This window comes from Hoplias malabaricus, chromosome X1 (genome assembly GCF_029633855.1).
Source record: "Hoplias malabaricus isolate fHopMal1 chromosome X1, fHopMal1.hap1, whole genome shotgun sequence".
Classification (NCBI taxonomy): domain Eukaryota; kingdom Metazoa; phylum Chordata; class Actinopteri; order Characiformes; family Erythrinidae; genus Hoplias; species Hoplias malabaricus.
The window spans coordinates 5,723,711-5,784,658 of NC_089818.1; the positions used below are offsets into that span (position 1 = coordinate 5,723,711).

The 60,948-nt window shown below is 39.7% G+C and overlaps 5 protein-coding genes across 11 annotated transcripts; 2 read left to right on the forward strand and 3 right to left on the reverse strand.

The window, feature by feature from the left end:
• Window positions 1–3,562: 3,562 nt before the first annotated feature.
• LOC136675704 (dnaJ homolog subfamily C member 1-like) lies at window positions 3,563–9,817 on the reverse strand. Its single transcript, XM_066652413.1, has 12 exons — window positions 9,539–9,817; window positions 8,618–8,719; window positions 8,419–8,465; window positions 7,852–8,017; window positions 7,666–7,763; window positions 7,462–7,552; window positions 7,243–7,333; window positions 5,850–6,010; window positions 5,607–5,726; window positions 5,362–5,410; window positions 4,710–5,137; window positions 3,563–3,991 (listed from the first exon to the last, which is right to left on the reverse strand). Exons 1-12 carry the CDS (start codon window positions 9,689–9,691, stop codon window positions 3,923–3,925), a joined length of 1,575 nt encoding a protein of 524 aa, XP_066508510.1. The 5' UTR covers window positions 9,692–9,817; the 3' UTR covers window positions 3,563–3,922.
• A 4,715-nt stretch (window positions 9,818–14,532) lies between these two features.
• On the forward strand, window positions 14,533–21,843 carry LOC136675733 (polycomb complex protein BMI-1-B-like). Of its 3 annotated transcripts, none has more exons than XM_066652465.1 (10): window positions 14,533–15,284; window positions 18,594–18,740; window positions 18,838–18,934; window positions 19,217–19,272; window positions 19,479–19,523; window positions 19,671–19,779; window positions 19,959–20,001; window positions 20,115–20,213; window positions 20,333–20,413; window positions 20,665–21,843. In XM_066652465.1, exons 2-10 carry the CDS (start codon window positions 18,623–18,625, stop codon window positions 21,001–21,003), a joined length of 987 nt encoding a protein of 328 aa, XP_066508562.1. In that variant the 5' UTR covers window positions 14,533–15,284; window positions 18,594–18,622; the 3' UTR covers window positions 21,004–21,843. The 3 variants fall into 3 exon arrangements, with proteins under 3 accessions (XP_066508562.1, XP_066508561.1, XP_066508560.1); XM_066652464.1 differs by having other exon boundaries at window positions 14,539–15,284; window positions 18,609–18,740; window positions 19,479–19,529; XM_066652463.1 differs by having other exon boundaries at window positions 14,542–15,284; window positions 19,479–19,529.
• Window positions 21,844–24,647: 2,804 nt separating this feature from the next.
• LOC136675562 (phosphatidylinositol 5-phosphate 4-kinase type-2 alpha-like) lies at window positions 24,648–44,016 on the reverse strand. Of its 5 annotated transcripts, none has more exons than XR_010796204.1 (12): window positions 43,386–44,015; window positions 36,146–36,243; window positions 35,936–36,032; window positions 33,929–34,081; window positions 32,761–32,907; window positions 31,017–31,055; window positions 29,587–29,688; window positions 28,109–28,222; window positions 27,753–28,005; window positions 27,402–27,505; window positions 25,094–26,955; window positions 24,648–24,974 (listed from the first exon to the last, which is right to left on the reverse strand). XR_010796204.1 is itself a non-coding variant. In XM_066652179.1 (12 exons), exons 1-11 carry the CDS (start codon window positions 43,527–43,529, stop codon window positions 26,875–26,877), a joined length of 1,332 nt encoding a protein of 443 aa, XP_066508276.1. In that variant the 5' UTR covers window positions 43,530–44,016; the 3' UTR covers window positions 24,650–25,194; window positions 26,826–26,874. The 5 variants fall into 5 exon arrangements, 4 of the variants coding, with proteins under 4 accessions (XP_066508276.1, XP_066508277.1, XP_066508274.1 ...); XM_066652179.1 differs by having other exon boundaries at window positions 24,650–25,194; window positions 26,826–26,955; window positions 43,386–44,016; XM_066652180.1 differs by having other exon boundaries at window positions 24,650–26,955; window positions 29,587–29,685; window positions 43,386–44,016.
• Window positions 44,017–45,098: 1,082 nt separating this feature from the next.
• LOC136675984 (LIM zinc-binding domain-containing Nebulette-like) lies at window positions 45,099–51,208 on the forward strand. The gene is made up of 8 exons (XM_066652821.1): window positions 45,099–45,124; window positions 47,421–47,739; window positions 47,902–47,996; window positions 48,277–48,361; window positions 49,709–49,816; window positions 50,008–50,188; window positions 50,391–50,509; window positions 50,894–51,208. The coding sequence occupies exons 2-8, from the start codon at window positions 47,671–47,673 to the stop codon at window positions 51,068–51,070; spliced, it is 834 nt and encodes a 277-aa protein (XP_066508918.1). The 5' UTR covers window positions 45,099–45,124; window positions 47,421–47,670; the 3' UTR covers window positions 51,071–51,208.
• On the reverse strand, window positions 50,541–60,711 carry LOC136675983 (serine/threonine-protein kinase RIO1-like). The gene is made up of 17 exons (XM_066652820.1): window positions 60,507–60,711; window positions 59,195–59,408; window positions 58,857–58,941; window positions 58,645–58,714; window positions 58,056–58,098; window positions 57,833–57,925; window positions 57,562–57,674; window positions 57,397–57,477; window positions 55,705–55,791; window positions 55,457–55,594; window positions 55,106–55,209; window positions 54,669–54,775; window positions 52,915–52,980; window positions 52,713–52,826; window positions 52,581–52,634; window positions 52,203–52,328; window positions 50,541–51,845 (listed from the first exon to the last, which is right to left on the reverse strand). Exons 1-17 carry the CDS (start codon window positions 60,578–60,580, stop codon window positions 51,741–51,743), a joined length of 1,674 nt encoding a protein of 557 aa, XP_066508917.1. The 5' UTR covers window positions 60,581–60,711; the 3' UTR covers window positions 50,541–51,740.
• Window positions 60,712–60,948: the final 237 nt, after the last annotated feature.

Here is a 60,948-nt window from a genome sequence, read left to right on the forward strand (position 1 = left end):
AAACCCACGCAGACACAGGGAGAACACACCACACTCCTCACAGACAGTCACCCGGAGGAAACCCACGCAGACACAGGGAGAACACACCACACTCCTCACAGACAGTCACCCGGAGGAAACCCACGCAGACACAGGGAGAACACACCACACTCCTCACAGACAGTCACCCGGAGGAAACCCACACAGACACAGGGAGAACACACCACACTCCTCACAGACAGTCACCCGGAGGAAACCTACGCAGACACAGGGAGAACACACCACACTCCTCACAGACAGTCACCCGGAGGAAACCCACGCAGACACAGGGAGAACACACCACACTCCTCACAGACAGTCACCCGGAAGGAAACCCACGCGGACACAGGGAGAACACACCACACTCCTCACAGACAGTCACCCGGAGGAAACCCATGGGGACACAGGGAGAACACACCACACTCCTCACAGACAGTCACCCGGAGGAAACCCACTCAGACACAGGGAGAACACACCACACTCCTCACAGACAGTCACCCGGAGGAAACCCACGCAGGCACAGGGAGAACACATCAACTCCTCACAGACAGTCACCCGGAGGAAACCCACGCAGGCACAGGGAGAACACACCAACTCCTCACAGACAGTCACCCGGAGGAAACCCACGCAGACACAGGGAGAACACACCACACTCCTCACAGACAGTCACCCGGAGGAAACCCATGCGGACACAGGGAGAACACACCACACTCCTCACAGACAGTCACCCGGAGGAAACCCACTCAGACACAGGGAGAACACACCACACTCCTCACAGACAGTCACCCAGAGGAAACCCACTCAGACACAGGGAGAACACACCACACTCCTCACAGACAGTCACCCGGAGGAAACCCACCCAGACACAGGGAGAACACACCACACTCCTCACAGACAGTCACCCGGAGGAAACCCATGCAGGCACAGGGAGAACACACCACACTCCTCACAGACAGTCACCCGGAGGAAACCCACTCAGACACAGGGAGAACACACCACACTCCTCAAAGACAGTCACCCGGAGGAAACCCACGCAGACACAGGGAGAACACACCACACTCCTCACAGACAGTCACCCGGAGGAAACCCACTCAGACACAGGGAGAACACACCACACTCCTAGTGAGATAGATATAAAATCATTTTAGAGGGACCTTTCACACAAACTCATTTAGAGAACTTTCATGGAACACTGGGACAGCGTGGTGCAGCAGTTAGTGTCGCAGTCACACAGCTCCAGGTGACTGTTTGTGAGGAGTTCGCTGTGTTCTCTCTGTGTCCGCATGGGTTTCCTCCGGGTGCTAAACACACGTTGGTAGATGGATTGGCGACTCAAAAGTGTACGTGTGAGTGAATGTATCACCCTGTGAAGGACTGGCGCCCCCTCCAGGGTGTGTTCCTGCCTTGCGCCCAGTGATTCCGGGTAGGCTCCGGACCCACCACGACCCTGAACTGTATAAGCGCTTACAGACAATGAATGAATGATGAAACACTTCCAATAATTTGGCATGAGTATGGTGAATATTTTTAATCACAAAAGTGGTGTTCACATACTTGTTGTCTGTTAATAGACCACTTATTAAGAGCTAAATATGTATGTTTTGTGACATAATAGACACTGAAATTAAATTACTTCAGGAAACATTTAAACATGTGTTACATGAACGGTTGTTCTTTTTGTTTTTTTGTTTGCTTTAAATTAGTCTCAATTCACCTTCCTTCGCTGCTGAGGTCTTAGCAAACAATAAAGGCAAACAAGACTGACGCTTCACACATTTGCCACTGGCATTAACTGTTTTTACGCTTCTGACACCAAGAATTCATAAATAGCTTTAATCTGTAACCTCATTTCAATGAAAGGGGAAGTGATCACTGACTAACTGTAAAAGACACATATATATGTGCTTCTTTTGTTATGTCCTACAGACTGAAGAGACACAAAAGAGTTACTGAGTTGCTGGCTGCTCCTGCTTCAATGGACAACGATGTAAGTACAATGATGCTTTAAAAGTCCTCAGTGAACTCCATACTTGCATGGCATAATTATAAAGCAGTTCTCTCAGTAAAGACCAGTTAAATATATATATATATATATATCCAATTTGAAATGTTTATCCTCTCTTTTTCTTAGGAGCGGATGAATATTTATATAGGTAAGCAAACGTTTATTTCTTTTTCTAAAAGATAAAGAGGAAAATTCATTCCTTTTAGAACGGTGTAGTGTAGTGTAGTACGACGCTCTTCAGAATCTAAAGTAACATATGATCAGTGAGCCAACTCACACCGATGATGCAAGAGAACTTTATGACTTGTGTACTTTCATCCTTCAATATACCATGGTGATTTTTACTCATTTATTTATTTATTTATTTATAAGGATGGCTTCGATACGTCTTGTTCGTAATTTGGGTCTTGGATATTGCACTCATCTTCCTGCTAACATAATTACGCCAGAAGATAATGCGGATCAAGGAGAGGTGTAAGAGTGCACAAACACCAGAAAGAACTGCCACCATCATCAATCAAGATGACGATTATGAGGTATATGAAAACCCAACAGAAATAACTTGGTAAAAGTGTATCCAAAAACAGCTTTGTGTTCTTCTGGAGAACAATATGAACAGAACCAAAGCCTTGTATATTTGTGAACCTGAAGATTTAATGGAAGAAGGGCAAATAATGAATCTTTCAAAACTGCATTGACTCAGTCCTGTTTTTAGTCCTCAACTTATCGCAATTACACACGTTGAATAGCAACTTATTACTCATTTTGTCTTCTGTTTCATTTTTTTTAAATACACTGTCTAACTTTAAATTATTAAAAAAAAAAACAGTTGTACAACTGTTAAATGACTGAAACTGTTAAGATCGCCTGAGAAACACAAAGGGAATATCATTCATTCATTCATTATCTGTAAGCCCTTATCCAGTTCAGGGCAGCGGTGGGTCCAGAGCCTACCTGGAATCATTGGGTGCAAGGCGGGAACACACCCTGGAGGTGGCGCCAGTCCTTCACAGGACAACACACACACACACACACAAACACACTTACATTCACTCACACCTACAGACACATTTGAGTCACCAATCCACCTACCAACGTGTGTTTTTGGACCGTGGGAGAAAACCGGAGCACCCGGAGGAAACCCACGCAGACACAGGGAGAACACACCAGTCTCCTCCCAGACAGTCACCCGGAGGAAACCCACGCAGACACAGGGAGAACACACCAGTCTCCTCCCAGACAGTCACCCGGAGGAAACCCACACAGACACAGGGAGAACACACCAGTCTCCTCACAGACAGTCACCCTGAGCAGGAATCAAACCCACAACCTCCAGGTCCCTGGAGCTGTGTGACTGCGACACCTACCTGCTGCGCCACCGTGCCGCCCCGACTTTTTTAAATCTGAAAGCATCTGTGACTTCCTCACATGATCAACATCTTCAACATTATTAATATTAATAATGGGCAAAGTGATATCACAAAGGGCAAGTTGGCAACAAAGAAGACCAGGACCCAGTAACCATTTTTGGTACAGTATGCTTTATGTTTCATTACAACATGACTGAAAAATATATACTGGTTCTCTGAAAAAAAACAGAGATGTGGCAAGATGTTCCAGAAAAATAAAGTAACATCTTTAAAAAGAAAAAAAACGTGATCTCTGGAGACTGCAGCATAGAATGGTTTAAAATAAATAGTAAAACAGATATTTCAGCACATCTGCAGTTTCAATTAATACAGGTCATAGTTGGGTTTCTCCAATACTGAATGTCCAGGTACTGCAGAACATGCCGGACAGCCCGAGAGCAGACTGGGCCGACGTACAGCATGATTTTGGCAAAGCTAAGGCACATGACAAACAGATGAAGGTACAGAGAGAAGGGCATGGATAGTGGGGTCAGCTTTTTGCTTGTTTCCGTCTCTGCACCAGCTCTGCAAGCAGCTTGTAACGGATCATACATTCCTCCTGAGGAGAAGACAAAGAACGATCAGCAAAGCCATGGTTATGTATTTTTAAAGTTAACACAGTGCATCTCAAAATGGGTGCAAACCCCTTCATCAAGTGTCTTTTCATACAACTCAAAGACACTTTACAGAAAATAAAACACACAAGAGGAGGGTTGCTAGTGGATACTGAATACTTGCTTAAAGAGATACATTTTTAGTTGTTTTTTAAATGTTTGTAGTGAGTCTGAAGCACGAATGTGTGAAGGGAGAGAACTCCAGAGGGTGGGAGTGGCTTTGGCAAAGGCCTTGTCCCCTGAGGTATGGTGTTTAGTTTTGGTGATGGGAGTGAGAAGATTGGAGTCCGATGATCGAAGGTGACGAGATCGACAGTGATGCTGCAGGAGGTCAAAAAGATATAGGGGGGCCAGGTTGTTGAGGGATTTATATGTTATCAAAAGGATCTTATAGTGGATTCTGTGTTGTATGGGAAGCCATTGGAGCTTTTGAAGGACTAGGGTGATGTGTTCTCTTGAGCGGGTGCAGGTGAGTAACCGGGCAGCAATGACACTGTCCTTGAGGTTACTAAATTCAGTCAGAAATCATTTTTTTGTGCAAAACACTACGCGCTATAAAACCATTCATGAAGTCCTGAAACTGGACAGCTGTTTAAACAATAGCATAAACTAATAAACAGTGTATCGTTATTCGACACTGAGATCCAAGTCTGTTCTGCTCACCTTGCTTTTCCCAGGCACCACTTTTGCGATTCTGTCCCAGCGTTCAGCAGTGCCTCGTGGGAATTGCTGCAAAGCAAGTTCCAGGAGCTTCTGCTGGTTCTGGGTCCAGACATCATCGGTGGTGCTGGGCTTTTCCTTGGGCTGTGTGGCAGGAGATGGCCTTTTCTCATCCTCGCTGTCCTCATCCACCGCGTTGGGGTCGAAGTCTTTCTGCCTGCGTCCTTTCAACTTTTCCTCTCCCATTCCTACTGCAGTGGCTCCTGCTGTGGATTTTCTAGCTCTCCTCCTAACATTCTTGCTCTCCAGGTCTCCATCAGGCTCTGTGGGACCCTGTGGCGCAAGCTCCTCTCTCTGGGTCATCAGGTTGTCTGGAACTGAGCTCTTACCAACCACCACAGAGCTCTTCAGTTCAGAAAACTTCACCAACCCTAAGAGAGAGAGAGAGAGAGAGAGAGAGAGAGAGAGAGAGAGAGAGAGAGAGAGCGAGAGAGAGCAAGAGAAAAAAGAAAGAGAAAAGAAGAAAGAGAGAGAAAAATAGAGAAGAAAAAAATGGAGTCAGTAAGTTCTAAGAACAATAAAAATTACTGTGAATATAAACAGTTAATATTTTTCTGTAAGGCTTCTCAGTGCAAGTACTTTAAAATAAGTTTACCTGATGTGTTGGAGACATTGTCTTTGACCTGTTTCACTTTTGCTGTGACCTGTAAATAATCAACATTGAATCTCCCAGTACTTCCCAAAACTGAAAGTCATGTCTGTACAAAAGTAAAAGCCATTCAATCCAAGCTGTATTTCTTAGTTTAGGCCAAAATATTACACTCTTAATAACATTTCAGAGGCCAGCTTTTGCAATATATACTCCTGAAATTAATATAGACATCATGTTCCAACACTCACATCAGTGACAGATCTCCCCAGCTCATGAGCGATCTTTTCCCACCTCCCTGGTGTCCCTCCGGGAAACTTTGCCATGCTGCGAGTCAACAGACTGATATCCTCCTCTGTCCACTCTGGAGTCTGAAACACCACATGCACATTATTCCAAATGCCACACTTTCATTAGTTGATAAAATGTTCTTAAATTTTATATAAAACCAACAAACCAACCCAGTTCAAGTGAAGCTTGAAACATGAGCTAACCTTCTTTTTCTGTTGTTTCCTGTCTTCTAACCAATCATCCATTTGATCCTCAATGTCCTCGATGGACGTTCCCTGGTCATAAGAAGGCATGTACGCCCCCTCACTGGGCTCATAAACTGGAAACTCCACTTTGGGTTTCTTTATCTTGGGACGTTTCTCTCCTGCACAGGTTCACAAACACTTGTTCGTCTTCCAGTAAACCAAATCATATCTCTTCCGTTGAAAATTATTCTGAATTAAAGTAAAAAGGTGTGGTACAGACCAGCCCTTGACTTAACAGACAATTAAAGCAAAACTACAGGAGGGAGGAAATAGTGCACGACTAGGGCTGAAATACTCAAATACAGTGGAACCTCTACTAACGAATGCCTATACTAATGAACTTTCCAAGATACGATTCGAGCATTTGAATATTTGTCTCCACCAACGAACCATAACTCTAGAAACGAACCTGAGCCTCCGCCGAGCCGGCGGCTGGAAATGGCCACTGACCCCAATAGGTGAGTCCCAGCGCACCCGGACTTGAGTGAGCTTTTAAGATTAGCACATTGTAGCTTTAGCAATTTAGTATTAGTGTAAATAGTAGACATCAAAATACATGCTAAGTTAAGCCGTATCTACGCTTCGTCTCCCCACATTCACCGCCTACTCTCCGTTATTCCACCCCCCCCACCTCCCGTCATACAGCCAGTGCCTGTGTTACTCCTCCAGCCAGTCGTCACGTCTTCAAGGTAGCGATGTGTAAATACTTAAAACTTTTTTATTACTGTTACCACTGTATTTCTTTTTTATTTTTAGTAATGATACATGTATTTTTTTTACTAATTTGAGAGTGTTGTAAACATATATCAGTGCAAACAGGGTGACTTTCGGGGTGGGGGCTGGAACACATTAATTGCTTTTCCATTATTTTAAATGGGGAAAATTGACTCGACAAACAAACTTTTCCACTTACGAACCGGGTCACGGAACGGATCAAGTTCGTAGGTAGAGGTTCCATTCTATATGGTCAAATATAAAAGTGCTTCAAAGGGTTCTTTGAGAGATGCCATAGACGAACAATGTTTGGTTTCATAAAGAGCTTTGTTAGAGATATGTGTGAGTGTGAAGAACACCTTAAAGGTATAAAGCAACTTTAGAGGATGCAAAGCTTCTTTACCAGTTAATTAGCAAAAAATATCTCTTCATTACCCCAAAAGTTTAAGAGACAGAGGAAGACATACAAAAATGATGAGCAGAAAACATGCGCATGTGAGTGGTACCATCTATGTATGGAAAGTTTTGTAATAAAGGCAGTAAGAGATAACATTTAATCCACTGGCAGTTACGTTAGCGTTTTCAGATGAAATAATATTCCTACAATGTCATTTAACAAACTGCATCATTTTCTTACTTTGCTGACTTTCCTGCTCTGCTAATGCTTCTGCTTGCTCTTTTTCCTTTACTTTCATTTCCTTGTAATCTTTGTAGTACTGCTTCACATCCTGAAAGAAAAAAAAATCCAAAAATAAGCAACTTCATTTCAATTTTACACCATAGACAAAATGTAAATGGATAAGACAAACATAAAAGAGCATCAGGGGATGTTAGCTTTGTTGTGGTAGAGGAGTACCTGTATGACGTGTGGAAGAGACTTCAAAGAGTAGTATAGCCAGATGCTCAATTTGAGTGGCAAAATATCATGCCAGTGTGGTTTATCTGATCTAATGAGGAAAGGAATAGTGTGTGAAGATGGTTGCTGTTTTCAAAAAATCACTACAAGTCATATTAGTAGTACATAAAAGTTTCTACATATAATTTATCCTGCGAGGCCCACCTCTCATTTTTCTCTTGCCCATTAGACTTCAGTTCCTCTGCTATTTTGCTGCTTTGCTTTTTCTTTTTGTCCCTTTTCTTCTTACTAAGAAGTTCATCCTGAGAAATACAAGACACACTGATGTTTTCATAATATGTATCCAACCCAATGATACTCGGTATTGTAAAGACACACAATGGCACACACCAGTTGCTTTTCCAGATAGATGGACCAGATCACAGCATAATGGCCCACTGTGAGGATGAGGAAGAGAAGGAAGCCCAGCTCTCCATTGCTCATCTTCCTCACACGTCGGTAATAGAACACAGGCTGCCTCCAGTCAGGCAATCCATTAACCAGGATGTCGTCATACCTGTAAAAATAATACTGAAATTTATCCCACAGCCAACCACACAGTATTTTACCTGCTACACTATGTCCAAGAGTGTTATTCATAATAATTAATGATCATAGCTGCTTTACGGTGGCTTATAAAAGGTATTTTACTGTGTACACACATCTTGTACGATCTCCATAATACAATGCTTACACTCACATTATGGAGCAGATGATGTGCATTCTCTGGACCAACTGAGAATCTGTGATACAATAACTATAATCCAACATCAGTCCCTGACCTCACTAATGCTCTTGTAGCTGAGTGCAGCCAAATCTAATCTACCATACTAAGTCGATAATTTTAAAAGCATCTTTGTTAGACCATGGCAGTGTAGTGGAACTGGAAGCAATGTGGAGAAGTTACTATCCCCTTACCGTTGTCTTCTTTCTTCATCCTTAAGAACCTCATATATAGCAACCAACTATAAGAGATAGAAAACAAACATTCGAGTATACTCCTCTGTTTGTATGCAATTTGTAGGTTATAAAATCTATGTACCATGCATCCTTACTGCGGAGGTACACATTTCTTCAAGAGTTGATTTAACAGTTCACAACATCAAAATTAGTTTACCTGTCGGAACTGCGTTTCAGCATTTTCATCTTTGTTTTTGTCGGGGTGCAGGACAAGGGAAAGCCTTCTGTAGGCCTTCTTGATTTCAGATGATGATGCGTCCTATGGACAATCATTAACAGACATGTGATTGGAAAAAAACTAAATATATATAAGATAAACGTTTTATTACTAGGTTAACCAAAAATGAAGTAAAAATATACCGTTCCTGAACATGGTCTGACCACAGCTGTATTTATCCTAACAGCTTAATACAGCTGTGCCATCTGGAGGATTTACCAAGTGTGACAATTTGTCTGTTTGCTAGTTTTGCAAGATTTCCATGTTTATCCACATTCACAACATAAAACCTAAGTAATGCCAGTCGAGAGGTTTTGAGGCTTTAGGAAAAACACCAGAATGAGCCCCACTTTCTTGCTCCAAGACGGTTGCAAACTGCCGTTAATTGTATAAAACGGACTAAAGAAACTGTTTCTCAGTTTAGTTCATAAAACGACGGTGACATACATTAGTTTTACAAGCAAGACTGGCATTTTTCTCGTTTTATATTAGTTTTCAGTTGTTAAACTGCTATTACAGGACCAGGCCTCTAAAGCCTCGACCTTTCCTATAGTTGCTAGCCGGCTATGTTAGAGGTAATTCCGGCTAACCGTGACTGCTGCTAACTTCTAGTTCATGGAGTAAAACGAGGAATGGAAATGTGGCTTTAGAAAAGGCTGTACAGCTTGAAAATATAAAAGCAGATGAAACACAAATGTAGCACCAAATACTGGGGTATACGTGTAGAAACATTAGCGCAGCTTCTTAACTTGTATTTTTGCTGTTCGACGCGAAATGATACTAACGAAAAACACAATTTAGGCCACACAAACCATTCAGAGGCAGATAAAATATCAGGAAAAATCATTTTAAATCACTTACTTGGCTAACAGAGAGGAATTCGTAGAATGTTTGTGGAATTTCTTCAACCAGGTCGAAAAGCTCCAAGTCTGTGTCCCACGCTGCTGTGGGTGAAGGCTGAATCATAAAAAGCCCGACGACACAAACCAGAGTAATCACCTCCGCTGACTTCATTTTTAATTTCTTAATGTCACGGAAAAGCAATAACAACAGCTACATTAACCCTCCATTCCTAGGTCTTGGGTCTTTATCGTGCCGCCTAGGATGCCACCCCCTCTTCTCTTTCTCTTTCTCTCTTATCTACGTGGCTTGGGGCTGGAGCTCCAGCTGTAGCCGGGGACTCCACGTTTACCGCCGCCGCCACACGAGTGACCAATCAGGGCAGAGCGGTGGCCAGTCACCGCCACAGCGAGTGGAGAGACGGTTCACGAGTTAGCAGCCATGGGCAATAAAATATAGCCAAAGAGACTTTGTAGTACTTCATTACTTAATGAAGTTAGTCCAAGAACAGTTTGTGTTGGTTAATGGTGGTTTAATAATGTCATTGTTAAGACACAGAAATAAAACCTGGTGATTTTGCTTCCTAATGGGTCTGACTTTATTCTAACACACAGTAGCCCAATTATTCCCTTCAAATTAGAAAACCATCAAACTCTTCTCGTGTACAACTCACTCACTGAGCAATTAAGGGTAATTCACGCTGAATCAGCCCATGAAGACGATGCAAAATACCGGCTGCAACACCTTCACTAATAAACACCAGAAGGAACATAAAGATATTTGTATTTCTTGAGTTTTCAGCAACAATAATCATACTGATATTTAATGATTTCCTGACGGGCTTAATATCCCAATATAAATGTTCTTAAACGGTTTAAAATATGATATATGGCTGATTCCTGATGGCTTTCTAATTGGATCTAAATGTGTTTTACAGGAAACCTCTAGTCTCCTAATGGTATTAAGCCACTTCCCATTAGGAAGCAAAACCACCCGGGTTTAATCCCAAAGGTTAATGGGCTTTTTCCGGAATAGACTATATTTCTCCTCGAAATTAATTAACAAATAACAAAAAATCATCTTCCAAACTGTCTCTCTTAATACTACAAAGATGCTCAAACCTTTTGTATTGAACAGCAAAAAAGTAGGTTAAAATCATTAGCTTACGGTTTGCCCGTATACAGGTAGAAACTGTATCATATTACTCCTTACAAGGTTTCTTTATGTAAGGTGGTTTGCCCTTTGGTTCTCTAAAAATATTCGTCAGAACAGTGGTTCCAAAACTTTCTTTTAACATGAAATATTCAATGAAGTATTAGAGGATTAGCCTTTAATGCTTTCTCCATTAATGTTAAATTGTCAGGACTGATGTATTCATTTATCTTATCTTATGTATTATCTATCTATCTATCTATCTATCTATCTATCTCTTTTTTCATTTTGAAATAAAGTTTTCAATGCTAAGAAGGAGTCCATTCATTCGTTTTCCTCTCAGTTTTGTTCTGGACACCCCTTGGGCTGTCCAGCCTCTTTGACCCCGGAGAGAGATTTGCCCGGCGCCTCAAAGGCCTACCGCTGCAGGCCCCTTTGGAATAAATTAAGAATGTTTCATTTGTGTTATTAAGCAGATCTTAACGTCTATCATCTGTATTCCTAATAGGCTTTGGGTCTGTTTGTTTAACTCTTCTGAAGAAGTGATGCAACTCGGCGGGATAGTTGTTGTTGTTTTAAATAAGTATTTTTCCCCCTCCACAGAAAACGTTGAGGTATTCTCGACATGACTGACTGCAGCTTAGAGAACAGCAAAATCACACGTGACAGAAAGGGTTATCTTTGTCAAACTGACAGAATTTGAGTTTAATAAATTAGATGAACGTTCTTGCGAATGAGTGCACTCCTTACGGCTTGGTGTGTTTGTTTAGGATCAGTTTTTGAATTTCATATCCGATCTCAGGTGATAAAATCAATGTAGATCGGTGCTCTTCCACTAATGCGATGACTAAAGATTCATTTCACTAAATTCACTAAAGAGATCACTTAACTGATTCATTTAAACCTGATTTAACAGACTTGCGCAGATCGTGCCCAAAATAAATTGGTTTCCATGATTTAGAGGCATCACTTAAGTTTTTAAATCATCTGATCAATAGTAAAACATTCTAGTAAAACATTTTAGTAAAAAAATACATTTATTAGTACATTTATATATTAGTTTAGGTTTATCTGGGATTAGTGGATTCAGATACATTTTTAATTAAATATTTTAATCAGATATAGGTGCTTTCCAATTTCCCCCAAACTGTAGTTGTTTAAAAAACAAACAAACAAAAAAATATTTAATTGTGATGTAAATAAGAAAAATATACAATAAAAAAATTATATTATTCACACATACCTATCTATGTATATACACACTATATATATATATATATATATATATATATAGATGAGAGAGAGAGAGAGAGAGAGAGAGAGACAGACAGAGAGAACCATGAATGTGTTGTTACTCATACTGAATATCATTTTTCAGAATTTTTTTATCATGAATAAATAAAACATGATATTTTGAATTTTAAAATCAATTGCTTAAAAAATTAATTGCATATTTTAATATTTTTCCATATAGACAATAAAACATTTTGTAGCTGCGAAATATAATAATAACAATAATTACAAAAAAATATAAATATTATTATTATTATTATTAAAAATAATGTTAATAATGATTGTGATAATAATAATAATAGTTTAATTATTTACCTCAGTTGTAATAAATTCAGTATAGCTCCTTTGTATTACAAGTAGCGTAGACGTGTCTTGAAAAATCATTTAAAAGTACTCAGTGCGAATATATACCGGGAGAAATCACGATAGGAAGAGTCTAAGGGAAAAAACTAAAGCAATTAATACCAGAGGCGGTAAAATCGCGGCAAGTGTGTGATACAACGATAATTGGCGGATGATGTCACGGAGGAGCCGAGACTTCACAGAGCGCTGCGCTCAGTCAGCAGCGCAAAAAGGTGAGCGATTTTCTGCGCACGTTCCGTTTTGAGATGATTAATCTTTTCATTAAGCTTTAAGAGAGCACACATTGGTCCAGGGTTGCGAGAACGCGCCGCACAGGAGCCACAGTTGAAAGAAACGTCACTTACAAATAACTTTAACAAAGTGCCATGAAATCAGGTGAAAATAAAAAATCTGGCTCATCGCTTTGGTCTTATTAAAGCCAACCTCAGGAATTTACCATCTGTGCCTCGGGTCTCCGAGTTTTGCTGGAATTACAAAGCAGGAGTCCTGACCTCCATTTGTCATTCAGACCACTAATCAATCAATCAATCGATCAATCATTAAAAGCATTGATGGTTAAAGAAAACATTCAGCTCAATAGATAAGTACAGTCGAAATGTTTACAGTCTACTTTTATGCTTCAAAAACCTGGGCAATTTGGGAAGTAGATTACTTCCTTCCCTCTCGTGTAAAATGTAAAATGTTTTTTTTTTTTTTTTTTTTTTTTACCTTATATTACTTTCTGAATGACATCAACACAGTCAAGTTAAATATACTTTCATGAGTTTTAAGTCGTGTGGTTTTCGCCTTGACGTCAGAAACTGAAAAATTAAACTTAGAATGAATTAAATAAAACGGCAGGGCTTTCCTTGGCAGCGGCCCAGAAGCGTGATTGTATTTAAGCAGAGTGGCGACTGCAAGGAAACCCTATTGACCACCTATCGACTTGTTAGCGGCCAGAATACTATAGGCACTGTCCGGTGATGCAGTTAGATCCGGAGCAGAAACGCGCAGGGCGGATTTCAATTTCAGTCAGAGCGTTAATGTAAACTCTCCGAATTCTGCACCACACGCGCGAGCGTTGGAGCGCAGGCATTTTGTTTTCGCTGCGCGGCTGACGTCACTGAAGGCTGGCCCGCCGCGTTCATGCAGCAGAACCGTCGGTCAAAAATACGCGAGCAGCACCGGAAAACCGCGGCACGGACTGGTGCCCCTGCAGATGTTTTGCTAGGCCCGATTTAAGGCCATCTCTCTTCAAACAACGAGATTGTTTCTAAAAGTTGAGAATAAGACATTTATGCTATTTATTAGGCCTACGTTTAATATTTAAAATATCTGAAAAGCGTTGCTGGAAAAACGGCTCTTTTCGAGAGAAAACTGCTGTCAACACATGCTGAAATACTGCCATACGGCTTAACCCCCCCTTAAGCATACATATTCATTAGTTCATTAGTCTCGCTGCTGAATGAATTTTATTCCATTTTCAGACACTCCGAAGAGCAGACCATCCCCTGTAAAAACATAATAATAATAATTTTATAACGGGATCTATAAAGGGTTTATTCGCACAACATCCCAGAGCTCCAGATCCCACGCTCATAATTCAACAATTCAACAACACCACTGTTCAAAGCAGCCGTGTACAGCAAAGCCGTGCCCCTTTTCAAAGTTTATATATTGGTTATCCCTCTTTAAGTGTTTAGATTCTCATTCTGCTCATCCGTTATTTGTTTATTTATTTATTTATTTGTTTGTTTTCTTTTATTGTCAAATATCCTGGGCAGCTGTGGTTGCAAAACACTTTGAGCCTCTGGGATCCCAAGTTAAACGGACCATGACAGGATTCTAAAAGGCGCAAGAACATAGATTTTTGATTATTAAATGTATAATCTGCATTTTTAAGCCTGACTTCACCCTGTGCTCTTTACAGAGCCATGTATGAATTGGTTCTAAACGTTTTATTTTCAATTCTGCCCGCAGGATACACACGTTTTATAACTTTAAGCCTGTCCAATTAAATGACGGCGAAGGTCCAAATGGTTACCGATATTATATTCGTCAGATATAACCATCTAATCAAGACAAAGGCTCAAATTTTTGGAATCGAATATTGTACTGAGTCTGAGCGAAGTTCACACGGATTTATAAAATAAACGGCAAGGATACGACTGACTCTCGCGGCAGTCTAAAACCTCCTACACATTATTGTTGAGACAACGCATTACGTTGCAATTTTGTGTGTTGCATCGTCTACATAAAAAGGTTGTGCCCAAACTAAATCATATTAACAGCCTCCGTAGCGTCTACGGTTTGTCAGGAACGCTCTGAAATGATTCAATGTTTTTTAAAAAAGAGAGAGAAACCGAACACTGTCAAGAAAAGGAAGAAATCCGTTATCGAAAACTTTCTGGTTTTCCCGCAAGTGTGAGCATCATGTAAGTCACGTAGAGTATGCTGTGCGGATTTTAGTCTTTCTCCTGGGCTATGTCGGGGACCCTTTTGCCTCCCCCCCACCACCAAGCGCTCATTCCCAGACTCCCCGTGAGGAGGAAAGACACCACGTGACGGAGCGGGGCGGGCGGACTCAAGCCATTTTGGGGACGGTGTCAGTTTCCAGAGCTCCAGCAAAGCATAGACACACATACATACACAACGCACACTCACACATAGACGGCGTCTTTCAAAACCACTCAACGGAGAGAGCCGAGGAAATAGCATACGGAGGCGTGTTAACCGCGGGATTTCAGCGCTGTTTTACCGCCTCCACGAATCGAAAAACGAAAGGTGCGACGGTTGGTTGGTTGGTGTCGGTGCGAAGCTACAATGGAGCTGCTGCGGTGGAGCCACTGCAACTGACAGCGTCTGCACTTCATTCCAAGATGGCCGCTTGGGTAGCATTCATTTTCTGCTGATCGACTCTCAACTTTCATTGTCTACCGCGAAATAACCGTTGGATTGTAATTATCACGGAATAAGGCAGGTGAGCCGTTTATGACCCAATGCACATGGAATGAACGCTTCAGAGCTGTTCACGTATGGGTTTCTCCCGCTGCACCATAACAATGTTGTCCTCCTCCTCCTCCTCCTTGTATGGTTCCGTGTGTCCCCCTCGTACGTGAATTTGCTTAAATTTCTTCCATTATCTGTTGAACACGCCAACCTTTAACACATATTTGGAGACTTTGTAGTTGTGAATGATGTATAATTCCCATTTCCAGGTCCTTTGTGCGATTTGTTTGTTGTGTTTTGGTTAAAAATTCAGAAAAGCGGAGCCGAGTTGGGTCGAGCGTTCAGCGTTTTTGTCCACTTTCATACGTTTGTTCTTGGTAAACCTTCAAATAATTGTCGGTTCCTTTTGACATTAGCGTATTCTCTAGGAAGTGTAGGTTTGAACAAATACAACGTGGGCGCGCTTCGTCACAAGCGTTTAATTTGATTAACTAAACTTCGTAAGGTCGTCTGGCTAACCAGACCGAATATACTGGCTGTTACAAAGTACGTGGCCTGCGAGTGAGTCGGGTTATCGTTGCTCAACTTCTGAATTATCTGAATAACTACCTCACTTTCTATTAGGTTTAAAATATTCGGTCTAAATACAGTTTAGAGCATTATGAGCGGACCGAATGGACCACATTGCCTTGTTTTAGCCTAAGTCGTTGTTTACTTAAGTTCCAAAGTCTGTTTTTACTGTATATTCAATAAATTAATTGTGAACTTGCCAAAATTGGAAAGCAGTTATCGTCCAAATTAAGTTGCCCAATACTAGAGAAATAAAATATTATGTTGAAAACTCTTGCAACGGTTTGTTGTGAAATTAAGTGGTGGTCAAACTTCCAGTAAATATGCTGTTAAAAATTCTTGCAGGAAGAGAATTAGAAATACAGGACGTCGGTGTAAAAGAGAAGTTCTTAGCTGTTGTTCACAGTTCTAAAGCACGTCCACCGTACATCGTATTTTTGCCACTATATCCGTATAGTGGAGGCATAATAGAAAAATGACTGAAGTTGCTTCTCCCAACTAAAGTTGATGTGCCACCAGAAATCAATACTAGACTTGTGAAGAAAAAGACTTATTCTCAGCCGTAGAAAATCTTGACTTTGACTAGAGAATAAACCATGAAGTTACGGCCCACATTCAAGGCCTTCATCGACAGTTCACACTTAGCATTCTAATGAGTGACACATCTGACAGGACCTTGACACATAGCCACCTGTTCTGCCTCAGCTGGTCCGCTAGTATAGTGATAGTGCTGCCTATACATCACAAGCTTTCATAATTTATGTGTGATTTATTTTTTCATAATTTACGCGTGTGTGTGTGTTTAATAAATGCTGAGATATTCGGAAATATGTCTGGCGTGAGCTACAAGTTACCGCCAAGTTTATTATTAATGGCATTATTGTGTCGGGTGGATAATTATTAAATATAACCATGAGAAAATAATATTGGCACTGAACTTAAAACTCGAATGCCTAAAATATACTGGAGTCTGCACCATTAAAATGTTTCACACTGAGAACGAGTTAACCATCTCTTAATTTCACATATACAAAATAAACAGTTCATGAAGGAGAGCTGAAAATTTGACTGAGTATGAAAACATTGTAATTGTATAAGCCTTGCTTTTATAAACTAAAATCAGGTAAAACATACTTGTGGATTCGGATTTATTTAGAGTCCAGAGAACGTAACCGGTGTAGTTAATCATAATTCTGGCTGATAGAGTTTTATGAGCTTTGTTATTCAGTGAGAGATGAAAGTTGTTGCCAGACTGTGTGCGATGTTATTACCGCCGTGTGTCGTGGCATTAGCCGATATTACATCTGCCTTCTCCCAAACCCGCTAAAAGACGGCGGCGGGACCACCGACACGAACCCCGCGGGCTTCCGTTGCCTCTGCAGACAACGGTCACCTCGGGAGTAAAAAAGGCAAGGAGAGCAGCCTGACTTTGTTTTTCTTTCTCTTGGAAAGATTAATATTCTGTATTAGATTAGGCAGCGTAGACCTGTTATGCGCGTGCTTCGTTCCGTATCAAAAAATAAAGCTCAACAATGGCGTGCCGTTCTCGGCACAAACTCGACGGTGTGGCAAAATGGCAGCCACGGGAGAGCCCGCGCACCTCGCGGTATAAGCGGCTTGAGTCGTGAGCTGTGTTTCGAACCCACCGTGCGCTGCTTAATGGACACAAATTCATATAATGTCGTTAAAAGTCTTTGTATACCAGGCCGCTCAGCTCCGTTACCGACTGCCAAAGAATCTACGCCGTCGCCATAGCAACAGGGAGCGTTGCTCTTCCAACGCGAGCTACCTCACCTACGAATGGCGCGAAATCATATTAAGGTAGTTCCAACTGTTAGCATCATGCTACCTCTAAAAATTATATTATTTGTCGAGGTTTGTTTCTAAAGTAGGGTGATGTAAAACACCACGAGAATGACCATATTTCACTTAAATTAAATCCTCACCGAGTTCGAGATGTTCTGTAAAACCAATTTATATGTATGTACATTTATATGTAATTAAAATATTTTTTAAAGAAGGAAATCGGGTCGCACGGGTCTTGAAGTAATATTTTTGAAGTTAAGGCTGAGGATACGTGCGGTGGAAAGCAAAGGGAGCATTATATCTGCTTATTCTAACATACACTTGTCTGACAATGAGTTGTACATTTGGCAAGGGAAAGAACATGTCGCTCTCCAGTTAATAACATATATCTCTATTTTTGTGGACTTTTAGTTTACTTCATCATTTGAACAGAACAGCCGTCCTTCACATTGTGTGAAAATATGATGAATGGACGCATAGAAATGCTCCAAAATGACTAGTTTTCTTACATAGGCTTCCGTTTAAAAACGGGGGTTTCCTTCTCCTGTAAAGTTTTGGGAGATACGTTTTTGTATTGGACAGCGACTATATACTGCTGTAAGGAGACGTGTCCTTATAGCCTGGTACTCCTAATAGTCCTTTAAGGAACAACTGAGCGTAAAAACAGCGTTTTAAAACATACTTAAACGTTTTTTCTCTATAATGGGAATCCTGCTTTACTTTTACCTTTAAATAACCCTTTAAAGGTTTTGTATAGTATCAAAACAGTTCACCAGCCACAACATGTATTAAAAAAAAAAAAAAAAAAAAAAAAAAGGTGTTTGTGTGCCGACCACGTGTGCTTGGAAAAACGGGTTGCTGGAGATTTGCTTTAGGGCTGCATTCGTTGCTGTGGTTACAGTCAAAGCAAATCTCGTGTTAATTGATTTGGTTAAATGTTAATTTATTTTGTTCCCACGCCCAGCCTTGGTTGTTTTAGGTTCTCAGATTCACATGAAGATGCATCGAACGACGAGGATTAAAATCACGGAGTTAAACCCGCATCTGATGTGCGTGTTGTGCGGGGGATACTTCATTGACGCGACCACGATCGTAGAGTGCCTGCATTCGTGTAAGTGTATTATGTTGCTTTCAGCCAATGGATTAATTTGATGCCAATTGGGCTTGCCCTTACTAATTATATTTGCCACTGATCATTTTGTCAACAGTTTGTAAAATGTGCATAGTAAGATACCTGGAGACCAGCAAATACTGTCCAATATGTGATGTTCAGGTTCACAAAACAAAGCCTCTCCTGAATATCAGGTAACAACTTTTATAATTACATTAATTTAACTTGAATAGCACATGTGGATATTTTTAATTCAGTTTATATTTTACACACCAACAAGTAGTCTTTTTATTCTAATTTATTTTCCTTACTAGACCTGTATGGTAATGAGTTTAGATTACTTCATTTAAATGTGTAAGTCAGTTCCACACCATTCACATACATCAACAAAATTCAGGTCAGAAGTTACTGACTATAGTAAGAGTTTAGTGTGATTTAGGAAGAAAAGATATAAATGAATTATTATTTATATCCAGATCAGATAAAACCCTTCAAGACATTGTGTACAAGCTGGTGCCTGGGCTCTTCAAAAGTAAGTGGCAAAGTCCTGCATGTCCTGGAAAATGAATGCACACCAAAAAATAATATCTAGTTTTTTTTGTAAAAGTGCTTTTTTGAAGCAACCTCATATTTTTAAACAACTTTCAGATTATTGTATTTGCTTCACCACAAAATAAGATTAAATGACTAAAAAAGGCCGGTTTGACACGTTTGCTTGCTTATGGTTTTGTTGCTCAGATGAAATGAAACGGAGAAGGGATTTTTATGCACAGCATCCATCAGGTGACGGTAACAGAATTTATTTTACTTTTTAAATGACCAAGTCCCTTTTGTTTATTCACACTGTTGTCTCTGACATGCTGAGTCCCTGCAGTGGGAAATCCATGCAAATTAAACAGCTGTGTCATGTTTTCTCTGTTTGGGTGGCAGCTGCTAATGGATCCAATGAGGATAGAGGAGAGGTGGCTGATGAGGATAAGAGAATTATTGCTGATGATGAGATCATCAGTCTTTCCATTGAGTTTTTTGATCAGAGCAGGTGAGTTCTGTTGAACCTCACAGACGTATTGTCAGCATTGAGCAGTAAATGTTTTCACCAGCTGTTACTGATTTTGTTTTTTTGTCACTGATGTAATTGTATTAGAAGTAAATATTTAAGATATTTTGAAAGCGGTCCTTTATAAAATATAGCATTTCTTTTCTTTACACTTTTTCAAGATATGAAAGTGGTAATGGGGAAGACAAAGAAACGACAAAAGAGGTAATTAAAGCCCAATTTAATTATCAGTTCATATGAAGAGTATTTGAACCATTTCCTATTTAATATATAATGAGTGTTGTCCTCATAAATATCTATCTCCTAAACGTCCACAGACAAATGTAAAACGATATTTACAGTGCCCTGCTGCTATGACAGTGATGCATCTCAGAAAATTTCTCAGAAGTAAAATGGATATTCCATGTACTTTTCAAGTAAGTTTCCAAAGTAGTTGCAAATTGTAAGAACTATTTACTAACACATTAAAGTTGTAAGCAACAACTGTATTACAGTTTAAGCTGTGCCTTTAACACTGATGTAATTTCCCTTATAGGTTGAGGTCATGTATGAAGACGAGCCACTGAAAGATTACTACACATTAATGGATATTGCCTATATCTACACCTGGAGAAGGGTAAGGACAATAGTTACTCTTTCTTAAGGATTTGATTTTCATCTGATTTTAGTGTACAGAATAATAGTCGTGCTAATGTGGAATCTTCATTGTCTTGGTGTTCGCATATATATTCAGTAATTACTATTAATTATTATTAGGTAATTACTGTGATTGTAGTTCTGATACTGAGGTGAGGAAGTGAAAGGTGACATATACAGGTTTTGTAGCATGAAGAATTATCCTTGTAAACCCCTACTGCTGATTTACAGAATGGGCCCCTGCCACTGAAGTACAGAGTTCGTCCTGGCTGTAAGAAGATGAAGCTGAGCAGCCCGAGGACCACTGGCATCGCAGGCAGAAAGCCTGAGACTGAGAGTGACTCTGGCAGTGATAAACCCTGCAGCCCATCCGCTAACGTCCCCGCCCCTGCCCCCTCCACGTCCTCCTCCTCGTCCAGCCCCGCTGCTACGGTCAAGACCTCGCATCCGACCTTCCCCCACATATCCACAGTCAACGGAGTCTCTGCCAAAGCCAGCTCCAATGGCCAAGCCCCCTTCAGCAACAAACCCAGCAAAGGCTCTCTCAATGGGTCCAGCTCTTTGGGCTGATCTAAGGACTAACGGACACAAAAACCATTGAACCCTGCCTCAGAAGAGAGCCCCCGTCTGTAGATGCTTTCTTTTATGAACCACCATATTTTTTTCTTTTATTTTGTATTATATATGTTTAAATATATATACTTGTTTTGTCACGTGTTGGAATTTTGAAACATGGCATTTTGATTCATTTTGTTGGTGTTAACTGAGCTTTCATTGGCTGAAGGAAAATTGTGAAGTATATTTTGTGGATGAAGGAGAACTGATGAGAAGAGAAGAGAAGAGGAGAGAAGGGGAAAGTCCCATTGTGCGATTTGTATAAATGCCAAACTGTTCATCATTTAGCTTAGAACATAAATGTGTAGAAAATTTGATTTTTCTTGTCCTTGTTTAGAGAGCGATGCTCGCCGTTTTTGCTTACATTTTGCGGGCTTTCACAAAGATCATTGATTTCTATCCATTGAGAAGTTAAGGGCTATTAAGTTTGTGTCAACTGTGACATCTTTCTGAATGAACGCATAGTTTTTGCATCAGGCACTGCTCCAAAATAAAGAGGCTAACGTTTAAGGCCATTTTGAATTATGAGCTCCAAGTGGTAGCTTTTCACATCTATGAATTTTACCAAACTGTAATTTTTTTAAAGTAATTTGCTCTTCACGAATCAGGATTTTTGTCTTTCAAAAGTTGTTTTTATTGTGTAAAGGGATACTTCAGTTGTAGTATTAATGTTCTCAGCACTCCACATCTCTCTGTAATATTCATCACAACTGTTTGTTCAAGCCAGTGTATCATTTCTTGTCGCACAATATGAAACCTTTATCTAAATAAACGTTTTACATTTTTATTACTAAACGCCGGCGTTTGGGAGGAGGTCTTCTCTGAGGCGGTCGCCTGCTGCTTAAACTTGCCTCCTGCTGGTAAACAACAATGACACTAAGAATTTGGGTCTGTTTAGCCGTTTACGGTACTTTAGGGAGGAGTATTTACCTCGAGACGACAAATGAGGTGTACAGGAAAACACAGGCGTATGCAAAAGTTTGGACACTCATCCGGGGGAATCCGAAAATCTGCCCTGTGCAAAAGTTATAGCAATTTTGATATGTTTTATATTTAACCCGCACGTTAATCTCACTGTTCACTAACGTGTCATTTAAGAAGATATTTTAATAATTTACAAATACTAATTGACCTCGAGCCTAAAATGGATTAAGAGGAAAAGACGAAGATGCTAATTGATAAAATCCTAAACCTAAACGTATACTGCGTAATGGGTGCGTGCGCGTGCGTATATATTCTTTTGCACTATTCACGTTGTAAGGTAAATATATTCATCACGGGCTGCAATTACGCCCAAAGACTGCATAAACAAAAATGGAGGATCTTCTTTTTGAAGTTTCATTTTTTATTTATATTTGTTTCCCTGTTCTCCAGCGACCCACAATTTCCCGCTTTTTATTTTTCATTGCTCCATACTTTGCGTGTTGCTTGCGCAATAGACTCAAGACAACCCCAATGCTGTAAATTCTTTAGAAAATTACACAAAAATCTTCAGGCAGCTATCGTTTAACGTCTCTAACGCCAATAAACGCTGTAACCCGTTTTAGTCTCCAACAGCAAGTTAATAATAATTTATTATTTAAATAAAAACGGACTTGTACATAGAACGGCGCTGCGCTCTGTGTATAACTCTCCTGCAAATCCCCACAGGACAAATAAAATGATAAAAGAGGACAATTATTAAAAAAGTTACATTGGCACTTAATTCATAGACGGAGTTTTAAAAACTGTTTATTGTGTGGCGGGTGTTGGGGAGGTAAACCACGCCGAATCTCAGATTGACTTCATGTACTGAGCAACAATTAAAAATAAAACTGTAACAGCCAAAGTTAGATTAATAGAACTGGAAATTGAGATAATTATGTGTAGCTGGTTTATTAAAATCCAACGAAGCATTTAAAATGTTAATAATAAAACAATAACAATAAACCGCATCAAATAATATCAAAGCTCCCCTATAAAGTCAAAGAAATCTGAAGGTCTCGAGTTTTCAGTGTAAAACTACTCAGTACTCAAGGGCTCCCACAGATGCTTCGTTTGAAAAATGTAGCCCGGGACAGGCATTAATTCCCGGCACAAAAGAGCCAAACGGAGGCTCCTATAACTGGACATAAATCGAATTAATGTGAAAAGGCATGAACATCAATCATTTGAAGCTGAAGCACAAGTTCTCAAGACGTAAAGTTCTACTCAAAGATGTCGCGCATTTGTAATTAAATTAATTTAATAAATAAGATATTTACAGCTGGGGGGACTTTGTTTTTATTCTTGAGCTGAATTTTGTTTCAGAATAAGATTCAAATTCATATCTGTTCAAATCAACTGAAAATGAAGTTGTACAAATTATTATTTTTATTGAACTCTAACCGTAAGTTCATTACAAAAGCGACACCTGCTCCGAAACCTAGCCCTTATCTGTAACAACGGTCACCTACCACCAAAAATGTGTTAATAATATAAATGTGTGGACATTACCTCTGAAGAACCATCACCAAACCTTACTTTGATTTTCGGACTGAAAGTCTAAAACCAACTGAATAAAAAGCGAAAGCGGCCATTTTTATTTAAACTACCGCCACTTCAGTTGAATCACAGAAGCTGGAACTTGAACATGGCACTAAACCGCAGGGTAGTCACTTTGCTGTACTTTAGCTGCTAGCATGAAAAGACAAACTCAGGGGCTAATGTTTTAAAATACCTGGAAAGGGGGGGTTTAAGAGATTCCTCTGTGACAAAAACAACATGGAGTCACTGCTTAAATCATAAACATTAGGGTGGAAATGTGTATTTTTCAAACAGGTGTGTTTAAGCAGCTCAGCATCTCGAACTGAGACTTGTGACACTTGACAGACGGAACTAGCCGTAAAGACGTGAGGCAGCCATTTACTGCCCTGCTGGAAATAAAGGTTAGGTTACGTTCATTACTCGCCAAAATATTATGTATTTTATCTAATATTAACTATTAGACTAAACATGTTTGTGAGTGTGTAGAGGACATAGGCTAATGATTCTCATCTCAGTTTACAGGCAAACTTTGTGGCCTTTTAACACGCTTGCAGCCTTCTATCCCATAAAGCATTTACTGATTTGACTCGCTACATTTATTTACTATAAATGAATACAAGAAAATACAAAGCAATTATAAAATAGAAAAGGCGGAAGGCCTTAAGGATTAATGCGCCCTCCCTCGGTTAAACAAAGAACTACAGCAGAGGACTCCAGAGAATGTCACATTTTCTAAACAATTGTATGATGCTGTTATGATGTAAAATCAATGTTTATTTATGTCTGAAACTTTCAGTATCTGTAAAGGCTAAGTTATTAACAATGCCCGATGAGTGGGACATTGTACATATTTTTTTCAGCTTTAAATATATTCATAACAGCCCCCCAAATAATTACCCAGAGCTGTTTTGTTATTATTTTACATATATCCTTTACGTACACACCTCAGAAAACATTTGTAGGTCACTTGTAATTTTGGCAGAGTTTCTCAAATATAAAACATATCACTTTTAAATCAGGTTCTACATCAAATCATTCTGGAAAAAAAATCCCCACCAAATCTTGTAGTTAAAGAGCCTGTCTTCAAGTAATAAATGTGTTTTGGAGGTCATTTTAATACACAGAAAATGCCGATGTGGCAAACAGGGTGAGCAAAGCCTCGTTTTATTGTGTAATGCTGATGAAATAGTGCCTCAAAAAAATGATTACAGCACATACACATGAGTAAACCGTACGCATCCATGACGTGAACAACAATGACAAATAGACTGACCTTAATATGCATCTTTTTTCTTAAAGGGTTCGTTCTTTGTTCCCTCCTCTAAAAATGAGTCTCCGATTCACACTCCACGACTCAGACCACCTTCCTTTCAAAATGTTGATATTATAACATCAAACAGACAAAGTAGAACTGACCATTTCTAGGAAAGAAGGAGTTTTATCCATTTGAAAACTCAGAAGAAAATGTCACTTTGCCTCAGCAAGGCTCTAATGTAATGGACAGATATCAAATTGATCGAAAATCATGAGGCGATCTTACCGCAGTAAAGTCCATGAGGTCTTCAGTGTGTCACTTCTAGGCTTAAAAAGATGTGCCTTGTTTAAAAAGTGGTTAACATGGCTTAAAGTCTCTATTCTTTGCTGTTGATAAAGCAGATTCCAAGTAATACAGAATAAATATCTCAGTCATTTTCAAAAGGATATGTTATACAAGCACTGCACTGCGACACATCAGATGTCTCTTCCAAAAGCAGAGAAACAGAACATTGCACTTCAACGTCAGTCAAACATTGAGACAGATTTGCTGATTTAGCTCTTCGAGTTGGCAAATGGTTGTACCTTTAGTAATGCAACATTCAGTCATAAGATCACAAATAGATTATACACGAAGATATTTACATATCACAGGAACAGCAAAACCACCTCAGGATTCACCCAATGCACCTCTCCCTTTTTAGAAAATAACATTTGCAAACTTTTGTTTTTAAAAAAAAAAAAAAATGATTCAAATACAAAATAAATAGTTCCGAGTAAAAAAGGCACACCTTCGCACAGTGTAGATATTGATGTGAACAAATACAGTCAAACATGTTAGGATATTTTTTGAAGGAAAAAAAAACATACAGTGTAACTATTTCTATGTGGTTATATAATACTCGAGGTCACCGAGACCACAACAAATTGAGAGAACAAATGAGAGCAAGACCAAATGATATAGGCTTCATTCTCCCAGTTCTTCCAGTGCCACCAAAATCATCCTACAGCAGCAAAAACAAAAAACCTCACCGTTCCCGCTGGAAGCACGATCCAATTTAAAGCAAGTGCATTGTCTTAAAGAAAGGGATGTAAAAATATATGCATAATTGTCCACAGAATGTTCTCTTCTGGGCTTCGTAACACAAACTGAGAACCCTCTCCTCTTATTTTCGAGGATAAAAAAGTGACAAGGCTATTAATATATCTAATCCTCCCAGTGTTATATATTCTATGTGTTTTTAACACAAAATATCTCACTACTATTGCATGACCCCCTGCGAGTCTGTGGTGAAATTGGTATAATTTGCATAAACGTTTTGGTGCATTAGATCATGTGCAAAAAATCTTCTGTAAGTTTTCTACATTGTGGCTCAACTCCTCTAAGAAACCGTGCAGCTGGCACTAAATCTAAGTCCAAATAGGAAATTCACTGGAGCTGTACACTCTACAGTCTAAAAGGACGGGAAAACTCTCTTAATATTTCTGTTTGCAAATGGTACAAGTGCTTAGTCAAATATTTAAAATAACTCACTATGACTGGAAAAGTGATCTCAAACTTATCACTCAAACTGCAGTAATCCATGGATATGACGGATGGATTTAAAGGCAGATCAACTCTAGCATTCAACTTATTTATACTGCCTAGGACCTAGGTTAACCTGAGCCCAGAGATTTGGCAACATATGATGTTTTCTTTGCGCCATAGATTAAAATAGAATAAATGTTAAAAAGCAGCTCTGAGGATTCCAGATAAACACACAACAACATCACTCAACAGCCCACTCAACAATATCTAACACAGAGGTACAGCACAGTATAACGCACGAGTACATCATATTTGTCCATCCACTGCTTGGTACCATAAACCTATTTATTTAATAATTTATTCATGTTTAAAAAAGCCAAACAACACAGGGACAAAATAAATGTAAACAAATCAGACCCTGGTAAATCCCCCAGGATCCCTTAATAAAAGCCTCTTAGTAGTGGTGAAGGCTTCCATGTTTTGCTTTCACCTCAAACTTCCTCCTAAACTTGATCCTGAGATGAAATTTCAGGCAGCAATTAGGACAGAATGGTAGTGATGAAGTCATAAAATCTCTTGGAATATTGCTCCGGATTAACAGTTGAAATCTCAGCTCCAGCCTATGAGGAGAAAGATGAGAAAAACAGAAAAAACGTCAGCATTTCATACAATTAAATATATTTCACCTGTTCAAAGTACTTCCAATAGATGGCACTGTGGCTCTAAACTAAATAAGTAAATGCTCCACATTCGAAAACGTGTAGAACTGGGATGAACGAATGAGAAACGACAGTACTGCCATAAGCATGCACAGAAAATATGTTAAACACATTAAATACAATACAATTAAAACATTAAAAACAATGTATATGTTTCCAGTATGATGCTAGGACTCTGAGCTTGATTTCCGTGTATGAATTAGGTTTATTACAGCTGTAGATGTCAGTCTCAGAGCTGAAGCATCACTGGAAATTCTTTTTACTCTTGACATAGCCTTAAATCTAGGTCTAAAAATGGAGCTCTCTGTCTTTAAATAATTCATAGGAAGCTGTAAAAACATTCTCACCCCATGCTTCACTGTCTTAGCTGCATGAGCTGCTTTCTTCTTAGCATCATAAGGTGTGAGGATGTCTATGATTGCCATGAAGTAGATCTCCTTTTTTGGTGTATCTGAGAACAGAAGTATTTATTAATCTCACATTACTGGGCTGTGTTATTCATTATATTCCACAATAGGAGTGTCTAAAATCACATGAATTTATAGTCTACAGTAGTATTTCCCAAACCTTTCCTGTCACTGCGCTACACAGGGATAGATCACCAGAAACAGGGTTCCCCAGTTTTACAGTGTATGAGGAATCGGGTGGAAATCTGTTTGTTTAGGTTTTATGCAAATAATGGGTAAAATGGTACTCACTTTCATGGCTCCGGATAGCGTAGACATCAACATTGGGGTCAAACTCCCCGGGGCCCAGTGGCTTGTTGCTGTCAAGTGTATTGCTGGGGCTATCAGGTGGAGTTCCCGTCACCCCTCCATCACTCTCTGTCCCCTCTTCCTCTCCAGCGTCATTATCCTCGCTCTCCTCATCTGGCTGCTCTTGCTCACCACGCTCCACGTCATGGATCCCCACCAGCAGGCTGTAGTCCATGAGCTTCAGCTGAGCCAGAAACTACAGAAGATCCCACACAGTATACTGTTTCAGATATTCACCGGCTCATATAATAGAAAGCAGGCATTTCATTTCTAAAGTTTCTGACACACTGCTCACAAACCTCCACATCATTCTTCAGCTTCTCCAGGAACATCTTCTTGTTCTCATCATCTACACAGATCTTCTGGCCGTCGTTGATGAAGTCGTTGTCTTTGTAAGTTGGGAGTTCCTTGGTCTGATTTTCCATTATAAAACAGAGAGGAAAGGTGTTATTAAACTTAGTAGAAACTAATGGACAATAACCGACTGCTATTTGTGGGTAAGCAACAAGCAAGTCTAACTACTTTACTAGCTATTGAAATTATGGCTGGACGGTATGGACAAAATAACAGACAGGGATTACAATGATTAATATTAAGATGGTTTCCAAGACATGGTCTTGGACTACATTTTAGTGACACTTTTGAACACCCATTTTAGTCGAGGCTTAATCAGGGTCTGGGAAAATTGCCCATTTGCCTTTTATATTCCTTACATTTTATTAAAAACTCATTTATAAAAATATCAACAAACACTCATCTGAAACTCTAATTGGGCAAGATGTTTACAGTAAAAACACAATGATTTTCATTATTTGAATATTTGTGTTATTTAAGTATTCAGAACTGAAGGCCTAACAGAAATGACAACTTTGCATTTAGCCTCCGTCTGCAACAAGTGTTGGGTTTAACCAGGGCAGTGCGAGTGGGGAACTGAAAAAGTAACTGTTCACTTGTTTTGTGTCCATTCTTGGGACACCATCTTAGAATCTGCACTCGAATTGTAGCACTGTGCAATTAAACTTCACATATATCCAGTTAGAAAGACAATTAAATACAAGCTTTCATATTCATATTCATAAAATTCATATTTTTTGTTTCTCTCCTATTTCACAAACAAGAAAATATTGTTTATCTGAGCATGAGTGAAGAAATTACTTGTTCCATTACTTTCATTTGGCTTTCCATATGCAAGCGAATGATCATATATTTATGTATCTTCAAATTTAAATCAATGAAAATTGATTTCAGACTTTTCCACAAGACGAAATATGATACTGTCTGGGACAACAACTGTTCCAATCATTCAAGGACAGTGTCTTTTTATGATATCTCTTGTTTTATCCCAGAGCTCAGCAAACCATGTTCATTCCAATACAGCTTTTCACTCTAATACAAATTAATCCAACTCTAAAACATACCTTAATTTGCATATTATATATTTTGATTATTTAAAAAAAAACACTTTTTAAACACTTATTTAGTATACAAGAAGTGTTACAAAAATACAAAATGTCCCTACTAGTTTTATACATTAATAGTCACATTAGCAATCTGTTCTGATTATTCATCAATTCCGCCCAAAACAAGATTTTTTGATCGTGTTTTTGAGGTCCCCATAGATACAGCCATTATTACTGGACGAGGGAAATTCAAGCTTTCGAGTCTGCAGCCCCTTGTGGGTTCCATGGAGGACAGTGCTTTTCCTGAGGCAAATGTGGGAGCTGGCAAATGCTGAGGAAAGCAAATGTGTGACAGTTCTTTGCTGGTGTTTTCTTACGTGTCTGATGGCGCAGTAAAAGCGCGTGGCGATCCGGATGGTTTGTAGCTTTTGACTCATGCGAGATTTGGGCGGAGCCCCATCGTCAGGTGGGCGTGGCTGCTAGAAAGAGGGTGAAAGGCCTGCTGAAAGATCTCAAGGTAGAAACCTTCTCAGCTGCCTTAGTGATAAGGGTGTAACGATTGTAACGTTTTTACTCTTTTAGAGCCTCTCTCATACAGAGTCTATGAGGAGGACATTTGTTGTTTTTTTGTGGGACCTGCTGCCATTTAATTAGAGCTCTGCTGATTCAAAACATTTTAAACAGGGAATATTGAAAAAGAGTGTACTGAAAATGATAAAGAATCCGAAAACATTTTTATCGTTACACCCTCTTTACTGATATTATAAAATTACATGATTTACAGTTTCATATAATTATCTTACTGATTTTTAAACATTTATTTTTCCGTGCCGTGTATTCATAAATAAATTAAATCAGAAGTATACTAACTGAGTTCCAATATTAAATATTAAATGATATAAAACAAATATTAAGAAATAATATTATAATAATTGTGTTTAATAATAAGAATTATATTCCATATTATTGATACTGTATATGACAGAAATATAAAATTCACATTTCCAAGTGAGCATCAAATAAAGCTGGAAGAATAAAAAGAAACATAATTTGCATAATGAGGGCGTTCCTCCATGCCAACAGGGTGTACATGCAAACAGAGAACAGAGAACAGAGAACAGCGAAACGCATGCAAATTATTCACATGCTTTCGTATATACATTATACATGAGATGTCACAAAGCAGATATCAGTGGTTTACAAAAACACTATTTACTCTTTTAAAAGAACAAATAAACGCTGGTGAGAAGTTTTTGAGAAGAATTTGCTTTATACAATATTGTTGCTGAAGCCCTTCGCCATTCATACCTCCCAAACCCTAGAATGTTTAGACCGTTGATTATGTTTTCTCTATAACTGAGTTAGCTCCATTCACCAATGATTAATTTTCAATTACATTTTACATTAGTATCGACAGTGGGAGAAACCTACAAAACACTGTGGAGTTCAAACACTATATAATAATATATAAATTTCACACTACCACTCAAGCAATAAGAGGGATAAAACAAAAGAAATCATTTAGACACTGAACATAAAAAAGAGGCAATCAAACAGGGTCTTTTCTTCAAGCATTAATTTGGGGAGAATACTGATAATGTTCCGAAAAATAAACCTTACAAAGTTTTGAGAGTAGTATCCAACCCACACATGCAATGTACTGAACGTGCAAATGCATGCTTATCTGAACTCAAAGATCCTGCAGACAAATAGTCCTATAACTGGTCTCATATGTTTGGATTACTGCATCATATTCATCTCATTATTACAGTTTCATAATTGGTTCTACAAAAAAAATATTCTTTACCTTTTCTTTGTCACTGGCCTCTCTGGCCACTGTTGATCCCTGAAAGAGTTGTTAAAAAATATGTGCTTAAAGAAATAAACAAATTGCTGTCTTAACTCATTAATTTGACTTAAATTGAATGGAATAATTTCAGAAAAAAACAATAAACTGACAGATTCCCACTTTTCCCATTCACACATTAATTTATTCATTCATTCATTATCTGTAACCCTTATCCAGTTCAGGGTCGCGGTGGGTCCAGAGCCTAATTGGAATCATTGGGCACAAGGTGGGAATACACCCTGGAGGGGGCGCCAGTCCTTCACAGGGCAACACACACACACACATTCACACCTACGGACACTTTTGAGTCGCCAATCCACCTACCAACATGTGTTTTTGGACTGTGGGAGGAAACCGGAGCACCCGGAGGAAACCCACGCAGACACAGGGAGAACACAGCACACTCCTCACAGACAGTCACCCGGAGGACACCCACGCAGACACAGGGAGAACACACCACACTCCTCACAGACAGTCACCTGAAGGAAACCCACGCAGACACAGAGAGAACACACAACACTCCTCACAGACTGTCACTCGGAGGAAACCCACGCAGACACAGAGAGAACACACCACACTCCTCACAGACTGTCACTCGGAGGAAACCCACGCAGACACAGGGAGAACACACCACACTCCTCACAGACAGTCACCCGGAGGAAACCCATGCAGACACAGAGAGAACACACCACACTCCTCACAGACAGTCACTCGGAGGAAACCCACGCAGACACAGGGAGAACACACCACACTCCTCACAGACAGTCACCTGAAGGAAACCCACGCAGACAGGGAGAACACACCACACTCCTCACAGACTGTCACTCGGAGGAAACCCACGCAGACACAGGGAGAACACACCACACTCCTCACAGACAGTCACCCGGAGGAAACCCATGCAGACACAGAGAGAACACACCACACTCCTCACAGACAGTCACTCGGAGGAAACCCGTGCAGACAGGGAGAACACACCACACTCCTCACAGACTGTCACTCGGAGGAAACCCACGCAGACACAGGGAGAACACACCACACTCCTCACAGCAGGAATCGAACCCACCCATTCACACATAAAAAGTTTTTTTGAAAAAACATTTCATAACATTTAGAGGGAATTCGCCATGAAATTTCTACCACTCTCTTTGAACGATGTTGTACACGGGCAGATGGCACAAATTTATGTATTGCTCTATCTGTCTGAAGCTCTAGAGCAATAAGAAAAAATATGTTGCCCTGCAGATTTAATGCAACTGTGGCCAGGTGAATAGGGAACTGAGCTTGCAACTGGAAGACTGCCGGTTCAATCCCCAGAGCACCTAATCCCCAACTTCTCCCTGGGCACCATTAGGGCTGCCCACCGCTCCAGGCATGTGTGCTCACTGCCCCCTAGTGTTCACTAGTGTGTGTGTGTGTAAATGTGTGTTTCACTTCACGGATTGGGTTAAATGTGGAGAACAAATTCCTCTGTGTGCAAGCACAGTGGCCAATTAAGTGATTCTAATTCTAAAGGGTAATGTTTACAGCCTTGGAGTTGAATAAAAAGTTATAATACATTTATAATATAATTGATGTGTCTGACCATATGTCTGGCTGGAAATTTGATTTATATTTTATGTCAAACCGTGCTTATGTTAGTCCTGCTACTTAACATACAGTTAATGTCTGGTTAAACATTATGAAGGTCTTTAAGGCAACTCACCTTCAGGTCATATTTCTTATGGACAGGCAGACGGTGGCTGAATATGTTGCGTGTAACGATCATGTAAGTCTCATCTCCGTCTACGGTTAGTCTGTACATGCCCAAGAACTGTGGAAGCAGAGTGTTGCCATGGCACTCCACTATATACTGGAAAGAGAAAGACACAATAATACTTTTGAGCCACTTTTATGAGCCACCTCAGCAGGGCTCTTCAGAAGAGTGACTCAGCTTCTTCACAGGGACAGCCTTCTTCACCTCCTACTCACTTCTCCTAGTCACTTCCACTTGGGAAAATCCATGACCAGACTTCACTTCAAATAAGACATTTAATGGTCATGTCCTTTTTTCAAGAGGATTTGTACTGCTTTTTCTGAACCAGAAAATGGCAGTTCCTTAAAAACAGCCCAACAAATAAGAGTCGGATGGAGAGAACGGACTTTGTAACTGCGTTTGAGCAACTACAGACATGTAAAACTAAAATCCACAAATGTATTGGAAGGCACAAATTTAAAACAACAACAACAACAATAATAATAACTTAAAATCACAAATGTGTAAAAAAAAGATTTGCATTTGTAAATCAAATGTCGTGAATGTGTGAACCTGTACCTTCTCAAACGGCTTAAAATGTGCAAGAGCAAACCTTTTTAAGGTTCCAAATGTGACAGTGGGAGTTTTTGAATGAGGTGCCTTCTCTGCTGCGTGTGAATCTCTTTTGCAGTTGCGGATTTAAGACCCTGTTTTGAAGGCCAATTGATGGACCAATAGGAAAGCTTTAGCTGGACCAATCAGATCGCGAGGTTTGTTTAACCAATCAGAACATTGATTTGTTGCTGTCAGCCATAGCGCTTTTCCACAAAATGAACTCCGGTTCTTGAACTGGTTCTGTTCCTGATATTTGGAACCTTGGTTCTTTCCAGTGAACTGCAGTGGAAAAGTGCTATGGCTGACAGCAACAAATCAATGTTCTGATTGGTTAAACAAACCTCGCAATCTGATTGGTCCAGCTTCCTATTGGCCCACCTATTGGCCATCAACAGTTTCTTAAATCCGCAACTGCAAAAAGAGGATTTGTACTGCTTTTTCTGAACCAGAAAATGGCTGTTCCTTATAAACAGCCCAACAAATAAGAGGCAGATGGAGAAAGCTTAAATGAAGAAACATTTACCTGATGGTATTTTTTCAGGATGTTGTGCATCTCAGCCACATCTTCGCTGGTGATTATCTTTATGACGTATTTCTTGTTGTAGGAGGTGTGAAATCGTGCACCGCTACGGCCCTGGGCATCGCTTGGTATCGGCGCACTTCGTGTTATAGAGTTCTGCCACAGGACAGAAGCACGAGGTTCCACATACATAACCACAAACTCACATTCACAGCCATGACAAAAAATCAACCAGCAGCACTTTTTGTAACAGGGGCTTCATGTATCACAAAGCACTGACTATAAATACACATATACATGTTGATCTTTGTACAATCAGTTTACAATTTGATAAAAACTAAAACTGTACTTTCAATAAAATAACCTCAAAGAGGATTATAATACAGTGGAACCTCTACCTACGAACTCGATCCGTTCCGTGACCCGGTTCGTAAGTGGAAAAGTTCGTTTGTCGAGTCAATTTTCCCCATTTAAAATAATGGAAAAGCAATTAATGTGTTCCAGCCCCCACCCCGAAAGTCACCCTTTTTGCACTGATATATGTTTACAACACTCTCAAATTAGTAAAAAAATACATGTAGCATTACTAAAAATAAAAAAGAAATACAGTGGTAACAGTAATAAAAAAGAAATAATAAAGCTTTAAGTGGTTACACATCGCTACCTTGAAGACGTGACGACTGGCTGGAGCAGTAACACAGGCACTGGCTGTATGGCGGGAGGTGGGGGTGGGTGGAATAACGGAGAGTAGGTGGGTGAATGTGGGGAGACGAAGTGTAGATACGGCTTAACTTAGCACGATTACAATTTGCTAATCTTAAAAGCTCACTCAAGTCTGGGGGCGCTGGGAGACTCGCCTATTGGGGTCAGTGGCCATTTCCAGCCGCAGGCTCAGCGGAGGCTCAGGTTCGTTTCTAGAGTCGTGGTTCATTGGTGGAGGAAAAAATATTCAAATACCCGATTCATATCTTGGAAAGTTCGTTAGTATAGGCGTTCGTTAGTAGAGGTTCCACTGTATATTGTTGCTGTGCAAAAAAACAAAAAAACCCCCAAAAAAACAAAAAAACACTTATATCCAATATATGAGCTTTATAGAAGAAAGAAAAAAAAACTTCCACGCTTTAAACAGAAGTCAATGTAAAAACGTTTTATTCTAAGTAATTCTGGAGTGATTTTATTGGTCCATGCATCACAAAATTTTTACACAATGTAAAGGACAAATGCAGTGTTCAAGTGGTGTAATAAAATAAAAATAGACAAAAACGAGATTTTTTGGACATCAAAAGCCATTTCTGTAATGGTGGAATTTGAAATAGAGAACTATTATATTTAGACTCTTAAAATGAGAGATGTCTTTTCTATGAGTCATCAAAATTTAAAGACAGATAGGGTACTAAGTTGCTTTTGCGGGGTGTTAACAGTATGTTTTTCCACTAATACAAATAAATAAATAAATAAATAAAAAATCAACCTGACTTCTACAGCTTTAGCAGCCTGGCCTGGTCACAAACAGTGAGGAAGTTTACTGGTGCACTGGGAAATAGGCCAAGCTTAGTGCATCTGTTCCTCTTTCTGGCATTCACTCAAACAATGGGAACCACCTGCACAGTTCTAAAGATCACAATGCAATCACATGTGGTTTTAAGCACTCAACATTTACTCTAATCATAGAACGAATGATTCGTTTTGATATTATTGTTAATATGAATGATGACTATGATTGATGTGTTCTCCTCACACCTATAAATATATATATATACATGTACATAGCAGATATGTTTAAATTAACTAAAATAATTTTCACACACAGGCTCCACTGAGCTCTATTCTTACGCTCTCTATATACTGAACTGTTAAAGCAGTTTAACACAATAAACTGAACGGACTAGTCCTCGTAGGCAAATTTACGTGCACATATTAAAGTATATGAAGCCTTAGATTAGTCCAAATTTTAGCTTCAAACAATAGGTACATGATTATAAGAACAGAAGATGTATTCAATTGAGTTACCTGAAATTCCTGATCATCGATGGCAAATTTCTCCCTAAGATTCCGGAAGACAAGAGGACAGTACTCCTTAAACTTGAAATGGCTTGGCATGTTCTCTCTAGATGTGAGAAAATGAGAGGGACAAGAAGAAAAGAAGTAAGAAACCTAAGCAGACAAAACTGGCCATTATGCAAGATTAGACTTTGAAGAAAATTAAAATCGCTGGGTTACTTGTTGAAGAGGTGATTGTCCACTTTGATCTTGGAGTTTGCTTTGAAGTCATCAGGCATCAGCATAACAGGGATTTGAATATGACTGAGTTCATTTATCTATAAATAAATAAAGAAAGTCAGGCTAAGTGCTAGGTACAGATTTAAAAACAATCATCAAGCACAAATGAATAAAGAATTTTAGATTAGATTCATTTCCAAATATGGGAACAAATCAAGACATAATATTAATATTGGACTAACATACATTTACATTTTTTAAATCTTAAAAAAAAAATAAATAAATACAGGATTAGTGTTACCATATACAAGAAATGACACAATAGTATCCCTTATAGTAAATGTTTATCAGACTGATTGCTTATCAGTCAAATTTATAAACATTCAGTTGTTTGCAATACACCAAACAAAATTCCACTTGTAATGACTACTGCAGTCTTAGAATTATTCAACCTGTTTATGACAAGCATTTGTAGCACTCTGTTGTTCTGCTGTTATGAACTGCTGTAAACATGATGCATAACCAGACACCAGCTCCTGGCAGTGTTCCTGAGGAATCTTAGCCCATTCCTCATGGGTGATGGCCTCCAGTTCATGTGAGACTGCCACAAAATCTTCAAGCAGGTCCTTTGCAGTCACTGAAAGATTGACCTCAAGGCTCCACAGGAATCTGGTGGCAGCCAATGACAGTCTCCTCTTTCTGTCACATCCAGCTAGTGTAGCCAAGGTTCCTTTAACTTTGAACTTGTAAATTGTGCTTCCAAATGTATCTCTTGAAACATTCAACACTTTTGCAAACATTTTATATTCTGTTCCTTGTTTGTACAGGGAACAAGTCAATGATTTCCTCTTTTTATCTTTGGACAATTCTCCTGGGTTAGCCATATTTCTAACATGCAATCAAACATCATATACAATAAACCCCTAAGCAGTCCAGATATTGTTTGTGTTAATGAAACCCTTGACAAGTTGCATCAGTTGTGCTTGAGTAAACATCTGATTTAAAAATGTATGCTCTTATGAGTAATTCTATTCAAGGAGGCGAAAACTTCTGAGACTGTAGTAGTCATTAAAATGTGACATTTTGTGTTAAATTTGCAGAAACCTCTTGTTATTGCACTGGGTTTACTGGGTTAACAGCTGAAAACGTACATTTTGCTAATAAACCTAATTTGCATTTGGGGTTGAAAAAGTTTGGTTGCACCTGATTAAAAAAAACATAAAATCATAAAAACATAAAATCTCAGCTTTGGATCTCATCTCCCATACAAGTAGTTTCAATATCAGAATATAAAGTGGTATTAGGTCACTTTTTTTGGATCTCATTAACCTATCTCCTCTTTCACAGTGAAAATATCTAGCAGAGACCAACTCTCAATATGTGGCTCCCAGCCAAGCAACACCTTCCACCTTCACTAACAGCAGCAAAACAGAATGCAGTCAGCAGCAATGTTAAGCTTATAACCATTTTCTTTAGTCTAGACTTTGACCAAACATGTCAGGTATTAAAAGTAAACAAAGAGCCTACATGTTTGATAATTTTAGTATAATTTTCCATACCTTATTGACAATTGTAATCCTGAAAAATCATGATGTACCAGTGTTTGTTTGCAACCCTGTAGGGTACATTCAGCATTTGAATTTGTTTGAAAAATACCAAAACTTCTATACTGCATCAAACATGCTATTTGTCTTAAACAGTTCTCCAGCATGCTATCGTATATGAATAACTTCACAGAATGATGCAGACAGGTGCACATATTTCCTTTGCCCTTCAATCTGGAGTCCAACCAGCTTTTATGACACTACCTATATCAACTAAACACACACACACACACACTCTTTTTCTCTGACGCAGAGGGCTATTTCGGTGTACTTTCCTCTGTGTCTCCATCTGTTCTTACTGCATCAGGGAGTTTTGCCCTGCATCCGTCAACAAACGCCCCAGTCCATTTATACAACTAGTGACTCAAGTTGTTGATACTAAAAATGTGCATTAACATTATTTAGAAATCCAAATAATGAGCAACATGTTAGGACTGTGACTTCTTACATAAAATGCATTAGTTATTGCTGTTTGACAATGGCGGCACACTGCACATACACATAAATGAAAAATTCAGTGTTTGTACTTTCTTGTTGGACAGAGGAAGGTAGCAATCTGTGAACATATTCTGCTCCCTCCACCTCTTTCATGGCCTGGTGATGTCAGCAAGTAAAGCTATACATACATAACATTCAAAACAGACAGAAACTATAGACTACCACTTACAATTTATCTTTGGAGGACTTTAAACATATTTTCTGCAAAATATGTGCCAGTATGTCATAGCTCAGAGGACAGTCATTAGAAGAACATAGTCCACAACTCTACAAACCTAAACGCACCACACAATAGTTCTAAAAATATCTGTCCCAGTTTCCTAGAAACAACCAATCTTACACCACAATGAGCTTAGTCTGATGATCATTGTTTAGCTTGGAAATGAAAGACCACAGAGCGCATCAGTGACTTTGATCTTGTTACATGCTTTGACCAACAAAGAATACATTTGAGTTATTTATTCTTCTTGTGTGCTGGAATGGACACCAGATATGATTAAAATTTCAGTCTTTTTTCAGTCGAGTTTTAACCACAGAACATGTGTCCATGAACCCTTCTGGCTGCTTAAAAGAATACAAATGGATACTCATAACTGACACTTGTCATAATGCGTTGCTATTAAATAAAGAACAGGGAAGAATCCTGGATGTTATATAAATCATGTGAATCATGCTAAGTAAAGCACTGCACAGTGATTAGGTATTATATTTGTTTTTCCAATCAATAACAAGAATTATTTCAGCCTATTTTAAGGCGAAAAAATATAAGTTTTTACAACCTGAGTACACACCAAGAACTGAATCTGCCTGCAAATCCACACATGGTGCCAGGAGCTGATACATTCCATAAGCACAGCTGCACCAGACTTTGTCTGAGGACAACCAAAAACCACTGACTTCAGGAGGATTAGAAATCAGATCTCTGAATGGCCTTAACAACAGACTGGAGCAAAATACTGAACTTGTAGAGCAAACAGTCCTGGTTCCAGTAAAAATCTCTCAGTGAAAACGCTCTTAATTACAGTGATACTTATTACGATGATTTTGACTATAAGACTAGCACACTGGTCAAAACACTGCCTGCAAATGTTGAATGTCCTACAGCTCAGCAACTTAAGAAGAGATCAAATAAAAAAAAAAAATCACAAAGCAGTTTTACAGAATTAGTATCAGGAAAGGTAGCAATGCAAATCAGAAAGCCCCAAGCAAGCACGCCAAAGGGGATGGTGGCAAGGAAAAACTCCCTTGAGGCTGGAGAAAGAAACCTTGGGAGGAATCAAGACCCATCCTCCTCTGATCAAACTGATAGAAATGAACAGTATAACCAGTCAGGTCTGTAATTATACTATAGTGTACTTATTAAAGTTTCAATAGTTTGCTTTGCACGCCATAAATTAAGCAGCCTCTGGTCTCCCAGGAATTGTGACATGATGCAAAAGTAACTGGGTTTACAAAAGTAGACATACAGAGCTCTGTATATAAAAGATATTGATGAATGCAGAACGAATTAAGGTTTAACGATTATGTAATTATTAATAATTAGTGGTGAATCCATTACAGAAAGCCTAAAAACTGTTAGCCCCAAATGTATGATACGGTGTGCAAACATCGCATGTCTAGAAGACACAAGGCTCTGCCCTCTGGGTACTGTGATGATGCAGAAAGACATTCATGCAGAACAGAAAATGGGGTAACAGCATGAAGGAAGAAAGATTTATATGGTTCATAAGAAACATTTCAGCATATAAATGTTATTTTGACTCTCTGTATGGTTTGAGAAATTAGACCATGCAATGACTAATAAGAAGCCAAAAATAAAGGCACCGTCTTTGCACCTTTTGTAATTTCTATCCACCGTTTATCCAAGCCATCCTATTAAAATAAAGCTAACAGCCTATCTGTGAGTAATGTGTATGGAATTATCTCAGTGGGTGGTAAGCTGCCAACAATGAAACTCCACTTCACAAAATGTGTTAATAATGTGGTCGGTGCACAGACGAGCAAAATATTAATATCACAAGTGCACAGGGATGTAACCTATTTGCAGTGTAATGGGAATGGGTCCATGTAATTACAATCAGAGATGCTCGTTATGTGGTTTAGTGGCTCTGATCTCCGTGCCGGTTACACACATAATCAACTTAATTTCATTTGGATACACAGCTCTGATTTATTTCACACCGAGTATGGTTCCAAAGCCATTGTTCATTAATGAAATAGAGACACCCAGATATGACTAATTTGGGCACAAACATACATATTGCAGCCTACAATTTAAGAGTTTGCTCATGACAAATTCCCTCTGTGCAACGGTCTTATAATCTATTATAATAACTGAACAAAAAATATCTATGCTCCATATTGTGATTCTTAATATTAGGAAGATGACTACAATTCTTTTCTTTCTTCTTCAAGGGTCACATCAGACCCTTAAGAGACAAGAGAACTAGGACTTGATTTCGTCTTTAGCCTTTGGATTAACCTGGGCCATCATCCTCTGTTTTCATTTGGGTTAAACTTCAGACACCCTTATGCAATCACTGCCCTGAAAAGAGTCCTCTGTGTTGAACTAAGAATGGGATAATAAAAGCCAGGCAAAAGCGAGACGGTCAAAGGAATAAAAGAAGGGGAGAGGGGAAAATAGGCCAGGAGGAGAGAATAAGAAAATCTGAGTACTATGGTCGAGGGCAAGCCCAAAACAAGGCAGAAGAACAAAAGCAATGCGTAAGTCTACACAAGGAGTAGCTCTGGTAAAAGACTAAGTGGCTGCAGATGAAGGAGGAAGGGAATGTAATGGCCTAATTAATACCCACACCAGAGGCAGGCAGCAAGGCATTAATCAGGTCAAAACATGGCACTTATCAAGCTGTGCAAAATAAGTGTGCAATCACACCAAACAACCACTGCTTTTCATTTGGATACGTTTACGATCTTAAGGCAAGGCAACTAAAAGGTCACTGGCTGTAAAAAAAAAAGAGAGAACCTTAATTAAATATTCAACAAAACCTGACTGACTGGGAAAGAGTAAGAGGGAAGCTCTCTCTGTTCTGGGAGGTGGCAGATTGTAAGCGGTAGCTACAGTTCTAGTCTCCAGGGCTGAGGAGAGGATGAGTCAGCCAGTTCTCCTGGTTAGCACTCCACTGCTCCTGCATATATCTGACTGTGAGAGGGTCTCCAAGCCCACTCAAGAGTGCCAGCTCTAAGAGACAGGAGCTGGCACTCAGGAAGAATAAATTCAAGCTTGTTTTTTGAAAACAGTAATTTCCCTCAGACGAGGATGTTGGCTAAATGGGGAAGGCTTGTGAAGTGGAGCTCGGCAGTGAATGCCGTGGAGCATTTTTATGTTAGTAAACAAACAAAGTGCCTGTATACGCCCACTTATGTCATTCCTGACGACCTCCAGTTCAGGCTCAGGGAAACAGAATGAGAAATAACCCAGAGCAATTTATATTAGTTTCATGACTCAAAAGCATATATATTCAGAGTGGTCAAAGTACCAAATGTCCAGAGTTTCTCACTGAAGAGAGCAAAGAAATACACTGACAGGAAAAACATGTAGCCAAGTTAATGCTGTTGTTATGGATGCTAAGAAATGAAGGTTACTCCAGAGAAAATCTCCTGGAGTTGTTTAAAAATTGCATAAACGGCTCCATTGGCCCATCTCTTAAAAGCACTGGAGCAGAAAGACACATCAGTTAGACTTTGCCAAGGCTCAAGGCACAAAAGAACAACTGCTTGCCTTTAAAGTTTTAGGAAACACTCTACTGAGTATATACGGCCAACATGAACAGTGAAAAAACAGGATAGTAAAATATTCTAATGAATTCTAACAAGTATTAGAGAGGTCTCTTAGTCCAACATTTACAGTACAATACACCTCCAAACCAGAAGTAACATAATTGCGTAGGAAGAGAGAAATGAGTGAAACAGTCTCTACAAATCGTGAGGTGGTGTAGCAGACCCTGCTGCATTATCACTGAAAATATCATCCAGCGTGGTATGCAATTAACTGCTGGATATGCATCCACGGACTGGTGGTGTTTGCAGCTGAAAAGAAAAGCGAATAACCAAATGGAAAGGTGCACCAATGCATGAATTAACATAAAAGAATAAACTGACTAATAAATGGAAGTCTTGTTAGCTTGGTTAAGCATTCTACGTTCTTTGTTAGCTTCTCTGACACAAATAGAACGAGACTACAGGAAGAAATTTTAGACAAAGATATAAGATGTCAGCCTGTGATAGTCAAGGACATTTCCTCCATATTAAAGTATGAGAGTGAAACCTAAACAGCAGTCTGGAACTAAAAATAGGTTTTGTTGACCTGTTGTTACATGAATTTTCATCACGTAGTCAATATTTCACCCTGCAGCTAAAATATCTCCCACTGTTTGCAGCTCTACATATATTCGGAAGCCACTACCTTATTCTAATTCATAATAATGTCTTACCGCCATGAAAAGCCACCTTCTGGGGATCAGCATGAAAGCCCAAGACTCCAGTTACCAGGGTCTCAAGAGTCTAATTAGAAGCTTTTCAAGCACCTGGAAAATGTCCATCTCTTGCAGAAAATCATACTACCACATCATTAGGTGCAATCTCACAAAATTCCCTTATATGCAGCATGAGTAACTTGCAGTACCTAACACATAGAAGGGAATATTTCCCTGCAGATTGACTTTTAAAAATAGCCCCCCACCCTCACCCAAGTCTTTGAAGGTGTATCTAATCTGAGATCCTAATAACATAAAGCAGCAAGGTACCTGTTATTAGAGGTGAGACATGACAATGTGTTAACATTATCATGACAAACCTTGTTACTGTGGTTCGCTTTTCTAAGCTTATTGTGGTTCAAGAACAAAAACCCACTGCATGTTTCATTACAAATACAGTATAAACCAAATGTTCAATTAGACACTGGGTATTTAATCAGTCAATATATGGGATAGTAAACCGAGATATGCACCATATAAATGTCTGTTAGTTTTGTATATTTTGCCATATACTCCACATTTAATTTCACATTCTTTTTGTGAAATTGCCCATAATTCTTAAGGATTAATTGAATTCTTCAAGTGAAGACAAGATAGGTGAACTAACATTCTTCAATATTGTCCTATATAAGCTGAAGCGCTCACCGAGTGATTGACTCCCCACATTAACACACTGAGCAGTGGGTCACTGGCTCGAAACAGCTTCACCTTCTGCGACACAAAATGCTTCTTTTTCGTTTTAGTTTTGCTGGCGATGGACGATGCGAGGCTGCTGGCTGCAGAGGCCATATTTCTTAATAGGTGCTGGCGGGAAAAGCCTAAAATGGACGAAAAAATGCAGGAAAAACCCTGGTTTATGAAGTTAACTGGCAACGGCTTCACACCTGAAGCAGCCGGGAATCACAGGTGTCCGACGGTGGGATGTCAATGAGTCGTTCGTCCCCCTTCGTACTCTTCCGAACATCCCTCTACAAAATGTTTCTAAAAATAAAATAAAGAGGCGATAAATATCAACGTGGTGCCATACAGAAAATCGTGAGCTATGCGACGGCGCTAGTAAGCTGTCATTGACGTTAGCTTGAAGGTGAACAGTAACGTTAAGCCCAGCGATATAAAACCCGCTATTTGCTGAACTGACTGCGGCTAAATGCACCAGCCTTAAAAAACCGAAAGCGGTTCATATCGAAAATATATATATAAATCTCATATATTAGCTCCCAGCCACCCTCAAAACCAGTCCGTGCTGAGTATGCAGTCCTCCGCCTGAGCGCAGAGGCAGCAGAAAAACCGTTAGCGCTTCGAACGTTGGCCAACGGCTCTCGCTTGGAGAGATTTGAATTTAACGGTCCGTCTCGCGCTCGTTCAGCAGAACCAGGCAGTCTCTGGCATTCTCTCCGTTAAGACCGACAGCAGGTGAACGAATCTCGGTGAAGAGAAGAGCCGGTATCTCCGCCATCTCCCCTGCGCTCTCACTGCCGCAGCTGGATGGAGGCACAGTGAATCAGCTCCGCTCCCCGCCGCCTGCCGCCTGCTCTCCGGGCTCACACTCAGCCAGCGCCGCTGCTGGAGGAGGCGCAGTGCATTACAGTGGGAGCCGACTCACCAAAGAATCACCATTTGAATTGATTCCTCTGTGATCGGTGGGGTTGGGCGATACTATTAGTTTTCTTTTGGATTTAATACTCCAAGCCTGATACAAATAGGCCTACTAAATAAATACGACTAATACATACGATTTTTCGTATGAGTGATAACAATCGCACTGAAAAATCATGCTTTGAATTTACATAATTCAGATGTAAATAAATCAGTTCATTCGTTCTTCATTTTGATCAGGGTTGTAGGGATCCAGAGCCAGCATTGTTTTCACTGGGCACAAAACAGCCACACACCACTGACAGGGCGACCGGTTCATGACTGGGCATCGTGCAGTCACCTGGTCACTCATTATTTCGGACAATCTTTCAATCTGATCTGTTATTATGCCTTTGGGGGCACACCAGAGTCCACGGAGGAAACACACGTAAACAGTGTTTGTAGTTACTTGTAACCATTGGTTTTGTTTACGCGTAACCATATTCATATAGATTTTCTGTGAGATACCTTCCTAGTAAATACAATTTAGTATTATTATTATTATTATTAGCTTATAACTATTTCGCCATCACTTCTTTAGTCATGAACTCTGATTACTGTGCTGAGTAAATCTGCTATCACGACATTTGCATCTAAATGAATCATTGAATCAGTGGTTCGATTCCTTGCTGCGCACAGTTCAAATGAATCACTAGTGCACCAGTCGTGCTGAGTACGCGCAGCGCGTTCACGGGTTAAATCCCGTGTTGCAGAAATGTAGTTTTGAACGTTTACCTGGACGCGGTAGGGTAGAAACTCGTTTCCGTACAGTTTGGGTTTCTTACCTTTTTAATGACTGAATATAAAACGGAACGTTACATAGTGACAGTACGTGTTTCAGGGTCAGCTCGAGTAATGATTTAGCGTGTAACGCATATTAACGTTGGCGCCTTATGAAAAGCCCAGAAACCGTTGAGCCGACGACAGGAAACACAACATTTGCCTTATTACCATAAGGCTGGAGAACGTGGGCGTTAGCCTGTAGCTTATGGTTTAAAATGCAGGAACTCAGATTTATTATCTGTGGAGAGCTCCTATATGCTTTAATGAAACTGTGCAGGTTTTTGAAGGTTTATGTGCACTTTCAAAACCAACACGGGACACCTGCGACTGGCCTGTGGTGTTTTACAATACACCCATGTACTGTACATTATTTACAAGACACCTTTGGAAGATGTATATTTTCCAGTACAGAATTTTACAGGAATTAAAATGTAAAATACGTTCTCTTAGTTGTTCACCGAGCTATACAATATATTAAAAATATAAAATATTTTAATATTTTGACTCAGCAATTTGATGCCTTTGTCTTACTATATCACAAAGCTTAATTAATTTATGAACTATTGTTCTGTAACCGCTTTGTTCTATTAAGAGTTCAGACCCCTTGCACACAGTGACCTGAGGTGGAGTTTGTCTAGAACCGTAAGTCCCATTTCCGCCATCAAATTAACCCCTAAAACTAATCTCTGTTTATTATAATTATATACTGTGACGTTCTTACTAAGTAAAATCCCCCGATACCTCGAAAGTAGCTCAAATATTACTCTACACCTTTGTCTGCAGTCAGTAAACGCTCACCTGCCGTTTTGAAAAATCTGCCCTGAAAGTTGACTGGATTGGTTTTATAGTTTTTTGACGTATAAAAACCCAAGTTGCCAGAATCCGCTTGTTTAATACTGGCTTTGGAACGTTGCAGTTTCATGGCAGAATTGGTTAAACGTGGCTTTGACTTCTTAATTCACGCATGATATTTTTTCAAGGGTGAACAATTCATTTTTACAGGAGGGGCTTTTAAGTCACTTAGCAACTTCTTTTTTAACACAGTATTTCCAAAGTAATTCATTTCAAAAGTAATTCTGAGGCTAATGTGCTTAATGTACAATCTGTGATTAAACCATGATGTAAGACGTTTATATTGAACTCTCACTAGAATGAAAACTGTGGTCGTCACTGCCCCCTCGTGGTTTCACTGCAATTCTGCTGGCCTGTTTGTTTCGCTTTAAATTGTGGATAATTGGATCAATATTTCCGACTCTTATGCGAAGTGCGCTGCTGAGAGCTAGACTTTTTATTTTTATTTATTTTTTAATTTGGATAAAGCACTAGCAAAAAACAAAACAAAAAAACCTTAAGTCATAGTATCACTAGTGCAGAGTCACCATCCCCCAAGACTGCTCAAAACATCTCTGACTCATCAAATGATGGTCTTTTTTCGACATTTCCCTCAGACACACACGCATATATATGTGTGTGACCAAAGTGTAGTGTGTGTATTCTGCTATGAGGCTGCAGTGGTTCAACATCAGTCTCATAAGGGTGGATTCAGACAACCTGGGTTTGGGTTTAATATGTTTTAAAACGTGTGTGTGTGTGTGTGTGAAAATCTGTTCATCTAACCCAAAAACAACATGATAGCTCAGGAAACTTAAAGCAACACTATGTAAGACATGCTGTTTTTGTTCCCAGACTCTACCTTCAGTTGAAGAGTGTAATTCACTTTTACAGCACTGACCTGAACTCAAGGGGTTGTATGAGAGGAATAGGGGTAATTTCCTACCCGCCTCCAAAAGTTACTTAGTACAGTTTCTGCTGTGCTGATTTCAGAGTAACAACAACAGAGGCTCTATTCTCCCTATTATTAGCCAGTAAACATCACAGTGATTTTTTAAGCTGTAAGTTTAAGATAAAAATACGACCTAGTGTTGCTTTAAAGGGGATTCAGCATCGGACCCAAAGGAGGCACACACTATATTTTCATGAGCTTCAAAAAAAAAAAAAGTTCTTAGTGTTGATATAAACATGACTGTTATCTCCACAAATCTGAGCCCATTCTGAGACTTAACTGAGAGCTCTTCTTAAACCCAAAACGAGACGTGAGATTACACAACAGCGTCCTTTATCTCTCCATGTGATCTAGATTTGATGCCTATGAGGAACTAGCACCATTAAGATCTCTTTTCCTGATTCGACTTCCCTTTTATGTAAATTAGATTTTTTTTGCCAAACCATTCCTTTAATGGAACATATTTTGCTGATTTTCAGTTCACGTGATTGTCTTCTGCATGCTGTTTATGCTCTGTTCCTGAGCGCGCAGCAGGGAATGGCTTGGCACGGATTCATCTGAGGCTCGTCCTCATTCCCAGCGCCTTCCAAAGAGTCAGCAAACGCCCCCATAAGCTGAGCATCCACGCAACTTCAATCCAATCCACTGCTACGGAGAGCCAGGCAGCACTGGAGCGCACTGAACCCAGAGAAGGTTTAGTCAGCGGTGATCCGGATCTAATGCTCCAAAATGAACCCTCATTGTGCACGCTGTGGCAAAATAGTCTACGCTACAGAGAAGGTGAACTGCTTGGACAAGGTATTACTCTTTTCTTTGTACTGATCACTTGAGAGCTGCAGTTCCTTTTCAATGGGATGTTGACTGGTAACTCTGTTGCACTGCCTGCATCTGTAAGCCTTACACTGGCTGTGGATTATGTGCATGTTTACATGTTTATTTCTTGATTTGTTTACTTCTCAGTACTGGCACAAAGGCTGCTTCCACTGTGAGGTGTGCAAAATGACCCTCAACATGAACAACTACAAAGGATACGAGAAGAAACCCTACTGCAATTCGTATGTTGTACAAACGTCAGCACTTAAAAATAGCACTTTTGATGATCTGCAAGTTGGGGAGGGGGCTGGTCTGAGGATCTGCATCAACATATTCTTCCAAATGAGCAGCTCAGTCAAATATAGAACAGCATCCAGCCCTGAAGCTTTGCTGATGACATGCCTGTTACCCACACACAAAGCATAATTTATGTTTTTCTGCCAACTAGATGAGTCTCTTTCAACTTCTTTATAAGCTGGCGGTCTTCCTGCTCCCCATAAATGGCTTTTCCTTCTCCTCCAGGCACTACCCAAAACAGACGTTTACCATTGTGGCTGATACCCCTGAAAATCTGCGCCTGAGACAGCAGAGTGAGCTGCAGAGTCAGGTACGGCAACCCTCCACTGTTCTTTAAAAACACTTTCAGATAAACTGTAGTCATTCAGCCTGCCCAAAAGGGACTGAAAATGGTTCCAGAGGGATTAGATTCTCAATATTTCAAAGGAGAGTAGGTGACAAAACAGAGGTTTCCAGGAGTGGCGTGAGCCCACACGTCAGAATACGTGTGTTTGTAATTTCGAGATCCGTTCATAAACTGATAACAGATTCCCTGAAAAGAAGTTTAATGCGTTTGTGATGTTAGAGGCATGCAGTTAGCTCAGTGCTAAAGTATTAGCTCCAGTGCAAAACTAAAGCAGTTTTGCGCCCCTCCTCCAAAATGTACATAGTGTGGTTTCTGCAGTGCTGAAGTTGGAGTAACAACCACAGTGGCTCAGTGAAGTATCACAATGATTCTGAATTCAATGCAAGTAATAAAAAAAACAAAAAAAAAAACTACCGACTGCTCCTTTCATGTGTTGGAAAATAAAGAGCAATTAAAAGGTTAGTTCTATGTACAGAAAAAAAACCCTCAGCTGGTCAGCCATGTTGTAGCACTTGTAACAATGTTATAAAACAATAATCAAAGGTGGAAGATCAAGGGAAGGAGGACAACCACGAGAGAGAGAGTGTCTTAGCTCGTCCGGCGAGCTCTTCTGTTGCCAGTGTGAGATTGGGTGTGACACTTCGAGGTCAGCACGGAGAAAAGCAAGGCAGCTGTCCACTCAGCGGTGAGCTGGCCGGTCCCCCTCGGTTCTCCACCTGGCAAACAACAGCATGCTGCCAAGCCCTTGTTGTTCAGGTTCTGGCCCAGGTTTCAGACTAACACCTCATGGAAACATAGCAATCAGAGCGTTCAGTTTTATCTTTGCTGTTGCTACTTCATGTATCTGATTCCCTTTCTACCGGTCAGGCCCCTTTTTCGCGGTTTACTGAGCGGCCATTTTGCAGCATTTACCCGACCCTTTTGGTTAACTCTGGCTCTTTACCAACAGGAGTCAGGTTGGCAGATTCTAGAGGCAGAATTCACGAGGCTAGGCTTCCACTATTTTGGCAGTAGTCAGAGTTCCTAACACCTTCATCAGAAAAGACACTGAGCAAAAAATGTAATTCCTTAAAGAAAAAGCAAGAAGGAAACCATAGCAACAACGAAGAACACTCTTTGATCGTTCTGGTCAAACTTAAGTCTTGTTTTGGAACGCCCGAAATGGTGAGGCACGACCAGAAACAAGACTTCAAGCTTGAAAATGTACAAGTTACTCATCAGATTCACCAATGGTGGAGTTATTTCTCAATATTTAGATTTCTCAAATACATCCTGTATGTAACTCGGATTTCTCCATTTTTTGACCCATAGGTGAAATACAGGAAAGATTTTGAGGACAGTAAGGGCCGTGGTCTCCGATTTCTTGTGGACACACCGGAGGTGCAGAGACTGAAGAAAGCCCAGGATCAGATCAGCAACGTAAGGCCTGTGTTTTTTAATATAACAGTGTCATGTTTATCAAGATTTACTCTTTAACCTGCTTCTTATTCGCCTACAAAAGGTGTCATTATTCTTGTAACGAAACACTATGTCCATATGGTGTCCTGCAGATATGTGGCACTTTGTTGGCACTCATTCTGCAGTGGTGTATCTTCCACATTTTCGTGCAGGTAAAATACCATAAGGATTATGACATGCCAGGGTTGCACGGGGTCACTCAGGACATGCAAGGGGCTTATCTTGTTCGAGCGCAGGGGAGGCCCAACAATCAGACCATGAGCAGCAGCACAACACAACAGGGTGTCCATCAGTACATCATGGAAATGGACCGGAGGCCAGGCGTCATTGTGGGTGAGCTTTGCATCTTCAAAACTCGTAAACAAAACACGAGTCCCACAATACAGACTCCCGTCCAGTGAACTGTTTGTAAAGCAGACCATGCATCTCACCTCATCACAATATAACACAACACTCGCTGTAATGTAGACTTCACTGTAATTGTGAACGGTACATGCCTTTTTCCTCTGTGCTATTTCTGTCTGTTTGTATGTAGCGCCTGTCCTTCCTGGGGCGTACTACCCGAGTGGACACAACCAGGGTCACAGCTACATGCATCAGACAAGCATGCACTCCCTCAGGTCAATGCAGCAACGATCACATCCCTCTACCATGGTGAGCTCTCATCCAACAAGCCTTTTCAATGTGTTTTATGTTTTGAGTGTGGCTCCGTTCGCCAACTTGGGCTTCTTTCTAAAAGCAGATAAGAACCAGTTATTCCCAGCATGCATCACTCCAACTGCTTGTGTTAAACGAAGCCTGTTGTACCACTCAAATAAAGTTCTAAACCACAATTCCCTAAAGTTAATCAATTTATTCAAATCTTTGCTGGTCAGTTTTACAGTTTTTATCCGTAAAAACGTTTTTTTGTTCACTGTTTACACTGTTATTTGGGTATGACTTTCTATTATTTGCTAGCTAGTATAATTCTATACATTCATACATTTGGAATAAAAGGACAATTGTGCAAATATGTTCATTAACACTGACCTCTCTCAGAGTGTTTACAGGGCTTTGTATGACTACACAGCTCAGGACTGTGACGAGGTGTCGTTTCGAGACGGCGATGTGATCCACAGTGTGCAGCCCATAGACGAAGGCTGGCTGTACGGCACGGTGCAGAGGACCGGACGCTCGGGCATGCTGCCCGCCAACTACGTAGAGGGCATTCGCTAACTCACCTCCTCTCACCCCCACCGAGCCTCAAATTAAAACCGTTTCACTGCAGTCAACACTTGGATCAAAGACTTGTAAATCGAGAGGCATGCCTCTATTTTGGATGTAACAATGGTCAGTCTGTCAGTCTTTTTAAGAGGTGTCTCCTTTTGTTACAATGTACCCATGAACCCATTAGTTGGCGCATGTTACGATATAGTTTTGTACCTTCTCTATCTTTTATCTGTTTTGTGTTTAACTGTAAATACCTTCCTAAAACCCCAAATATATTTTAAAACATATGTGCACTGATTTCATGACTGATATTTTGCTAGAATTTTCAAAAAAAGCATTCGTCTCCGTCTTAACTTATGAAATAATGCTAAATGAAACATGTCTTTGCAGCATGTCTTTGTATATTTTGTTCAAATATATGAATACATAGTATTTGTACATTTTGATGTAAACATTACATTAAAAATTATTACTATGCTAGAAGACCTGCCGTGGCAATTTCAGATATTTATTAAAATCTCTTGGCTGTATTTGAGAGTTTTATCTGTTTTCAATCCGTTCTCTTGGATTTCATCTGCAGCCTAAGATTTCCTCAGCTATGTTAAAAACTGTGACCATGTCCCTACAAGTGTCTTCTATTCTTTCTGCTCGTACACCGATTCCCTCATTTTCATCGTCATTTCTTCATCTTGGAAACCTTCTCCCTGCGCTTTTTCACATGCTTGGGCACTTTGTTTCTTCGTTTCTCTCTCTGAGCTTCTTTGACCAATTTCTTCCTTTCCTGAGGAGGATAGAAAATAAAACACATAAATACACTGTAAAAAATTGCTGTCAATTTACAGCAAGTCTGCTACAGTATTTTATTGTAAATCGCAGTATTTACAGTAAATTATTGTATTATTCAATTACAGTAATATGCTGTAAATTTGAAATACAGTAGTGTTCCTCTAAAAATACGGTAAATGGCTGGGAACTCTGCTGCCAGTATTTTACTGTAAAATGTACAAGAAATTTTTTACAGTGTACATTTAGTGCATAACTGGTGCAGTGTAGAAGCTTGTTCAGACACCACGTGAGTAAATACAGATTTAGATTTTCTCCTTGTTAATATCGGTACACAACCCTCTTTCCTTTGTACCTTTTTATCCAGAGCCTGTGCTGGGTCCTGTTCACTATTTTCTTGCGTGCCTTCTGCTCCAGAGTCCTCATCATCTTCACTGCTCGACCCCTCAGCTTCAGCACACTTCTCCAGCAAAGAGGGAACCTGCAGAAAAACAGAGAAGGTGTACACACCACTTTTTTCTGACACTGAAATGAAAAAGATCTGATATGATTTTCCTTATGCTTTAACCTTTACTCGGGTCACTACTTAATGGCTTATGTTGTTGCAAGCATTCACTTGGGTTTGGATTTATTCTGTTCTTTGGCATCCCTGATATTAAACACAGCATTTTCCATGGAGTGAGTACACCAAGAATGAGCGACTGAAATCAATAATTTATTTGAAATCTCTTACCGTCTGCACGCCCGAAAGGTCCTTTTTGAGGCCCGTAACTGTCTGGTACAGGATCTATCATTAAAAAAAAAGAAACAGTCAGCAGTGCACATCATCTCCTTCTCCAACAGTTTTCAGGACAAAGGCACTCACACTGTCATCCTGGACGTTCTCAGACTCCTGATCCCTGTTCATCATAGTGTCCACATCCCGTTCATAATGACTCACTTCGTTAAGAGTACGAGGAATGTAGGCTTTCTTGAATACCTGATATTGACACAGAAAAATAGATCAACTCTCTGTAGTGTACGCAGGAATTACAGTCTATAGGACACTATATATGAATTATTTGCACCTCCTCATCCACTTTGTCTTGGTTGGATCTCTCCTCTGCTGTTCTTGCTGAAGCTATCTCCATCGCCTGTGAAAACAGTGTGCATAAAAATAAATGTAAAGCAGTTTATGACAATTCAACAGAATCTGATCCAAATACTAGTAATTGAATACTGTTTATATTACTAAGAACATCACACCTAAAAAAAGTGCACCCAGGACGATCCCAGACTATATTATTTCCAGCTGTTCAGTGTTACACTGCAGTTTAAAGCCCAATAATTATACATTTATGATCATATCATATATATATATATATATATATATATATATATATATAAAAATATATAAATATATAAATATATACACAGGGGTTGGACAATGAAAGTGAAACACCTGGTTTTAGACCACAGTAATTTATTAGTGCGGTGTAGGGCCTCCTTTTGCGGCCGATACAGCGTCAGTGCGTCTTGGGAATGACATACACAAGTCCTGCACAGTGGTCAGAGGGATTTGAAGCCATTCTTCTTGCAGGATAGTGGCCAGGTCTCTACGTGATGCTGGTGGAGGAAAACGTTTCCTGACTCGCTCCTCCAAAACACCCCAAAGTGGCTCAATAATATTTAGATCTGGTGACTGTGCAGGCCATGGGAGATGTTCAAATTCACTTTCATGTTCATCAAACCAATCTTTCACCAGTCTTGCTGTGTGTATTGGTGCGTTGTCGTCCTGATACACGGCACCGCCTTCAGGACACAGTGTTTGAACCATTGGATGCACATGGTCCTCCAGAATGGTTCGGTAGTCCTTGGCAGTGACCATCTAGCACAAGTATTGGGCCAAGGGAATCATCACTGATCCACCCCCATGCTTCACTCTGGGCATGCAACAGTCTGGGTGGTAGGCTTCTTTGGGGATTCTCCACACTGTAACTCTCCCGGATGTGGGGAAAACAGAGAACAATACATGTTTCACATTGTCCACAGCCCAAGATTTGCACTCCCTGCACCATTGAAACCGACGTTTGTCATTGGCGTGAGTGACCAAAGGTTTGGCTACAGCAGCCCGGCCGTGTGTATTGACCCTGTGGAGCTCCTGACTGACAGTTCTGGTGGAAACAGGAGAGTTGAGGTGCACATTTAATTCTGCCGTGATTTGGGCAGCCGTGGTTTTCTGTTTTTTGGATACAATCCGGGTCAGCACCCGAACATCCCGAACCCGAACATGTGTGCATTGCAATATTTTGAGCAAAACTCTGCTCTTACCCTCTGCTAATTAACCCTTCACACTCTGCTCTTACTGGTGCAATGTGCAATTAATGAAGATTGGCCACCAGGCTGCTCCAATTTAGCCATGAAACCTCCCACACTACAATGAGAGGTGTTTCAGTTTCATTGTCCAACCCCTGTATGTATGTATGTATGTATATATATATATATATATATATATATATATATATATATATATATATATATATATATATATATATATATATATATATATATATATATATATATATATAAATTAGCAGCAGTGCTGTTACATAGAAAATCAGGACCATGTTGCAGGTGTGTCAATGTAAAGTTTTAAATATTTTATCAGATAAACATGCCTTGACTTTACTTTCCAAGTGTAAGTTTAAAAATACAAACAAAAACAGCCTTTTGACAGTATATTAATAGCAAATGCCCCTCCCACTTTACGCTTATATGATGGACCTATATTGGCAGACGTACTAACAACAGCCTTTAATAATACCAGTTGAGCCACACAAACCTTGTCTAGATACTGGTTGATGTTGTCTTTTGTGATGGAGGGGTCTGTGACAAACTCAAAAAGCTCCCTCACCGTCATCACTGCAACGTTATGCTTCTGGAAGAAGTCTAATGTCATTAAAAACAAAGAAAAGAAAAAGATTAAATAGTTAATTCAGATGTAATCTATAATTCATACAAAAAATGTGATTCGATATGAAGCATATTCAAGTCTCTTTTGTGGGTTGGTGCAGCACTGAGACGTCCACCCTGTTCTGCTCAATGAATTAACACTGGGACTCCCCTCACTCAGAATGTCCTCCTTCAATTTCACAGAGCTGCATTTAGATTAAATCATACACTTGCCTGGAAATTTGGGGAAACCGAATGCAAAACAAGGTCAAACCTCGAGATGTTTTTTTCAGTCTATAAAACAGTGTGTAATGTTAACCAACCCACCATTGATATTGCTGCAGTCTTTACGGAGAAACTCCAAGGCGTGTGGATGATCGTGCTCCACAGACTGAGAAACGTCTATGATATAGGCATCTCCATCATGATACCTGTAAGAGACGGAAAAGATCTCAATCCACCTCCCCCACAGCCGTCAATTTTTAACTTGATAATTAACAAATAAACAAACATTTGTACGACAAAAGTAGGATTCAAAGATTAACCAAAATTAGAGCAGGAATACAGCCTAAATGTAACAGATATACCGCATCAAACACTCTGGCAACTGAAATGACTCATATACAAAAGCAGTGGGTGCGTCTCTAAAGCTTTACACAAAGCCCAAGTGTGACGTACAGCATGTTAAACTCGCTGAGGTCAGCATGCACCAGCCGAGCATCCTGATACATCAGCCTCATGTTCTGGATGACCTGCAGATACAGTTCTCGAGCTTTGGATTCAGACAGAGCAGCATTCTTCAACAGAGGAGCAGGCCTGGGATCAGAACACAGACAGTAGTTAACACAAGAATATTAAATATTTAAATGGAGTAATGATTTCAAAAGATTTATTAGTCTTAGTAAACATAAAGCAAGCATACATACGTGTCATCTTTTCCGATGAAGTCCATGACCAGAACATGGCTCCGGAGCAAGATGGGCTCAGGGCTTGGGATGCCTGCCGTCTGAAGCCTTGAAACGAAAACAGAGTTAGAGCAAACTGTGAACTCAAAAAAGATTTATTACAACACAAATATAGACAGAACAAAATAAATATGTATTTTTCTTAACTTGAATGTCATCAAATACAGTGCCTTGCGAAAGTATTTGGCCCCTTGAACTTTTCAAACTTTTGCCACTTTTCAGGCTTCATACATAAAGATATAAAATTAGAATTTTTTGTGAAGAATCAGCAACAAGTGGGACACAATCGTGAAGTGGAATTAAATTTATTGGATGTGTCAAACATTTTTAACAAAAACTGAAAAGCGAGGTGTGCAATATTATTCAGCCCCTTGCGTTAATACTTTGTAGCACCACATTTTGCTGCAAGTCGCTTGGGGTATGTCTCTATCAGTTTTTCACATCGAGAGACTGAAATTCTCGCCCATTCTTCCTTGCAAAACAGCTCGAGCTCAGTGAGGTTGGATGGAGAGCGTTTGTAAACAGCAGTCTTCAGCTCTTTCCACAGATTCTCGATTGGATTCAGGTCTGGACTTTGACTTGGCCGTTCCAACACCTGGATACGTTTATTTGGGAAACATTCCATTGTAGATTTGGCTTTATGTTTTGGATCATTGTCTTGTTGGAAGAGAAATCTCTGTCCCAGTCTCAGGTCTCTTGCAGACTCCAACAGGTTTTCTTCCGGAATGGTCCTGTATTTGGCCCCATCCATCTTCCCATCAATTCTGACCATCTTCCCTGTCCCTGCTGACGAAAAGCAGGCCCAAACCATGATGCTGCCACCACCATGTTTGACAGTGGGGATGGTGTGTTCAGGGTGATGAGCTGTGTTGCTTTTACGCCAAACATATCGTTTTGCATTGTGTCCAAACAGTTCGATTTTGGTTTCATCTGACCAGAGCACCTTCTTCCACGTTTGGTGTGTCTCCCAGGTGGCTTGTGGCAAACTTTAAACGAGACCTTTTATCTTTGAGAAATGGCTTTCGTCTTGCCACTCTTCCTCTCTGCGCTTTGAACAGAACCCTGAGACTATCACAGAGCATTTATACGGAGACTTGATTACACACAGAGGGATTCTATTTATCATCATCAGCCATTTGGGACAACATTGGATCATTCAGAGATCCTCACTGAACTTCTAGAGTGAGTTTGCTGCACTGAAAGTAAAGGGGCCGAATAATATTGCACGCCCCACTTTTCAGTTTTTTATTTGTTAAAAAAGTTTGACACATCCAATAAATTTCATTCCACTTCACGGTTGTGTCCCACTTATTGTTGATTCTTCACAAAAAATTTCAATTTTATATCTTTATGTTTGAAGCCTGAAATGTGGCAAAAGGTTGAAACTTTCAAGGGGGCCGAATACTTTCGCAAGGCTCTGTATGCACAGCAATGTTCCAAATCCACTCTGAAGCCTTTCTACTAGAAGAGCAGCAGCACATGAGGACAAAGAGTTAATTACCCCTGATTTCAGGGGAGATGTTGGGTCACTCAGAGAAGCACACTACACTAATTAGTGTCCATGAGCAAGACTCCTAACACTGTAGTGGCCTATATTTGAATCAGAACACTTGCTAAAAAGCCATGAATGAGTGATTAAAGCCTCATACCAACCTGATCAAATTCCTCATCTCCTTCTCTGCCCACGTTCGGACCATCTTCCTCGGGTTCCCTTTACAGTAGCCGTGTCGAAACCTAAAGCATCGTAATTAACGATTACTGACTTGTGACAAGCAAGCGGACTTGTGTGAACAACCTGTAAAGGCTCATGTTTCTCACCTGAACTCTCCACTGACGTATTTATCCCGGTCTTTAAAAAGCAGAATGGACGTCTTGTAAATCTTAATGGCTCGACTTTCCCCCTTTGCTGTGGTTGCATGGTAAACATTGGCCTTAAGAATCAGAAAGAACAAAAAGTAAATATCAGAAACCAATTTAGGTATGAGACAAGTAGAGAACAATGCTTGGGCTAACCCGAAAAATATATATTAGTGCTGTTCTTGGGTTTTATAACATATTATATACAGCATGAAAAAGGCCTCGTAACTACCTCTTTGCCTGTGCTGATACAGCCGTTGATTTCTGAGATTATTCCTCTGCTGAGCATTTTGAAGAGAATCATGCGGGTTCTGGGGTCCAAGACCTACAAAAGTGAACAGTTAGCATGCTTTACAATAACACTTATTCATTTTATTTTTTTCATTTTTATCATTATTTTTTTTTTTACAAATTATTGTTAAGGTTTATCTATTAACCATTCCAATCACTCATACCTGTTCTACTGTAGCTCTGTCTGACTTATCCTTAACCCGATACCTACGCAAACAGTACAAGAGATTGTTGAAGTGTCTGGGATCAATTTTACTGTGCAAAAACAAAATAAACTGACATTCATTATCTGTAACCCTTATCCAGTTCAGGGTGGCGGTGGGTCCAGAGTGCAAAGCGGGAATACACCCTGGAGGGGGCACCAGTCCTTCACAGGGCAACACACACTCACACACACACTCACACATTCACACCTACGGACACATTTGAGTCGCCAATCCACCTACTAACGTGTGTTTTTGGACTGTGGGAGGAAACCGGAGCACCCGGAGGAAACCCACACAGACACAGGGAGAACACACCACACTCCTCACAGACAGTCACCCGGAGGAAACCCACACAGACACAGGGAGAACAAACCAACTACTTACACAGAGTCACCCGGAGCGGGAACCGAACCCACAACCTCCAGGCCCCTGGAGCTTTGTGACTGTGACACTACCTGCTGCACCACTGTGCGCCAATAAACTGACATATGTGTTTAAAAAAAAAAACAACAAACTGAAGTTGATAAAGAAAATATATATTACTAACGTGTCTGCATCTCTTTGTTTTTGCATCACTGTGACCTTGTTGATAACCGAATCTGCGTAGTCCAGTTTATCTGGAAAATAGAATCAACACACAAAGCTTAGTCTGATGAATAAAAACATTTACATCTTTATAATCTCCAACATCTGTCTATAGAGATTTTTCTTCTTTATTTTATAGCTCTGTGCTTTTCGGTGATGAAACACTGTCCTTACCAAGATTTATTTTGTTTTCATACTTCCTCAGGACCTTATCTGATGGAGTGCTCATGTTATGTAATTTTGAGTTTTGTCGATTTGCCTAAAAACAACACAGACACAAAAAATAAATAAATAAATAACCTACAATACATTAAAAGCATATTACAGATTTAGGAGGGTTCCAAATGAATAGGATTGACTAAGCTATACACACACACACACACTACAAGTGATAGTAAAATGCACTGAGTTTTATTATCAATGTACAATGATGTTGTTGACTTTTACACCATACATTTTTGGATTAAAGGATGAAGCATTTCATTCATTATTTGGAATATTGTAATGGCTACCTGTTGATTGTTGCAAGGCCTCACTGCGGCATAGCGCTTGGTAAAATCTCCTGTTGACTCACACCAGTCCCAATCATAGTCCTCTTGTTCCTCCTCCTCTTCTTCGTCATCATCATCTTGCTGTGAAGGTTCAAGGGACAAAGTCTGTAAGCTCACTCCACTGAGCTTGTCCAGTGTTGGAGGCTGGCCTGTACTCTGGCTCACTTCTGAGTCACTGGGGAATATATATGTTTCTATTAATATACATTAGGTATTACATCCTTGAGGCTGAAAAAGTCTGGCTTCTGTTTAATGAATTTGGTAAGACAAAAAAATCTACCCCTATAAACAATTAATACATTGTTTAATTTGGGTTTAATAATATAAAATAAGACGTATAAAGGTAAAATAGAACATAAAATAAGGAGTAGAATTCCTATTAAAATGGAAATAAAACAAACAACATTAGTGTAGAAGAGAAAGAAGTGAGAAAATCTGAGTTCAAACAGAAACAGTTAGGTATTGTCCTTTAAGTTCATGTGTTATAACTGTTTAATAATGAATTTTAAAGTATTTATATAACCTAATATCATTAACAAACTAACTTTAAACTTTACATAAACCATTCATAATAAACGAGTGTCTGTGGTGCTTCCTTTATACACCACATAAAATCATAATTGGATTAAGCAGTCAGAACCATGGCTGACATTTCTGGCTTTGAAACTGTAGTCTCAAAATAAACTCACAATCCATGGTTTCTGACGTCATAAAACTAACTGACAAATCCTGTTTTGGGACTGGGGCTCTTGAACCGTAGGCCAAGAAAATGGTTAAAATTATATCTAAACCACTTCTAAGACATTGGGGAATTTTTAATCTTGGAAATAACTTCTAAATATTTTAGTTTTAATGGCTTAGTCGATGACTGAAAAAGAATTTAATTTAATAAAAGATATTTGCTCTTTGAATATCAACAGATTTTACTTGAGAACATAATACATTAAGTAAAATATTTAAAATTTCTTGAGGCTTTGTCAGTCTCAATGGTCACATATATTTCTAAAGTGTTTTGCTATATGTTTCTATCGGAAATGAGCAAAATCTGCATTTAAATCCACTTTGTTACTGAACTTTTCAGTATTTTAAGTGCTGTGAAACTGAACAGTTTACAGAGGCATTACACATCTAAATTACGTGTATTTGGCCGGAGAGTACATTATTCTAGCCTCTAAAGAAGCAGCTTTAAAGCCAATACAAGCCTTAAAACCGACTTTTAAACCAACAACAACAGTACCACTGTTAGCCTTTAGCTGCTAATATTTACTCTCACCTTGCCGACTCCTCTGCGTCATCAAACTGCCCCGGAACAATCGACGGAACATCGGAAAATCTCTCACTGTTCATTTTATAAACGGAGAAATCAAGGACAAAACACTACGAGGGCAAAAAAGAGCTGTTAATCTCATAAAAGCTCCACTCACAATACTGAGAACGTGGGTACGGAAGCCGAAAAGGTATCCGTTTGGGGGCAGGGTAAGGGGCGGAATAAGCGAATGAACGACGTGATCCCTGACCATACGTCAAAGGATTGCCCTCCCTCCCCTTCCCCAGCACAGAAAACACGAGTCATTCATATTTTAGAGAAGCCTCAATAATTCACTCTGCCACATCGTTTTTTCCACTAATCTTCTCCCTATGCTCTTTCAAAGTTCAGATTTAATTAATTAAATCTCTCAAAACCCAGCTCATATCATCAAAATGAGATTTAGAAG

Excerpts from the sequence above, each read along its gene's own strand:
- LOC136675733 (XM_066652464.1), top strand. The coding sequence starts at position 18,623 with ATGAAGATGCATCGAACGACGAGGATTAAAATCACGGAGTTAAACCCG. Across the intron at positions 18,935-19,216 it reads AAGCCTCTCCTGAATATCAG|ATCAGATAAAACCCTTCAAG; the intron begins GTAACAACTTTT and ends ATTTATATCCAG. Across the intron at positions 19,780-19,958 it reads GAGTTTTTTGATCAGAGCAG|ATATGAAAGTGGTAATGGGG; the intron begins GTGAGTTCTGTT and ends CACTTTTTCAAG.
- LOC136675983 (XM_066652820.1), bottom strand. The coding sequence starts at position 60,580 with ATGAACAGTGAGAGATTTTCCGATGTTCCGTCGATTGTTCCGGGGCAG. Across the intron at positions 58,942-59,194 it reads GGCCTTGCAACAATCAACAG|GCAAATCGACAAAACTCAAA; the intron begins GTAGCCATTACA and ends TGTTGTTTTTAG. Across the intron at positions 55,210-55,456 it reads CTCAGCGAGTTTAACATGCT|GTATCATGATGGAGATGCCT; the intron begins GTACGTCACACT and ends CGTCTCTTACAG.
- LOC136675562 (XM_066652179.1), bottom strand. The coding sequence starts at position 43,529 with ATGGCCTCTGCAGCCAGCAGCCTCGCATCGTCCATCGCCAGCAAAACT. Across the intron at positions 31,056-32,760 it reads ATAAGAAATATGACCTGAAG|GGATCAACAGTGGCCAGAGA; the intron begins GTGAGTTGCCTT and ends CAACTCTTTCAG. Across the intron at positions 28,006-28,108 it reads AGCTGAAGAATGATGTGGAG|TTTCTGGCTCAGCTGAAGCT; the intron begins GTTTGTGAGCAG and ends GATCTTCTGTAG.
- LOC136675984 (XM_066652821.1), top strand. The coding sequence starts at position 47,671 with ATGAACCCTCATTGTGCACGCTGTGGCAAAATAGTCTACGCTACAGAG. Across the intron at positions 49,817-50,007 it reads CCCAGGATCAGATCAGCAAC|GTAAAATACCATAAGGATTA; the intron begins GTAAGGCCTGTG and ends ATTTTCGTGCAG. Across the intron at positions 50,189-50,390 it reads GAGGCCAGGCGTCATTGTGG|CGCCTGTCCTTCCTGGGGCG; the intron begins GTGAGCTTTGCA and ends GTTTGTATGTAG.
- LOC136675704 (XM_066652413.1), bottom strand. The coding sequence starts at position 9,691 with ATGAAGTCAGCGGAGGTGATTACTCTGGTTTGTGTCGTCGGGCTTTTT. Across the intron at positions 8,466-8,617 it reads CTGAAACGCAGTTCCGACAG|TTGGTTGCTATATATGAGGT; the intron begins GTAAACTAATTT and ends TATCTCTTATAG. Across the intron at positions 7,553-7,665 it reads GGGCAAGAGAAAAATGAGAG|ATCAGATAAACCACACTGGC; the intron begins GTGGGCCTCGCA and ends TTTCCTCATTAG.